The 69,963-nt window shown below is 52.1% G+C and overlaps 10 non-coding genes across 10 annotated transcripts; 9 read left to right on the forward strand and 1 right to left on the reverse strand.

Annotated features, from left to right (window-relative positions):
- Positions 1-418: 418 nt before the first annotated feature.
- On the reverse strand, positions 419-490 carry TRNAM-CAU (transfer RNA methionine (anticodon CAU)). Its single transcript has one exon. It is a non-coding gene; the product is annotated as a tRNA-Met (tRNA).
- Positions 491-13,049: 12,559 nt separating this feature from the next.
- On the forward strand, positions 13,050-13,131 carry TRNAS-AGA (transfer RNA serine (anticodon AGA)). Its single transcript has one exon. It is a non-coding gene; the product is annotated as a tRNA-Ser (tRNA).
- A 2,697-nt stretch (positions 13,132-15,828) lies between these two features.
- Positions 15,829-15,900, forward strand: TRNAM-CAU (transfer RNA methionine (anticodon CAU)). Its single transcript has one exon. It is a non-coding gene; the product is annotated as a tRNA-Met (tRNA).
- A 4,077-nt stretch (positions 15,901-19,977) lies between these two features.
- TRNAG-UCC (transfer RNA glycine (anticodon UCC)) lies at positions 19,978-20,049 on the forward strand. The gene has a single exon. It is a non-coding gene; the product is annotated as a tRNA-Gly (tRNA).
- Positions 20,050-21,023: 974 nt separating this feature from the next.
- Positions 21,024-21,106, forward strand: TRNAL-CAG (transfer RNA leucine (anticodon CAG)). Its single transcript has one exon. It is a non-coding gene; the product is annotated as a tRNA-Leu (tRNA).
- Positions 21,107-24,007: 2,901 nt separating this feature from the next.
- TRNAQ-CUG (transfer RNA glutamine (anticodon CUG)) lies at positions 24,008-24,079 on the forward strand. The gene has a single exon. It is a non-coding gene; the product is annotated as a tRNA-Gln (tRNA).
- Positions 24,080-49,169: 25,090 nt separating this feature from the next.
- TRNAS-AGA (transfer RNA serine (anticodon AGA)) lies at positions 49,170-49,251 on the forward strand. Its single transcript has one exon. It is a non-coding gene; the product is annotated as a tRNA-Ser (tRNA).
- A 2,697-nt stretch (positions 49,252-51,948) lies between these two features.
- Positions 51,949-52,020, forward strand: TRNAM-CAU (transfer RNA methionine (anticodon CAU)). Its single transcript has one exon. It is a non-coding gene; the product is annotated as a tRNA-Met (tRNA).
- A 4,099-nt stretch (positions 52,021-56,119) lies between these two features.
- TRNAG-UCC (transfer RNA glycine (anticodon UCC)) lies at positions 56,120-56,191 on the forward strand. Its single transcript has one exon. It is a non-coding gene; the product is annotated as a tRNA-Gly (tRNA).
- A 974-nt stretch (positions 56,192-57,165) lies between these two features.
- Positions 57,166-57,248, forward strand: TRNAL-CAG (transfer RNA leucine (anticodon CAG)). Its single transcript has one exon. It is a non-coding gene; the product is annotated as a tRNA-Leu (tRNA).
- Positions 57,249-69,963: the final 12,715 nt, after the last annotated feature.

Consider the following 69,963-nt stretch of genomic DNA (forward strand, 5'->3'; position numbering starts at 1 on the left):
AGGATGGAGAACCCCCCCAGATGGTCAAGCTGATTGCATTGGTGTTTGCCAAAGTAGCAGCAGCCTTGTCCTCCTCCTCCCCACCTGCAGATTCCTGGAGGTCCCTGCTTGCGGCTGGGAAGTTGGGATTGAGCTGCCAGATGGGAAGGGAGAAACGCCTGTGTCCCCAAGCCACCCACTTCCTTGTGGGGGGAGCTCTGCCTGCTGCTCCACAGCCACCCGTCTGCCTTGGCGAGGGGCACTATGGGAGTGCTGGCTCCTAAGAAGGCAAAGGAGAAAGAAGGTGGCAGTGGCAGAGAGGAGGGGCTGAGGGAACAGGAGGGCCGTGGCCATGGGTGCCCAGAGAGCTAGAGCAGTGCAGGTTAAAAGTTGCTGGGAGAGGCAGCAGCTGTCAGGAGGAGGGAAAAAAAGGGCCAGTTAGCAGAGGATGGTTTCGATCCATCGACCTCTGGGTTATGGGCCCAGCACGCTTCCGCTGCGCCACTCTGCTCCCCCCAGCACCTCTGCCGGCACCTCCCACGGCCCTGCCTGATGCTCCCTGGCACTGCCGGCCCTCATGCCTCCTTCCCTTCCTCTGTCCTGTGCCCTCACGCAGGCCAGGAAATGGGCTCTCTGGAAAGTTCACCTCCTTTGGGCCTGGAGTGGGTAGCTCAAAGGCCTTGCCTTGCTGCTCTCCCCAAAACCCTGCACGGGGACTTTCTTCTTGGCCACCCAAGCTGGCTCTGCAGGCACTGGAGGAAACCCCGGAGCGAGGGGGCAACCTTGCTGCTTTGCAGGACAGAGTTATTGCCTGTCCTGTTCTCACCTTGTACCTCATACTAAGCAGCCGTTAACCACATATCCTTACTCTTGGTTGCGGTCCTAGCCAAGCTCCTGACCTTGCCAAAGGGGGCGACCAAAAGAGAGGGCAGGGGATGAGGTTCATCAGAGGGAAGAGCTGGCAGGAGGACCCAAGGAAGCTTGTTATGGGTTGCACAAGCTGGACTGCCTTCCTCTGCTGGCACAGTCCAGGCTGACTTCAGACCCTGGTCCTCTTTTGAAAGACATGCTGTCCCCTTCTGCCCCAAAGGAGCCCTTCCCTCAGTGAGAATGAGGTTTTTCTCTCCTGAGGCTGCTCCAGACTGCTCCAGACTTAGGTGAATTCTACCATTATATCAAGGCAGCTCTCCCACATGCCATGGGTTCTTTGGACAGCAAGCAGCCGTGTGGTGCTTAGTTGCCAGCTGGGCTTAACCCACGACAACCTTGCAGCTATGTTGGCGAACTGAGCGGGGAGGAGAACAAACCACCACGAGACTCCAGCTGTGCTGCACAAAGTCTTTAATGAGAAGGAGGAAATGCAGTGGCACGGAACAGAGACCGAGAAACACATCTGCTGGGTTCAGGGAGGCACAGAGAATGGCCCATAGCCCAAGGACAAGCTCCAGGCAAAGCGCTTGCCTTTCCCCATTTCGATCCAGCCGGTGGCAATGCCAGCCCACCAAGAGCAGGCCCTAACTCCGGCACGCTCCCTCCGTCAGCAGGAGGTTCAGCAAAGCAGAAGAGAATGAGCCCTTTCCCGAGGAGCTCAGAGCAAAGCAGAGCCAGAGGAGACAGCGAGGATCCCACGGCTGTGCTCTGAGGGAAAGAGGTGAGGATGGGGCCCGGCAGGGTCACCACCACCGGGGAGGCCTGGATGGCCACCGTCGAGTCAGCGCAGCGGGCGACACAGGGCTCATTGCAGCTGCTTGCAAGTGGGGTTGGGCCGGAGGCGCCGCAGGGCGTTGGGAGACAGGGTCTGAAGCAAGACATCTCTCGGCGAGGGAGGCAAAGCTGAAACACAGAGCAGGCAGGGAGCATGAACCTCAATATCAGTCTGTCTGTCTTTTTCTCAGCTCTCTCCGTGGAGACTCTTTGTTTTCAAAACACCCAGTGTGCCGACATTTGCCATGGCCCTCATTGTGCCCTCCAAGTTGCACGGCACAGGAAGGCTGACCCACTTTTGGAATAGGCCCCAGCGCAGTGGCTTTAAAGCGCCTGTGGAAAGACTGATCATACCCCATCTCCATTGTTGCTTTGAAGATGGCACTGGACGCCCTTGGCCACTTGGTTAGAGACGGCCTCCTGCAGGTGCACATTCTGGTGGGCAGACCCCCCTGCAGCTGAGCCCCATGGATCCCCTTCTGCTTGAAAGAGCCCTCCTCTTCCCAGCTCTCCCCAGCCACCTCCCCCAAAAGGCAAAGAGATTGCAGCCCTTCAACAGTTGTATGGCAGGGCAAAGCTGAGGCAGCCCAAGTATCAGCCTCAGTAGCCACCAAGACAGCAGTTCAGCTCACAGAGAGAGATGGAGCAGACTCCGGCTTACCTTGCTCCTCGAGGAAAGGGAGGCAAGAGAGGAGGATGCAGAGCCTGGAGCAGCGCAGGCTTTTATGCTGTGTCCCAGAGCCCTGGGGGGGCCACAAACATTCCTTGCTCATGAAGCATCTCAACACCTAGTGGTTGCAGCTTGCCGAGGCCTCTCTCGTGATTAAGCCTTTGCCTCTTTCACCTGAAATGTTTTCCTCTCACTGCGTATCGTCTAACATCAATATAATTAATTTGTGTCCAGCTCTGCTAAGACCTATTGGCTCCAAGGACTCAGACTAGCTGTGCAGACATTTTAAGTGACTGTGTCCTTCCCCTACCCAAATTAAGCTGTTTTGCTCAGCAAGGTCATCCCAGATGCCAAAGTCCTAGATGGCCTGCTTTTGAGCAGAGGCTGAGGGAAGAGAGCCAAAAGATCATGGCTGTTTCTCCTGGGTGAGTGATGGGGTGGCCCATTCCATGCATTTCAAATTTCAAAGGGACATCGGATCAGTCTCCCTCGGTCTGGGGGGGTCAGGGCTGTGTCTGCCTCCCACCCGCTGCGGTCTGAACTGCTGAAGCCAGCAGATCATCCCCTTTGGAGCACCAAGGAAGACAGGGATCCTGCAGCAGCAGGAGCGTAGCCACGGCTTGCAGGTGGGCTGAGTGTCCTCATCCCACCGCGCAGAAGGGACCTGTGCCTGCTGCTCCTCGCTGCACTGCAGGCCTCGCCGTGTCTCCTCTGGCTCTGCTTTGCTCTGAGCTCCTCGGGAAAGGGCTCATTCTCTTCTGCTTTGCTGAACCTCCTGCTGACGGAGGGAGCGTGCCGGAGTTAGGGCCTGCTCTTGGTGGGCTGGCATTGCCACCGGCTGGATCGAAATGGGGAAAGGCAAGCGCTTTGCCTGGAGCTTGTCCTTGGGCTATGGGCCATTCTCTGTGCCTCCCTGAACCCAGCAGCTGTGTTTCTCGGTCTCTGTTCCGTGCCACTGCAATTCCTCCTTCTCATTAAAGACTTTGTGCAGCACAGCTGGAGTCTCGTGGTGGTTTGTTCTCCTCCTCCCTCCGTTGGCTACACGCTCTGCAAGGAGGAGCACTGGCTTCTGTCCCGATCTTACCAGCAGTTGTGGGTGGAGCTCCCTGAACTTACAGCAGAGCACCAAAAAGCCTCAGAGTCTTTGAGCATGAGTCTGTCACCTGGTGATCACGGCCCTGTGGGGCCAGTTGCCAAATTGTTCATTTTGAAAGTTAATAGAGACCTTTTGAATTAACTTTTCAGTCCTCTCAATTGTTGTTCACAAAATCATATGAAAAACAGTCATGGCACTTCTCTCTTTCATTGGTGTTGTGGAAAGAAACTCCAGGGGATAGGTATGGAGTGGAAAGGAGAAAAGCCCTTCTTTTCATGGCTGGACGTAGGCTGTGTGACTGCAAGATGGGGTTAGGCTGGGCATTTCACTAGGGAACTGAGCATGCACAATCATGATCCCGCTCTTCGTAACTCCACCTACTTGTAGAACTGCTATTGGCAGAGCGGGAGTCTGCAAATACTGTGCTAACACACACCCCACATACAACCCCACTGTCCAGACTGGGTTTTGACTGTCAGCACAGCAAAACCATGCTTTTTGCTCTAAGCAAGCCCTGGAATCAGAGACTTGAGAAGCTTTGTCCCCTTTAGGTAGAGAGTCTAGCTGTGAGGGGCTCCTTGTGGTTCCCTTGGCCCACAGGCTGTAAGCTGCAAGCTGCAAGAGAAATGAGAGTGTCTCAGTTCTTACTTACCAGGAATATCGTTACATCCAGTTCCAGTAAACTTCAGGATGCCTCTGCAATGCCGGAGCCTGGACAGGTTAGGTCAGCCTCTCCAGGGTGACTTCAGATCTGACAGACAGGCCTCTGAGCCACTACATAAGGAGCAGGCCTCCTGCCACCACACAGCCCAACTGCATTGCTGGCCTCATGAAGCACAGCCTGTCCCTTGACCACCACCAAGGCATTTGTCATGGTTTAACCCCAGCCAGCAACTTAGCACCACGCAGCCGCTCACTCACTCACTCCCCCCCACCCAATGGGATGGGGGAGCGAATTGGGAAAAGAAGTAAAACTCGTGGGTTGAGAGAAGAACGGTTTAATAGAACAGGAAAGAAGAAACTAATAATGATAATGATAACACTAATAAAATGAAAACAGCAATAATAAAAGGATTGGAATGTACAAATGATGCGCAGTGCAATTGCTCACCACCCGCCGACCGACACCCAGCTAGTCCCTGAGCGGCCATTCCCTGCCCCCACCCCCCAGTTCCTATACTAGATGGGACGCCACATGGTATGGAATACCCCGTTGGCCAGTTTGGGCCAGCTGCCCTGGCAGTGTCCTGGGCCAGCTTCTTGTGCCCCTCCAGCTTTCTCGCTGGCTGGGCTTGAGAAGCTGAAAAATCCTTGGCTTTGGTCTAAACACTACTTAGCAACAACTGAAAACATCAGCGTTATCAACATTCTTTGCATACTGAACTCAGAACATAGCACCGTACCAGCTACTAGGAAGAGAGTTAACTCTATCCCAGCTGAAACCAGGACAGTATCCACCCCTTATTCTATACCATTGATGTCATGCTCAGTTCCCATACCTTTGGTTACATCCTTGTCAATCATCATCACCTTTTCCATCCCTTTGAGACATACGAACAATGATATGTATATGTATATATGTATACACACACAGAGATGGCATTCCTGTAGTTTATGGGTCATGTTCATAAAGTGTTCATTGAGTTAATTTAGTTCCTGACTCAGGGTGCCATCTGTCCTACCAGTCTTTCTGGGCAGGAGGGATGGTGCAAAGTCCTCTCAGTCGGTAGAGCAGAATTGGGCTTCAGCCCGGTGCAATGAGCAGGTGACATTGGACGCAGCAGGAGGATGGTGTGCACCGTTGGGTTGTTGCATGCTGGAGTCAATTCTGGTTCCATCACTGCTGTGCTTCGCTCAGTTTTATCATAGTTCATTCTTGCTTCATCTAAGTGATTCTTACTATAGTACTATGGATATAGCATATAACAATTATAGTAATGATAACATACAGTAGCAGGGTTATATAGCAACTAATATCATACAGTTTACTTCTGGCTATTCTCACCTAAAATCAAATCCCCTTGAGGCACACCTTGGACTTCTCCATCTTTTCGCATCACCCACCAAGTGCACCCAGGCCATTGAGCAAAAGCAATCCCACGAATGGGTTTACCTTTTCCTGAGGCAGGAGTAACCCAGACTGTCTTCCCTAACATATTTTTTTATGTGCACTACAGGGACTTTATCCCCTTCCACAGTATGTAAAAATTCTGACTGGGCAGGGCCACCCCGACTGGCAGATCCTCTGGTGTTGACTAACCAGGTGGCTTTTGCTAAATGTGTATCCCAATGTTTGAAAGTTCCCCCTGCCCCATTGCTTTCAATGTAGTCTTTAAAGTCCATTGTATCGCTCAATTTTCCCAGAGGCTGGTGCATGATAGGGGATATGATACACCCACTCAATGCCATGCTCTTTGGCCCAGGTGTCTATGAGGTTGTTTTGGAAATGAGTCCCGTTGTCTGACTCAGTTCTTTCTGGGGTGCCATGTCGCCACAAGACCTGCTTTTCAAGGCCCAGGATAGTGTTCTGGGCGGTGGCATGGGGTACAGAATATGTTTCCAGCCATCTGGTGGTTGCTTCCACCATTGTAAGCACATAGTACTTGCCTTGGTGAGTTTGTGGGAGTGTGATATAGTCAATCTGCCAGGCTTCCCCATATTTATATTTCAGCCATCGCCCCTCCAAACCACAGGGGCTTTAACCGCTTGGCTTGCTTAATTGCAGCACATGTTTCACATTCATGGATAACCTGTGTGATAGTGTCCATGGTCAAGTCCACCCCTTGATCACGAGCCCATCTATATGTTGCATCTCTTCCCTGATGGCCTGAAGTATCATGGGCCCACTGAGCCATAAATAGCTCACCCTTATGTTGCCAGTCCAGGTCCACCTGAGACACTTCAATCTTATTGGCCTGATCTGCCTGTTGGTTGTTTTGATGTTCTTCAGTGGCCCAACCCTTGGGTACGTGAGCATCTACATGACGTACTTTTACAACCAGATTCTCTAGCCAGGACGCAGTATCTTGCCACAGTGCGGCAGCCCAAATGGGTTTACCTCTGCTCTGCCAGTTGCTCTGCTTCCATTGCTGTAACCACCCCCACAGGGCATTTGCCACCATCCATGAGTCAGTATAGAGATAGAGCACTGGCCACTTTTCTCTTTCAGCAATGTCTAATGCTTGCTGGATGGCTTTCACCTCTGCAAACTGACTCGATTCACCTTCTCCTTCAGCAGTTTCTGCAACTTGTTGTGTAGGACTCCATACAGCAGCCTTCCACCTCCGATGCTTTCCCACAATGTGACAGGATCCATCAGTGAACAGGGCATATTGCCTCTCATTTTCTGGCAGTTTATTATACAGCGGGGCTTCTTCAGCACGTGTCACCTCCTCCTCTGGCGACATTCCAAAATCTTTGCCTTCTGGCCCGTCCATGATCACTTCTAAAATTCCTGGGTGACTGGGGTTTCCTATGCGAGCCTGTTGTGTGATCAGTGCAATCCACTTACTCCATGTGGCATCAGTCACGTGATGTGTAGAGGAGACCCTCCCTTTGAACATCCAGCCCAGCACTGGCAGTCGGGGTGCTAAGAGGAGCTGTATTTCAGCACCAACCGCTTCTGAGGCAGCTTGAACTCCTTCATACGCTGTCAATATCTCTTTTTCAGTTGGAGTATAGCGAGCCTCAGATCCTCGATATCCTCGACTTCAAAACCCCAGGGGTCGGCCTCAGGTGTTCCCAGGTGCTTTCTGCCAGAGGCTCCAGGTAGGGCCGTTCTCCCCGGCTGCAGTGTAGAGCACATTTTTAACATCTTGTCCTGCCCAGACTGGTCCAAGGGCTACTGCATGAACAATCTCCCGCTTAATTTGTTCAAAGGCTTGTTGTTGCTCAGGGCCCCATTCAAAATCATTCTTCTTCCGGGTCACTTGATAGAGAGGGCTTACAATCAGACTGTAATTTGGCATATGCATTCTCCAAAAACCCACGACGCCTAAGAAAGCCTGTGTTTCCTTTTTACTAGTCGGTGGAGACAGAGCTGCTATTTTGTTACTTACGTCCATTGGGATCTGACGTCGTCCATCTTGCCATTTTATTCCTAAAAACTGGATCTCCTGTGCAGGTCCCTTGACCTTACTTTCTTTTATGGCAAAACCGGCTTTCAGAAGGATTTGGATTATTTTCTTCCCTTTCTCAAAGACTTCTTCTGCCGTGTTGCCCCATACAATGATGTCATCAATGTATTGCAGGTGTTCCGGAGCTTCACCTTTTTCCAGTGCAGTCTGGATTAGTCCATGGCAAATGGTGGGGCTGTGTTTCCACCCCTGGGGCAATCGATTCCAAGTGTACTGGACACCCCTCCAAGTAAAGGCAAATTGTGGACGACACTCTGCTGCCAGAGGGATTGAGAAAAATGCATTAGCAATGTCAATTGTGGCATACCACTTGGCTGCCTTTGACTCTAGTTTGTATTGAAGTTCTAGCATATCTGGAACGGCAGCACTCAGCGGTGGCTAACTTCATTCAGGCCGCGATAGTCAACTGTTAGTCTCCACTCCCCATTAGACTTTCTCACTGGCCATATGGGACTACTACAGGGTGAGCGAGTCTTGCTGATCACTCCTTGGCTCTCCAGTTGGCGAATCGACTTGTGGATGGGAATCAGAGAGTCTCGGCTGGTGCGATATTGCTGCCGCTGCACCGTCATGGTAGCAGTTGGCACTTGTTCTTCAACCTTCAGCAACCCCACAATCGAAGGGTCTTGAGAGAGACCAGGCAGGGTAGACAGCTGTTCAGTGCCCTCCATCTCCAAGGCAGCTATACCAAAAGCCCATTGACACCCCTCCAGGTCCTTAAAATACCCTCTCCTGAGATAGTCTATGCCAAGGATACACAGAGCCTCTGGACCAGTCACGATGGGGTGTTTCTGCCGTTCATTTCCAGTTAGGCTTACTTCAGCTTCCAATACAGTTAACTCTTGGATCCCCCGTCACACCAGAAATACAAATGGGTTCTGCCCCTTTATAACTTGATGGCATTAGAGTGCACTGTGCGCCGGTGTCTACTAGAGCCTTATACTCCTGTGGGTCTGACGTGCCAGGCCATCGAATCCACACAGTCCAATAGACCCAGTTATCCCTTTCCTCCACCTGGCTGGAGGCAGGGCCCCTCTAATTCTGGTCAGAGTATCCAGTATTCACTTCTCGTAAAATTGGCTCAGAATTCCCTTCAAGAGGATCAGAAATCAGATCAGCCCTTCTACTCTGTTTGGAAACTGGACTGGCATTTTTCCTGGTAGAATCCCCTTTTGTGGTGGTTTTTCCTCGCAGTTCACGTACCCGTGCATTTAGGACCGAGGTAGGTTTTCCATCCCATTTCCTCATGCCCTCTCCATGATCACATAGGTAAAACCACAGGGCACCTTGCGGTGTGTACCTTCTATATTCTGTCTCTTGGGCAGAGGAGCGCTCACTCCTAATAGCTGAGACATTGGTCCTTACAGGTGGGCAATAGGACATATCCTCCTTGAATTGCTGGAAAACCTCGGACAGCTCCACAGCCGAAATGCAGGCTTGTAGGGAGGAGGAGAGATTTTCTTCGTATTGACGGAGTTGGCAAGCCACTTCATCCACTGTCGGTGCCTCTGCGTCTTTCCAGGTCATTATTGCCAGTGAGTTGGCATAGGACGATGGCGCGCTCTGTACAAACTTCCGCCACATGGGTCGTGTGCATTGGACTTCGCCTGGATCTTTGAGTAATTGTGGGTTGTCCGGGTCATGATGAATCGTCTCTAGCACAGCTAATTCCCTCAGATATAGGATACCTTTTTCCATGGTGGTCCACTTGCTTGATTGACATATAACATCTTCCTTAAAGGGGTACCTTTCCTTCACACTTGACAGGAGTCGCCTCCAGAGGCTGATGGCTTGTGTCCCTTTTCCAATTGCCTTGTCAATGCCACCTTCCCTGGCAAGCAATCCCAACTGCTTGGCTTCCCTACCTTCTAATTCCAAGCTATTAGCCCCATTGTCCCAGCATCGGAGGAGCCAGGTGATAATATGCTCACCTATACGGTGACTGAAATCTTTTCGCAAATCCCGCAGCTCACTCAAGGATAGGGACCGGGTTATTACCTCTGGTTCTGCCTCTTCCTCCGGTTCCCGTGATGACCCTGGTTCACCTTCATCCTTCGCTAAGCAAGCTGACTTTTTTGTATATTTCTTTTTCTGTACGGGGGCAACTGATACTGGTGCAGGTTGGTCCACTGGTTCAGTTGCAGTATCGCTCGCCGGGTTTTGGATAACCGCAGTGTCTGTTGCCGAGGTTTGGGTAGCAGCAGTGCCCATCGCTGGGGCTGGAGGGACCGCAGTGCCCGTTGCTGAGGTTTGGGTAGCTGCCGTCCTCGTTGCCGGGGCTGGAGGGGCTGCAGTGCCCATCACCGAGGTTTGGGTAACAGCAGTGCTCGTCGCCGGGGCTGGAGGGACCGCAGTGCCCGTTGCTGAGGTTTGGGTAGCAGCAGTGCTCGTCGCCGGGGCTGGAGGGGTCGCGGTGCCTGTCGCCAAGGTCTGGGTGGCCTCAATGCTTGTCACCGGGGCTGGAGGGGCCACAGCACCCGTTGCCGAGGTTTGGGTGACCGCAGAGCTCATTGTTTCGTTGTTAGGTCCAGAGACCTTCTCCTCCCCTTGAGGGTACTGAGTGGTGTTGAACAGGGCTCGATAAGCACGGGCCAGGCCCGAGCACATTGCAGTGATTTGTATCTCTCTGGAGCTGCCAGGGTGACAGCATACCTTTTCCAAAGATTTTACTAGTTCTTCCGGATTCTGCACTTGTTCAGGGGTGAATTTCCAAAACACTGGATGTGCCCACTTCTCTAGGTACTTGCCCATACTACCCCACACACCCTGCCACTCATAATTATCCAGCCTCGGGGCAGATCTCTGGGTGATCTTCTTAAATAGTTGTTTAACCTTAAACAAGAGCTGAACCACATTCAGGAGCATGCTAATTCCTAGCAGAAGAGCTAGGACCATGCTGGTCTCAACATCCCAAGGGTATTCAAATTTTTCAAACTTCTCAAACACCATTGTAACTGGACTGAAGGAGAAAGGAGAGGGGAAGAGAGGTATCCCACCCATAGACTGGTTTCCCAAGGAGGAAAGGTAAATGGTGTAATTATTAATAGTTTCCCACAGATGGCTCCCGGAGTATAAAGGTGACAATGCTGAGCGCAAACACCAGATTAATCCCACAACCGATGACTTCATCATACCATAAACCAGTGTTATACAATACATCAAAGCGAAAACCTTAATCCGCCTCCCACAGATGATAAGCAGCAGAAGAGGGACTACAGACAGCAAAGGAGGTGATACATAACAGAACTTCAAAAACCAGAGCAACAACTCTAAGAACACATAAATCGACATAATGACCAGTGACTATTAGACCAATATAATGAATGCTTATAACAAATTTGTTTTAACGAGCTCTGGTCAGGTTTGTCGTTATCTCAACCCTTCGGGCCCCACGTTGGGCGCCAAAAAAGGACTGTCGTGGTTTAACCCCAGCCAGCAACTTAGCACCACGCAGCCGCTCACTCACTCACTCCCCCCCACCCAGTGGGATGGGAGAGAGAATTGGGAAAAGAAGTAAAACTCGTGGGTTGAGAGAAGAACGGTTTAATAGAACAGGAAAGAAGAAACTAATAATGATAATGATAACACTAATAAAATGAAAACAGCAATAATAAAAGGATTGGAATGTACAAATGATGCGCAGTGCAATTGCTCACCACCCGCCGACCGACACCCAGCTAGTCCCTGAGCGGCCATTCCCTGCCCCCACCCCCCAGTTCCTATACTAGATGGGACGTCACATGGTATGGAATACCCCGTTGGCCAGTTTGGGCCAGCTGCCCTGGCAGTGTCCTGGGCCAGCTTCTTGTGCCCCTCCAGCTTTCTCGCTGGCTGGGCTTGAGAAGCTGAAAAATCCTTGGCTTTGGTCTAAACATTACTTAGCAAAAACTGAAAACATCAGCATTATCAACATTCTTTGCATACTGAACTCAGAACATAGCACCGTACCAGCTACTAGGAAGAGAGTTAACTCTATCCCAGCTGAAACCAGGACAGCATTATTGATCTTCATCTGTACCCTGCCATGGCAGCATGCTTTTCTTGCCAGGTGCAACCAGCAGCAGCAGCAGCAGCAGCAGCAGCAGCAGCAGCAGGAGGAGCAGCAGCAGGTGCAGTTCTGTGCCAGGCCAAAAAAAGCCTCCCTCCTGGCTCCTGTACCACCTCACTACAGTGAGGAGCCCAGCCTGGAGCCCTCCCAACAGGCAGAAAGCACTGGCCTCAGTCGGTCTCAAGGCCGCAAGGAGGTAAAGGGACTGGCTTGAAACCCCAGGGGAAAGCTGGGCATTTTCTGAGCAGAAGAGCCTGCCTGCAGAAGATGTAAGGCACCCACCCTGGAGCCAGCCTGAAGAGACGTCTCTCTGCCTTGGCCAGGAATCAAAGCTGGGTCAACGGCTTGGAAAGCAGCTGTGCTCACTAATATTCCAGCAATGCACCTGTGGGCAGTGCTGCCTCCTGCTCCTCCAGGTCAGAGCCTGGCCAGCCTCCTGCTCCTCCACTCCACAGACTGGCTGGCCTCCTCCCTCCAGCCCCCCGCACACACACTTCCTCAAGCCACTCCTCATGCTCAGCCTCTCGACTGCAACCACCTCCCACCCTTGTTCTGCATGCAGTCAGACACTGCCAGGTGCACCCCCTCCACACTGCCTCCTTAACGCCATTTTCCTGCTCCAGAGCCAAGACAGAAGGGGAGCCACTTTCATCTGGTGGTGTAAATTACCGCTTTTGTGGATCGTTTGATATTTTGGTCCTTGCTCAGGAACTGGACAATGCTTGCAGTGGTGGAAAAAAGCTCTGCACATACCTATTCCACCAAATCAAGCTCTCCCCAGTCTCCCTCTAAGTCACCCACACCCCCCGTTTATTCTCCCTTTGCCCGCCCACGCTTTAGCTCAGCCAGTCTCTACCTCGCCTTTTCCATGGATCTCTCCCACTCTCGCAAACCATTGCCCCTAGACGCCAACAACCTGCACGGCGGTCATGGTCTTTGTTGAAGGGCTGACGCCGCCCTACGTCCCCAAGAGGCTGGAAGTGCTGCCGGCAGATCACCACCTGCCCTGCAGCAGTGTCCCCACCGTAGTGCTCACAGCAGGCTTGGAGGCCCCCTCAGATAAATCTGAGAAGCAAAGTGGGGTCTAATATCTCACCTCACACTGGTTGTCTCCACACAGCTGCCTTCTCTTCTTCCCTGGAAGCAGCAGAGACACCAGCTGGAGGGTGAAACCATCCCCCCTCCCGTGGCAGGATATCCCAGGTGCCCGGCTGAGGACAAGGCGCTGGGAGCTTCAGCTGTAGCCCCTGGGGTTACGCCTCTCAAGGCCTCTGCAAGGCTGGCAGCAGGTGCCCGTCATGCTCAGTGCAGGTCCCAACTGCAAATCTTCGAGTGGAGCCTAGCCCTGAAACTCCCAGGGAGCCGGGTGTCATTGCACAGGGCACGTGATCAGCAGGGCAGAGAGGGCTGGAGCAGGTAGTTGTGGCCGAGTGGTGAAGGCGATGGACTAGAAATCCATTGGGGTTTCCCCGCGCAGGTTCGAATCCTGCCAACTACGGGGCGCAGTCCCCTTTTGGGCTCCCTGCAATTGACCACGCTGCAGCCAGCAGTGGGACTCAGCTGCACACTGTGCCTGGTGCCCAGGGAGACAGTGAAAGCCCCTTGCCTACAGCACTTGTCCTCGCTCCCTCCCCCACCCCCCCACCCCCCCCCAAATTCCTGGATGAAAGGGAAATCCTGCTCCCGTTGACAAGGTAGGCATGTTGGGGAAGAGAATGGACCAGTGCCGAGTACCAGCCATGACAAGAGGGCCAACGTTGTTGGCTCTTGAGCAGAACTTAAGAGCCTGATCTCACCTCAGACCTCATGCAGAACAACCCTACCAGCTGTCTGTCCTCCCTAGGCCTGAACCTACAGCAGCTCACCTCCAAAGACAGCCTGCACAGCATGGCCCTCATTGCTAAAGATGAAGGGGAGGCACCTCCTGGATCTGAGGTCTTGCCAGCACTCACAAAGTGCCCCTCACTTTAGGTCTCACAAAGGCAGACTGGTGTGGAGCAGCAGGCAAGGGGTGGGGGTGGGGGGAAGAGAAGGGGCCAGCACCAACTATGAGCTACAGAAGAGGTCCTTCTTTTGACCTCATTGCTAACAATGAATTGAAGACACATCATAGACCTAAGACCTTGCCTGGGGTCCTGGGGATATTCTGCCTGACCCGTCCCCAGTCCTTGCACACATGGCCAACCTTTCTCAGGGGCCTTTCCCAAATTTGGCTTAAGGATGAGGTGATGAGGGGTGGGGCTCTCCTGTCTCCTCCTCTTATGGGAAAGACATGGAAGTGCAGAAGAGGCCATGGTGGTGCCTGTGCCTTCAGGAGACCATGCCCTGCCATCACCGACCCTGATGGGCAGGATAGAAAAGAGCCAGAGGCTTCCCAGAGGGCTTCTTTCAGTCGCATACCCAGCTGCTCCCAACAGAGCAGCAGCGGAGGAGGACCTGTTGGTAGCCTGCCTGGGTGGTTCAGCATCTTAAGGAAAAGGGAAACCCTGAGGGACACGTGCAGTGAGCGACCAGCCAAAGAGAAGGAGAGACAAGCCCATTGCTGGTGCATGGTCCTTTCCCTGCAGCCATGCCACTGAGGGTGGGGGAAGCATTGCAAGGGAAAAAGAAGCTCAGAGAGAGAGTCAGTATGAACGGAGAAGGAAAGGGGCAATGGAGAGGGCACCTGGAGCAGAGCCAGGGACCTCTTGATCTGCAGCGAAATACTTTCCCCCGAGCAATAGCAGATAGGCTGGGGCCATGATCCCCATGCTCACATCAGCACCCACATTCCAGCGCTCTCCATCCTGCTTTTGTCTCCGCTGCATGCTCTGGCCTGTGGATGGGACGGGGCACCAGCAAACACAAGCCCAAAAATGCAGGCCTCAGCACTGCCACCTCATCCCTCACCCTCACCAAGAGGCTTTACCAGCTCAGCCTGCCCAGAGCCTTCCCTGGGACACCTGGCAGCATTTAAGCCTGGCCACCACCCAGTGCGGGTGGGTCAGCCCTGTCCTGTGGTGACTGGGAACCACCTCCACTCCCAGCAGTGCTGGGCAGGACAGGAATGGCACCAGGCACGGAGAGGAGGGGTTTCTCTGGCTCTTCGGCACTCTGCACGGTGGCGGGGGCAGCCCTCGGCTGTCAGGGAGCAGCCAGGGCAGGCCTGTGCCAGGAGGGAGGACAAGCCAGGAGCTGTGGGGGAGCACAGCACAGCACTGGCAGGGCAAGGCCCTCACCGCTGGTGTGAAAGGCAAGGTGCCAACTGCTAGACAACTTGCTTAGAAGAACGAACACTGCCTAGGACTAAGGGCTTTTACCTCAGCATCAACGTCACCTGACGACCCAACCTAGACTGGCTCTCACTGGCTGAGAACACCCCATGCAGATGATAAACCAATGGGAGATTGGGAGATTTGTCTTTCAAAAAAACCCGGGTATACAGCCACGGCCAGAACAGCAATCAACCTAAATCGAGTATAAAGCCCCTCCACCTGCAAGGGACATTGGTTTAGAACAATGAAGATTAACACCCCACTGAGCATCTGTCCACACCACCTGCCCGGGAGAAGCACATACTGATCTTGGGAGCAATAGTAACTGATTAGCCCACCCCTTAACATGAGTAATTTGATTGGTCGACACAACTGTATTGTAAACGTATGCCAACCCTGCTTTCCTCTATGTCGGGGTCCTCCATGCATTAGGTTGGGCCACCACTACCTGCCCAGCCTAAATAGGAGGATTAATTCCCTTGGTAATTCTACGCTTGGTAATGCTAAGCGTCCTTGTCTCCCTCCTCGGCCGGAAAAAGAACGGACGTTGACGCTGGGCACAGTCCCACAGCCCCCTGGGAGCTGGATTCCTGGGCAGGGTGGCAGCCGTCCTGAGCTCGCTGGAGAGCAGCTCCCCTCTGCCCTGCAAAGCAACAAGGCTGCCCCCTCGCTCCGGGGTTTCCTCCAGTGCCTGCAGAGCCAGCTTGGGTGGCCAAGAAGAAAGTCCCCATGCAGGGTTATGGGCAGGAGATGTGGGGAGAAGGGCAAGGCAAGGCCCTTGAGCTGCCACCCCAGGCCCAAAGGAGGTGAACTTTCCAGAGAGCCCATTTCCTGGCCCGCGTGAGGGCACAGGACAGAGGAAGGGAAGGAGGCATGAGGGCTGGCAGTGCCAGGGAGCATCAGGCAGGGCCGTGGGAGGTGCCGGCAGAGGTGCTGGGGGGAGCAGAGTGGCGCAGCGGAAGCGTGCTGGGCCCATAACCCAGAGGTCGATGGATCGAAACCATCCTCTGCTAACTGGCCCTTTTTTTCCCTCCTCCTGACAGCTGCTGCCTCTCCCAGCAACTTTTAACCTGCACTGCTCTAGCTCTCTGGGCACCCATGGCCACGGCCCTCCTGTTCCCTCAGCCCTTCTCTCTGCCACTGCCACCTTCTTTCTCCTTTGCCTTCTTAGGAGCCAGCACTCCCATAGTGCCCCTCGCCAAGGCAGACAGGTGGCTGTGGAGCAGCAGGCAGAGCTCCCCCCACAAGGAAGTGGGTGGCTTGGGGACACAGGCGTTTCTCCCTTCCCATCTGGCAGCTCAATCCCAACTTCCCAGCCGCAAGCAGGGACCTCCAGGAATCTGCAGGTGGGGAGGAGGAGGACAAGGCTGCTGCTACTTTGGCAAACACCAATGCAATCAGCTTGACCATCTGGGGGGGTTCTCCATCCTAGTCTGTTTGCTGCCGTGCTCACTCGCAGCTCCAGCCAGGAGCAGGGCTGAGTAGGTGTCGTGGTTTAACCCCAGCCAGCAACTAAGCACCACGCAGCCGCTCACTCACTCCCCGCCCCACCCAGTGGGATGGGGGAGAAAATTAGGAAAAGAAGTAAAACTCCTGGGTTGAGATAAGAACAGTTTAATAGAACAGAAAAGAAGAAACTAATAATGATAATGATAACACTAATAAAATGACAGCAGTAGTAATAAAAGGATTGAAATGTACAAATGATGCGCAGGGCAATTGCTCACCACCCGCCGACCGACACCCAGCCAGTCCCCAAGCGGCGAATCCCTGCCCCCCCCTTCCCAGTTCCTAAACTAGATGGGACGTCACATGGTATGGAATACACCATTGGCCAGTTTGGGTCAGGTGCCCTGGCTGGGCATGAGAAGCTGAAAAATCCTTGACTATAGTCTAAACACTACTGAGCAACAACTGAAAACATCAGTGTGTTATCAACATTCTTCACATACTGAACACAAAACATAGCACTGCACCAGCTACTAGGAAGACAGTTAACTCTATCCCAGCTGCAACCAGGACAGTAGGTATTCCCCGTGGGCACTGTATTGGCCATACGTGGCTAGGTGTTGGCAGTGGTGGGGAGAGGGGCTGCTGCAGGGTGGCCTCTGTGGGGAAGAGCTAAGGGGCTGCCCTGCACCACACACACAGCTGGTTCCAGGGGCCTCCACCACACTGAGCCATCTGCAAAGCTTGTGGCACCCAGGGCACCCATGCTGGCTGGAGCAGGTGGATACTCCTGAAGGAACTGCAACCTGCGGAGAAGGCACGCCAGTGAAGACTTCCCTGACGGGCCTGAAGCCTGTGGAAGAGCCCACGCTGAAAGAGATTTTCCTGTTCAGAAGCGCAGCATGGGGAGAACCCATGCTGGAGTAGTCTGCAGTGAAGGAGTGCAGCTGAGCCTGGAAAAATTGGGAGGCATGGCGGTGTTTTCTTTGTCTTCTCTTGCTCACTACAAGACAAAACTCACACATAGCCCGAGTCTTTCCCTCTCTTCTGGCTGCTCAGGACTGGAATTCAGTGCTGGACACCCACCCCCTCACTCCCATGTGCACGTCAGCAGGTGCTCTGAACCCTAGACTGTACCACAGGTCTGTGCAGAATCCATGCCTGGAGCCCAGGCCTGGTTTGTCCAGTGTCCTGCTCCAACCCTGGGCAGTCCCTGATGCCAATCCACTCTCCTCACTGGCTAGTGCAGCTTGAGATCTCCTAGCAAATACCCCTCTCTCTCACACACACACACACAAACACCCCCCCAAGCCCCCCCAAAACCAGAAAAGCACAGTCTGACAGAAATGAGCTAGGAGTAGAACGAAATGAAAACAAGACCAATCGCATTCTTGTTCTTCATGGGTGTGCAAAGGGTTTCCAGGATGAGTTGCTCCTTCCCCTTCCCAGGGATCGAGGTGAGGCGGACCAGCCTGCTATTGCCCCCATTCTCCTTTGTGCCTTTTGGGAAGATAGGAGTGACAATGACTTTCTTCCAGGACTCAGGAACCTCTCCCAGTTGTCGCGACCTTTCAAAGATAATGGAGAGTGGCCTCTTCTATGGGTCTTTCTTCCTGGAAGTGCTTCACAAGCTGGCAGCAGAAAGATAGCACGGGGATCTGCAGGTGAGCTCCCTGCTACCTGAGTACCTGACTGGCCAGAAGCCAGAAGATCGCTTGCATGTCGACTGTGAGGTCGCCTCTGGCTCTGCAGGCAATGGGCCATCCACAGGAATATCGCTTGTGCTAAGTGCTCGTCTTCATTCCAGAGTGGATACCACTGCATGGTATATCTTTTTATATCCACACACTTCTTGGTCCAAAGGAAGCAGACAGTCCCTGAGAGGGAGATCTGAGAACATGTGGGCATGACAGTGTCAAAAATGGCCGTCCGGCAATCACAAAGCGGTAGGAGAGGCCACAGGGAATGACGCTGTCAGAAGATGCCTCTTCCCTTTGTTTAGCGAGTGGGGGCTTCCTTGCCTGACGTGCTTCTGGGTACACAGGTAGGGTTGGCTGGTCCTGGCAGCCAATCACAGGTCTGCCTGAGAGCAGGTGGGTACAACGGGGTCCGGAAATGGCTGTCAGCCAATCACAGAGCAGTAGGAAAACATGGTGGTTATGGTGCTTAATAAGAAAATGGCAGCTGAAAGAAAATGGTGCCCCCCATGTATGTCGGGGAAGGTACGTCCTGGTCACGTGTACTTCATCGTTCATCAGTGCCGGCATGGGCATTCACCAAAGCAATCATCCATCACCAAAACCAGTGGCAGCACAAGGCGGGTTTTAGCCCAGGAACAGGTAATGCGCGGAGTCCTGCAACACAAATTGCTTACGGGCACGCAGCATGGAATGTGGCAGATGCTCATATCCGGCCAAGTTCTATAGACCAAGAAACTTGTGCTAGAAATGATCCACCTGGCCTATTTGCACATTATATAGACAGAGAATTGTTACCCTAGCATTGCCTGCTTTTTACTTGCTGATTGCTGAGCTGCTACTACACACGTCTACAAGCTTCGGACGTATCCAGTGCCTAGGAAGAAACCCAGGCTGGTTGCTGTGCCTTTTTAATTCAACCAAAGGGTACATCATGCAACCACATGTTAGCCCAGGACAGCCTGACTGTGACTCCGACTGGGGCAGACTCTGACCGGGGCAGCCTCCGACCGCGCTACCTCAGTGTTATGCCCTCTGGTATTCCCCATGGGCACTGTATTGGCTAGCCATGGCAAGGTTTTGGTAGTGGAGGGGTCAGGGGGTGCTGCAGAATGGCCTCTGTGGGAAGAGATAACGGGCTGCCCTGTGTCAGACACAGCCAGTTCCAGCTCCGCAGTGGACCCACCGCACAAGACAGCTGAGCCGTCGTCAACATTGGTGGCCCCTCTGTGAAAACAAATTCCCGAAAGGGCAGAAAACGCCGGGCGGAGAGAGGTGGGAGGAAAAAAAAGAGTGTGTAAGAGCAGAGACACATCCTGCTTGGACAGGTAAAGGAGTCTGGTGTGAAGCACTGAAGTTGTCCCGGCACAGGGGAGAGGAAAGGCGGTGTTTTCTGTTTGTCTTTGTGTTTCTCACTACTTGCATCTGGTTTAAGTGTCCAAGAATTGATTTTGCCCAAGTCAAGCCTGATTTTCCCACAAGAGTTTTTGCTAAGCCCTGTCCGTGTGTTTATCTTGAGCCATGAGATTTCTCATTGTGTTTTCAGTGCTCTGCATGGCCCTGCGGGTGGGGAAAGTAATGAGCAGCTGGGTGGGCGTTTGTCTGTGCTTAAAGCACCACAGGTACGTGCACACAAACGCACATGCACCTGCATAGTACGTGCGCAGCTGGCCCACATATGAATGCAGATGGGGAGCGTGACCATTACCAGCAGCCAGCAGCTCACAGGCAGAGAAGCACACCCACGTGCCAGCCGGTTGAGGTCGTGTGTATGTGTGCAGGGGGCTGGAAGGAGGAGGCGGGATAGTCTGTGAAGCGGAGGAGCAGGCAAGAGGGCAGTTGGTGACCTGGCAGAGCAGGAGGCAGGCAGGAGTGGGACGTGGAGGAACAGGAGGGAGGCCAGGCTCTGGGCTGGAGGAGCAGGAGGCAGTAGTGTGTGCAGGAGCATTGGTGGTATAGTGGTGAGCATAGCTGCCTTCCAAGCAGTTGACCCGGGTTCGATTCCTGGCCAACGCAGACCAACTTTTCTTCTGCCTGGCTCCACAGTGCCTTCCCCATTTAGCAACAGCAGGCTGCAGCGGCTGCTTTGCACCATTCTGAGATTCTCAGGCAGTGTTGAAGCACTGCAGCAGGTGCCCGGAGAACCTTGGCATTCTCCATGCCTGGGTGTCACACTCAAGTTTCAGTGGGGCTCAGGCACTGTGCTACCTGCTCTAGCTTTGGGGCTAGCCCTGCTTTAGGCAGGCATTTGGACTAGTGACCCCCTGAGATGCCTTACAGTCTACTACCTCCTTACAGTCTACTACCTCCTTCCATGAAGCAACAAGTCCCCGAGAGATCTGTGCCCTCCTTCCTCTGCACCATGCGCAATAAGTGAGCCTCTTCCCCAGAGGAACGGGAGCTCAGTCGTTGCTCTGCACTTGGCACATCCTCTGTGCTTTCACCATGAGTGTCCAGCCCCTTTCCCACAGATTGGCTCCTTGAGATCGGCACAGCACTGACCCAGAGGTTGGTGTGGCACAGCCCTCCTTGCCCAGCCTTCCCAGCTCCGAGGAGGGAAGAAGGAAGCACCCTTGCTGCCCCAGGCACAGTCCACGAGGCAGGATTGTGGGCCAAACGCTTAGCGTGCCATCTCCTGCGGCCCTGGAGGAATGGAGGAAGTCATGGGAAAGGTAGATGTGTGCCCGGAGCCCCTGGGCATGGTGTTGGCATGTGCAGAGAAGTAATTTGTGATGGTTCCTTTGGTTGCTCCCGTGAAGGAGTGCCTTGGCCTTTGCAAGGAGATGCCCCTGTGCTGGCTACTGTGCAGTCCTGTAGTGCGTGTAGGTGCTGCAGTCGCCTGTCAGCCGCCCTTGGTGGGAGCAAGGCAAGGGTGCTCCCAGGATACAGCTCCCCCTGCAGCAGTGCCAGGAGGAGGCTGGCTGAGGTGGGCTGGCTCCGGCAGCTGCGAGGGGGTAGAGTGGCAGAGGCAACGCTCCCTGAAGCGGTGGGTCAGGATGGCCGAGTGGTCTAAGGCGCTGCATTCAGGTTGCAGTCTCCCTGGGAGACGTGGGTTTGAGTCCCACTCCTGACAGGCTTGTCTTTGTCTTGCTTTCCTTCCCCCCCAAGGCGATGGCCTTGCTCCTCTAGGCATTCTGTGGGTTAGGTCTTGCTGCGTACCCTAACCACCACCACTGCCGGTGGCTTAGCAGAGAAATGCTGCTAGAGAGTCCCTATGCCGTTCCTTTCCTTTTTCCACTCTCCCCTACAAAACGTGCGTTCTGCATGCCTCTCGCCTAGAATGTGGACCTTTGGGCATTCTGCAAACATTCACCCACAAAATCCTCTCTCCCTGCTTCCGCTTTCCCCTCCAACAACCCTTCTGGTTGGAGGGCATTTCAGGGAGTCAGAGAGTGCATCCTCCTGCTTCAGGCAGGCTCCCACCAGCTGATCAGTGCTTTGTCCTTTCGGGTCATAAAATACCTTGACGACAGACGTTTCACAGCCTCTCTGGACCCCTGTTCCCATGCTTAGGCACCCTCCGGGTGACCATTTGTGTTTGTGTAGCCAGCTCAACTTCTGACCGTGGCGCTCATCCTCCAGCCATCGCAGTAGCCTCCTGGAGTAGGCACCAGGAGGCTCCTATTAGATCCCCGCTAAGCATTTTCGTCTCCCAGCTGAGCAAGCCTTGGGTCCTCAGCCTCTCCTCACAAGCCCAGAGCCCCCTGCCCCTGACTATCCTAGGGATCCTCCGCGGAACTTGCTCCAGTTTATCATCAGCTTTCCTTGGTTCCCCAGATAGTCCTTCTTCCCCCGTTTTGGAGATGGGGCAACTTTTCCCTCTCCTTAGTCGTCAGGGAGCTCCTCTGCCCTCTGCTCCCAAAGCTGGAGAGCCCCTGCGATGCGTCCTTCCCTCTTTCAGGCCCAGTGGCACACTCTGTAGGTGGCAATCCAGGATGTGGCATTGACCAGCAGGATTTCAACCCAGAAAGCTTCCCTGAGCTGGCAGTTCCTCACCAGCAAACACGGACAGCACCAGTGGGAAGAGGGACAGGTGGGAGTAAAGGCCCACCAGTAAGAGGCCAACAGGGGCATGGCAGGCTCTCTCCAACACTGCTGACAGGACAGAGGCATCCTCACGCAATCCCACCACAGGTTGCACGAGCACTGGTGGCATTTTTCAGAAGGACCGCAGTCAGGAAGTATGAGCCACAGAAGAGGTCGTCCTGTGCACACAGGAAGAGGAAGAGGGGACATGCACAGGGTGGTATCAGAGCATGCCGGAGCATGTCGGGATTGAGGGAGATGCTGAAGGAGCTGGGATTGTTCATCCTGGAGAATAGACGGTGAGGGGGCTTCTGCTATATTAAGGTAGCTCACTGGCTTGCCAAGGCCTGCCCTGGGCCAGAAATTTCTTGGGAGTGCAGGACACAGGAGTGGCTTGGCCTCCTGCGTGAGCCAGCCTGGCCTGAGCTGCAGCTCCCAGGAGCTGGGGAGCTCTGGGAGATCTCTGGCTGCCCATTGAAGCCTGTAAGGGGGGCAGAAAGTGTCCTCCCCGCAGTGTCCCGCAGGGAGGAGCAGCATCGGAGGCTACAGTGGACGGAACATTTGCCGTGACCTTGGGGAAGCAAACAGTCTGGGGACCATGGCAGCCCCAGCAGGCAGTGCTGCCAGGAAGGAAACCAAGGACAAAATGCCCCGAGCAAGGAAGCTGCCTTGTGGGCACTGGCCCACACAACCCACTGGCCCAGAACCCTTTCTCCCCGAGTGCTGGGTGAGACTAGCAGAGCCCCAGGAAGACCCTCCATTGCTTGGAGAAACGCTGTCTCAGCCCCAGAAGGGACATCCTTCCTCCTGCAGCGGCACAGCATCCGCATGGGAAAGGGCCGTCCCTTTCCCCGTGCTCCAGCCCCTGGAGTGGGGGGTCCCTCCACCTCTTTGCAAGACCTTCAGAGACTGGGCCCTGCTCTTGCTGCTCCCAGGCACTCCTCCCACCCTGCTCGGTCCTGCAGATCCCAGGGATGGATGAGGAAAGCCCTCAGCAATGCTGCTTCTCCGCGACATGCGTTCAGATTTGTGACTCTCTGGAATTTTAACCCTTCTCCAGCGACTAGGTGTTTCTCACAGCCTCTCTGAATGTAACTCGCCATTTGAAATCTTAGGCTTGGGCACGGCAGCCTGGTCTGTCCTGTGGGTTCAGAAGTACCAGCTGCAAGCCCAGTGCTTTGGGCAGTCCAAAGGTACCAGGCGGTTGCGTCCTCAGTGTCCTGGGCTAAGTCTGAGATCTAGTAGAGTGTCCCCGCATGTGTTTCCTCCTGTCTGACTGCTGGGAGGAAGGGCCCTGCTCTCAACACACAGACTCAAACCCTGGCGCAAGGAGGATAGCTTCAGTGCAGCTTCTCCCCACTGTGTGCATGGACCCTTGGCCAGGTGGACCCAGGGCATGTGGGAGAGCTGCCTTGAGCTAATAGTAGAATTCACCTAAGTCTGGACCGGTCTGGAGCAGCCTCAGGAGAGAAAAACCTCATTCTCACTGAGGGAAAGGGCTGCTTTGGGGCAGAAGGGGACAGCGTGTCCTGCAGAAGAGGACCAGGGTCTGAAGTCAGCCAGGACTGTGCCAGCAGAGGAAGGCAGTCCAGCTTGTGCAACCCATAACAAGCTGCCTTGGGTCCTCCTGCTAGCTCTTCTCTCTGATGAACCTCATCCCCTGCCCTCTGTCTTGGTCGCCCCCTTCGGCAAGGTCAGAAGCTTGGCTAGGACCGCAACCAAGAGTAAGGATATGTGGTTAACGGCTGCTTAGCATGAGGTACAAGGTGAGAACAGGACAGGCAATAACTTACAGAGGCAGACTGGGAGGCTGTCCAACATGGGGGTGAAGGGAGGCAGCAGCAGAGACCGCAAGGGGAGACTGGGAGATGGAGAGACTGCCAGGCTCAGCCAGGAGCATGTGGCTCGGCAAGGGTGGCCACAGGGGAAGGACCACACCTGTCCAGGAGGTCCCATGGTGTAATGGTGAGCACTCTGGACTCTGAATCCAGCGATCTGAGTTCAAATCTCAGTGGGACCTTGAGCTTTTGGCTCCCTCAGGGCTTTCCTCAGCATGCTTACACATTTAGCTCTCTTCAACTACCTGAAGGGGGGTTGTAGTGAGGTGGGTGCTGCTCTCTTCTGTCAGGTGGCTGGAGATAGGACGAGAGGAAAGGGCCTCAAGTTTTGAGGCAAGGGAGATTTAGGTTAGATATTAGAAAAAAATTCATTACTAAGAGGGTTGTCACACATTGGAATAGGCTGGCCAGGGAAGTGGTTGAGTCACCGTCCCTGGAGGTATTCAAAAAGTGAGCGCACGGGGTACTCCATAACATGATTTAGTGGGCATGGGTGATGGTTGGACTTGATGATCTTGAAGGTCTCTTCAAACATAAATGATTCTATGATTAGCAGCCTTGCCTTGCTGTCAGGGCAATGGTTTAATGCACTCTCGTCTTCCTTCCTTTCCTGTGCTCCCAGCCCTGGGACTGACACCAGTGCCCCTTCTGCTGCCCTGTGCCCACCAAACCTCTGCAGCTTTCCTGAGCGCTGGACCTCGCCCCCTCTCTACTCCCTTGGTCTTGAGGGCTGCTCCTGGATGAGGGCATCCAGCAGGGGCTCAGAGAATCACACAACACCTGAGGTGGAGAGCATGCACTCCAAGCCTGGCTCAAAGCAGCCTCAAGTGGAGGAGGCTATTCAGGGCCTTGTCTGCTTGGATGTGGGACACCTCCAAAGATGGAGATGCTACAACACTCCCTGGGCAACCGTTTCCCGTCTTTCATTACCACTGTGTGTGGCAGTACTTGTATTCCCACCCCTGTCCATTGCTTCTGGTGCCATCCATTTCTCTGAGGCTTTTCTGTCTTTCTCTTGCCTGCTTGTTTATTTGTGGTGCTCTGGTATCAGTTCAGGGAGCTCCACCCACAACTGGCAGTGCCCCGTGCATGGGGACAGACTCACGGTCGTGGGAGAGAGCCTTTATCCTGGGGTCGGCTGGGATAGAGTTTACTTTCACAAGGAGCTGGAGGAGGCCCAGACAGGACAGCTCACCCAAACTAGCCAAGAGGGTATTTGATACCGTATGATGTCATGCTCAGTATATAACTGGGGGAGCTGGCACTGGAGGGGTGAAGGGATCACAGCTCAGAAATGGGCTGAGCATCAGGTTCTGTGCGGTGAGCAATTGCACTGTGCGTCACATGCTTTATATATTCTTTGGACAGCAAGCAGCCGTGTGGTGCTTAGTTGCCAGCTGGGCTTAACCCACGACAACCTTGCAGCTATGTTGGTGAACTGAGCGGGGAGGAGAACAAACCACCACGAGACTCCAGCTGTGCTGCACAAAGTCTTTAATGAGAAGGAGGAAATGCAGTGGCACGGAACAGAGACCGAGAAACACGTCTGCTGGGTTCAGGGAGGCACAGAGAATGGCCCATAGCCCAAGGACAAGCTCCAGGCAAAGCGCTTGCCTTTCCCCATTTCGATCCAGCCGGTGGCAATGCCAGCCCACCAAGAGCAGGCCCTAACTCCGGCACGCTCCCTCCGTCAGCAGGAGGTTCAGCAAAGCAGAAGAGAATGAGCCCTTTCCCGAGGAGCTCAGAGCAAAGCAGAGCCAGAGGAGACACGGCGAGGCCTGCAGTGCAGCGAGGAGCAGCAGGCACAGGTCCCTTCTGCGCGGTGGGATGAGGACACTCAGCCCACCTGCAAGCCGTGGCTACGCTCCTGCTGCTGCAGGATCCCTGTCTTCCTTGGTGCTCCAAAGGGGATGATCTGCTGGCTTCAGCAGTTCAGACGGCAGCGGGTGGGAGGCAGACACAGCCCTGACCCCCCCAGGCCGAGGGAGCCCCCAGAAGAGATGGGAACCCCCCCGGCGCTGAGGGAGCTCCCAACAGCAGCTGACAGCGAGGATCCCACGGCTGTGCTCTGAGGGAAAGAGGTGAGGATGGGGCCCGGCAGGGTCACCACCACCGGGGAGGCCTGGATGGCCACCGTTGAGTCAGCGCAGCGGGCGACACAGGGCTCACTGCAGCTGCTTGCAAGTGGGGTTGGGCCGGAGGCGCCGCAGGGCGTTGGGAGACAGGGTCTGAAGCAAGACATCTCTCGGCGAGGGAGGCAAAGCTGAAACACAGAGCAGGCAGGGAGCATGAACCTCAATATCAGTCTGTCTGTCTTTTCCTCAGCTCTCTCCGTGGAGACTCTTTGTTTTCAAAACACCCAGTGTGCCGACATTTGCCATGGCCCTCATTGTGCCCTCCGAGTTGCACGGCACAGGAAGGCTGACCCACTTTTGGAATAGGCCCCAGCGCAGTGGCTTTAAAGCGCCTGTGGAAAGACTGATCATACCCCATCTCCATTGTTGCTTTGAAGATGGCACTGGACGCCCTTGGCCATTTGGTTAGAGACGGCCTCCTGCAGGTGCACGTTCTGGTGGGCAGACCCCCCTGCAGCTGAGCCCCATGGATCCCCTTCTGCTTGAAGAGCCCTCCTCTTCCCAGCTCTCCCCAGCCACCTCCCCCAAAAGGCAAAGAGATTGCAGCCCTTCAACAGTTGTATGGCAGGGCAAAGCTGAAGCAGCCCAAGTATCAGCCTCAGTAGCCACCAAGACAGCAGTTCAGCTCACAGAGAGAGATGGAGTGGACTCAGGCTTACCTTGCTCCTCGAGGAAAGGGAGGCAAGAGAGGAGGATGCGGAGCCTGGAGCAGCGCAGGCTTTTATGCTGTGTCCCAGAGCCCTGGGGGGGCCACAAACATTCCTTGCTCATGAAGCATCTCAACACCTAGTAGACACACAGGAGACTGTGAGTAATTTTAAGCAGAACATCAAGACTGCACAATCCCATATGGGAGAAGAGCCTCATCTCACCAGGGATGTGGCAAAGCTCAACGTCAAAGGAAGTGCTTTGTGGGCTGGAAGGAAGACCCCTGTGGGCCGGAGCGACAGCCCGCAGGACCTAGCTTACGCTCATCAGGCTCTACCACAGCATGGTTTTGTGATCAACGAGATGCCCGCGTCCTTCTCTGAAAGAGACCCACGCCCAAATTGACCTGTTTTGCTCAGCAAGGTCATCCCAGAGGCCAGAAGCCTGGATGACCTGCTTTTGAGGAGAGGCTCAGGGCAGGGAGCTAAAAGCTCACAGCCCTTTTTCCTGGGTGAGGGATGGGGTGGCCCATTCCACGCATTTCAAACTACAAAGGGACATGGGATCAGTCTCCCAGAGCACCTGGGAGTCATCATGATGTGGAGGAGTTGGGAAAAACCCTGAACTCCAGGCAAACATGAGTCACCCTGCGGTGGACTTCAGTGGACACGTTGCCCTGGCCTGAGGCGTACCAGGGATACCAGAGCTTATAGTCCCAAAGTGCTGCTTTCGTCAAGGGCTTTTTCCACACATTTTAGCATCCTTCCTGAATCAACTGGTGCTTCTATGCAACCGCCCGCATTTTGCATGTGTCCACAAATCATGGTGAAATTCAACCAGGAAGGGCACCTCAAGCCAGCTCTCAAGTGCTTTCACTTCAGGCACTCAGGCTGAACTGCAGAGACATTTCGCCCTGTGGGTCATCGTAGGTGCACAGAAGACTGTGGGTAGGTTCAGGCAGCAGGTCAAGACTGCACAATCCCAAATGGCAGAAGAGACGCCCTTTCCAGGGATGTGGCAAAGCTCAATGGCAAGGAAAAACCATGGTGTGCTGCAGGGAAGTCCCCTGCCCGCAGGCGTGACGGCCACAAGGACCTTGCTTACACTCATCAGGCTCTACCACAGCATGGTTTTGTGATCAAAGAGATGCCCGCATCCTTCCCTGAGAGAGACCCACGCCCAACTTGACCTGTTTTGCTCAGCAAGATCATCCCAGAGGCCTGGATGGCCTGCTTTTGAGGAGAGGCTCAGGGCAGGGAGCCAAAAGCTCACAGCTCCTTTTCCTGGGTGAGGGATGGAGTGGCCCATTCCACGCATTTCAAACTACAAAGAGACAATGGATCAGTCTCCCAGAGCACCTGGGAGTCATCGTGATGTGGAAGAGTTGGGGAAAACCCTGAACTCCAGGCAAACGTGAGTCACCCTGCGGTGGACTTCAGTGGACACAGAGCCCTGGCCTCAGGCGTGCCAGGGACAGCAGAGCTTATAGCCTCATTCCTCCCAAAGTGCTGCCTTCTTCAAGGACATTTCTACACACTGTAGCACCATTCGTGAAACAACTGGTACTTCTGTGTAATCTCGTGCTGCTGCAGCCTTCCAAGGCATTGCCTTTCAGTGGCTGCTCAAGGGCCCATGAGACTCAGTGCACCCCAGAATAATGAAGGTTAGAAGGGGCCTCTGGAGGTCCTATGGGACGACTGCCTGCTCTGAGCAGATCAAACTTCCCAGTTACCTCAGGAAGCTCTGGGCCTTGCCCCATCAACTTCTCCACACTGCCACTGTCAGAGAGGTCACTGTCTCTTGGGCAGCTCTTCCAGGGCTGCACCGTGCCCCTTGTCACTTATTTTCCCACAGAGACAGCTGGCATTTCCCTTGTTGCAACTTGTTAGTGTTAATCTTGCCCTTTTGCAGCACCCCTCTCCGGAGAGTGTGCCTCCTTCCTTACACAACTTCCTGTAGCTGTTGGGAGACTGCAGTTCTTCACTTGCCTGGAATATTCCTCTCACTGGCCCGTCTGCTACTCAGGTACCAGTGACCTTGCAATCAGCATCCAAGCCATGTGCCTCCTTCTTTCCTATCAGGTATTCAGGCACAAGTGACCTCACAAGCCCCTAGAGCTGCCGTGAGCCTACTCCGGCCCATCAGCTGCAGAGACAGAAGTGACCTTAAGATCAAAATGCAAACCACATGCCTGCTGCTGGCCTAGCAGGCAATGAGGTGGAAGGGAACTCACAAGCACACAGCCCAAAATGTGCATGCTGCTGCTTATCAAGAACGCAAGCACCTAGCACAAGTCATGTTCCTGCAGACGGCCTGCGGAGCCAGACGCGACCTGACAGTCAACATCCAAGCCATAATCTGGCTTCTGGCCAGTCAGGTACCCAGGTAGCAGGGAGCTCACTTACAGATACCCGTGCCGTCTTCCTGCTGCCAGCTCACGGAAGCACTCAGACAAGGAGAACTTCTGGAAGAGGAAACTCCGGATTGCCTTTGAACGGTGATGGCAACTGGGATAGTTCCCTGAGGCCTGGAAGAAAGTCAAAGTCACTCCTGTCTTCTAGAAGGGCACAAAGGAGGACCTGGGGAACTGCAGGCTGTCCAGTCTCTCCTCAATCCCCGGAAAGGGGAAGGAGCAACTCATCCTGGAAACCCTTTCCAGACAAATGAAGAAGAAGAAGGTGATTGTTGTTTTCATTACACTATTCCTAGCCCATTTCTGTCTGACTCTGCTCTCCTCTTTTTGTGGGTGTGTATGCTTGTGTGTGCGCGCGCGCATGTGTGTGTGTGTGTGTGTGTGTGTGTGAGTGTGTGAGAGGTGTTGGCCAGGAAGCTTCAGCCTGCATCAAAACAAAATGGGCACACCAATCCAGATGTAGCCTCTGCAGTGCCAAGGGAAGGGCAACAATCCTTCCCCTCAGCTTTCATCAATGAGCTTGTGCTGGAAAGGAAGATTTGAGATGACCCACTCCAACCACATATCCAACGTATCCAGGTAGGCTTTCACCTGAGAAGGGGCTTGAGGCCTGGCGCCCACCCTAGCAGCCAGGGGTTCTCACAACTGAGCCTCCCAGGCCCACAAGTAGGCCACCAGGAGATGACAGTGAGGGTGCCAGCACTGGTGAGCAGGCCCCAGGGGCATGGGGTGAGGTCTGGAGATGGACAGGAAGTAAATACCAGGATTAGGATTGAAGGCTCCCTCCAGGATTTGCAGCGAGATCTGTGCTTGGACAGACTTCCCCTCCTCCTTCCAGCCCAGAGAGGTCTATAGTCACTGAAAGGGAAATGCAGAGCAGTTGCTGTGCCCTGCCTGCACAAACCCAGCCCTTGTGCTCTCCTAGGAGCCATGGAGCACACTCAGACCTCTTGGCTCATGCAGATCAAACCTAGAACTAGGTGGGTTTTAAAAGCGGGGTGAAACAACCAGCCTGAGAATGAGAGAGAGAAGTGGGCATCCTTGAGGTGTCATTATACGGACCACACGAAAACTTTTATTCAACCCAGTTAACAAGGATGCCAAGCACAGAGGCTTTGCTGAAAAGGCCCTTTACTGCACACAGTCTTTTCCCCAGGACGATGACTTGAGATTGTTGCATGAGCAGGAAACCTACCCCCACTAGCCCTGCCTCCTATGGATAACCCCCACCCACCAAGAACCACACACAAAGAGAACATCAGGTCTCAGGCTCTAATTATGATTTGCATGGGGTTTATGTGAATCAAAGGGTTTTATTTAAAACAGCAACCGCTGCAAAGAATGGTGCAGTCCTAGGAAAACGGTTGGCAGGCCACTTGCAGGTGTGTAGACTATCCTGCTGCTCAGTGCAGGGCTAACTGCAAAGACAGTGGAGGATCCTTGCCGCCTTGTCCAGCTGACTTTTGTCCAGGGAGGGACTGCCTTTGCCTTCTCTACAAACCATGCTCCACACAGTGGAAGCCTGCAATCGGTTGCCCCCTCACCTTCTCTTCTCCGGGCTGAACAAACCAAGCTCCCTCAGCATCTCCCTCAATCACCACGCGCTTTGGCACCCTCCGATCCCACTCTGCACATGTCCCCTCTTCCTGACAGATGTGTGCACAGGAAGACCTCTTCTGTGGCTCATACTGCCTGACCGTGGTCCTCCTGAAAAATGCCACCAGTGCTTGTGCAGCCTGCAGTGGGATGGCGTGGGGTTTCTCTGTCCTGGCAGGGGTGTTGGAGAGAAATGCCACAGAGCCTGAGCTGGATGTGTGCATGCAATGCCACCTGCTCTGCATTCCCCTTTCATGGCAGTTACTGGAAACCCCTTCCAGGCAGAAGGGCTGGAAGGAGGAGGGAAAAGTCTGTCCCAGCACAGCTTTCACTGTAAATCCCAGAGAGTTACAATAGAAAAAATCAGTTTTGTACTTACAAGTGAAAATTGTAACTATAGGGAATTGCGTTAGGTACAATGAATCATGATAGGTATAACCACAGAAACCTCGTATATTTTCTATCGAATTTTGTGTTTAAGAACTAACATTATGATTGAAACAATAGGCAGAAGTGTAGCCAGGGGACTAGCTAATAGAGGTAATTACGAAAGTGTAGTCAAGTGATTAACTAGTATTTTCTCATAAGTTTTGCAGTTCTTTGCTCTTATGCCTAGATGTTCCTGTACGCTAGATGAGAACAATGCTGACATTGACCACATGTGACTGAAATTGCGTTACGCTTCAAGATCAAAGAACAAGGACCAGAACAAGGACTTCAAGGAGAGCCAACAGAATCTCAAATGGGTCGGTGGTCGTGAAAGCAGCCCTTCGATTCAAATGAACTCGTCATTGCGCGTGATCGGATGTAGGCAGTACTATGATAATCACTAATAATAATTTTTATGCGTATGTATATTAATCTGATTAATATGTAATTAGTTACTCCATATAACCCATTTGTGCTGAAGCTGTGGCATGCACGCTAGGTGGAATTATCCCCCGTGCATCCAGCGCGGCAATAAACAAAGTGCCTGCTTCTTAACATCACATTGGTGTTAAGGAGTTTTATTCCAGATTTCGGTAACAGTTTTTGGTGACCCAGATGGGAGCTTGTGAGTGAGACTGGACAAGGTCAAGTGTTGATTGAAATCCGGCTGGCACCGAGGAATTCTTGGGGAGAACCATCACCCTTGACTCACAAAGCTCCTCGCAACGTTCCCTGGAAAAAGGGTAAGGCACTTCTTTGGAATTCGTTTGGAATGCCTGCCTGTAAGGCACAGCAAAAGCTTTGCAGGGTTGGGGCTCGGAGGGTACCCGTTTGCACTGGAAGCCTAGGCGTCTGCCCGAAAGTCATAAGCAAAAGCGCCATATGTCGATTTGTTCTTTTATCTGAGGCAGAGAGCGGATTGGCAAAAAGAATGTAAAGTTAATTAGTCGAGATAATCTGGTGATGGCACTGACTTCAGAAAATAAGAAAACTAAGAGTTGTTGTTCGGCTTGTGATATTGGAAAGAGGTGCATTAGATGTACGGTACCGAGAGAGGATGGAACGGAGTTAGAACTGGAGATAGCCCCGCCGAGGGAGGAACAAGATTCCTCTCCTTCACATGCACGGGAAAGGAGTATTGAATCAGGAAGAATAATGGAGCTGGATAGCAGTAGAATGGGGGAGGGGGGGATGAAACACCAGAAGAAGTAATTCATACCCCAGTGTCTCGGAGAACTAGACAGCAATCTCAATTGTTAGCCCCCTTGAGACAGGGAGTGGGACAACACGGGCCAGTGTCTGTAAAAGTCCCATTCTCTATCACGGATTTGATGGCATGGAAACAGGCAGCAAGGGTGTATGGAGAAGATCCAGAGAGGGTGGGAAGAGTCGTAGAAACACTTATTAGAACTCAGGACCCCAACTGGAATGATTTACAGATAATATTCGATAGTTTATTGGAGAGTACTGAAAAACAGATGGTATTAAAAACTGGAAAAGCACAAGCAGAGGCAGCATATATGAATGAAACGCTCTCTGGAACTTTGGAAGAGAGTTTTCCTTCAGGAGATCCCCAACGGCATCTGAATGACCCTGTACACAGGAGAAGGTTAACTCGATACCAAAAATGGGTATTGTATGGAGTAAAGCATGCAATGCCAAAAGCTTTGAATTGGTCTAAGTTATATGAGATAAAGCAAGACAAAACTGAATCTCCCTCTGTGTTTTTGGAACAACTGAAGGAAACTGCTAGAAAATACACTGATTTAAAATTGGAAACAGAGGCAGAACAACAACGGTTGGCTTTGATTTTTATGGGACAGTCAGTGCCTGTTAGAAGGTGAAAGATCCAAAAATTGGAGGGAGAGGACTCAAGAAATTTAAATAAAATGTTAGAAACGGCATGGAAAGTTTATAATAATCAAGAGAAGGAAAAAAAGGAAAGGAAAGGAAAGAAAAGGAAAGGAAATAAAAGAAAAGAAAAGAAAAGAAAAGAAAAGAAAAGAAAAGAAAAGAAAAGAAAAGAAAAGAAAAGATTAGAGACAGTAGATTAATAGCTGTTTTAACAGGGAATGCAGCAAGAGGAAGAGGGCGAGCTAGAGGAAGAGGAGGTTTTAGAAATTGTGGTGACTGGCAACCAAATGCACCTCTAGGGATGAATCAGTGTGCATACTGCAGGGAGGATGGACATTGGAAAAAGGATTGCCCTAAACTGAAAACAAGTCAGCAAGAAGCTGCAAAAATGATGTCTCTGGATGAATGAAGGGGACTGGAGGGGAACCCAGCTGCGCCTCTGCTTACAATTAAGCTGGGAAATGGTAAAGTTGAATTTTCAGTAGATACGGGAGCAGTATCTTCTGTTTTGAACACTTATAAAGGGCAATTGGGAAATAAAGCAGCTAACATAGTTGGAGCCACTGGGAAACAGGAAAATAGACCATTCCTTCAACCCCGAGATTTAAAATTTGGAAATAAGGCAATTACACCTGAATTTTTGTATGTGCCAGAATGTCCGACACCCTTGTTGGGTTGAGATCTGTTATCCAAATTAAATGCACGGGGAGTTTCTGAGGGAGGAGACATTCTTTTAAAAATACCAGAATCAAAGCCAGGAGAAATATTGATGATACAGGAGAAGGTCAAAATTCAGGAGATGCCACAGGAAGTTGATGCTGCTGTGATACCTATAGTTTGGAACACAGAGATACCTGGAAAATCTAAGACGGCAGGCACATCCTGTAAAGGTGGAATTGAAGGAAAATGTGAAGCCAGTAAGACTAAAACAATATCCAATTAAGCCTGAGGCTAGATTGGGAATCAAGAAATTAATTGATAAATTTGTGGAATAGGGAATTTTGGAGGAGCGTGAATCTGAATATAATACTCCAATCTTACCGGTGAAAAAACCGTCAGGAGAATATAGACTAGTTCAAGGTTTAAAGGCTATAAATCAGATAATGAAAGACATACATCCTGTGGTGGCCAATCCACATACGCTCTTAACAGCCTTAAGAGAGAGTAATCAGTGGTTTACAGTGCTTGATTTGAAAGATGCTTTCTTTTGTATACCCCTGGAAGAAGAAAGTCGAAAATTGTTTGCTTTCGAGTGGGAAAATCCACAAACAGGATGAAAACCACAATTGACATGGACGAGGTTGCCGCAAGGATTCAAGAATAGTCCAACAATTTTTGGAAGCCAATTAGCAAAAGAACTTGAGATGTGGAAACACGATGGTCCCAAACCTGGACATTTACTCCTACAGTACGTAGAAGACATACCGATAGCGACAGAAGAAAGACCAGCATGTATAAAGGTAACAACTGATCTTTTAAACTTTTGGGGGCTGAGCGGATACAAAGTCTCTAGGACTAAGGCCCAGATAGGAAAACAGACTGTGATATACCTGGGTTTTGAAATCTCACAAGGGCAAAGACAGTTGGGAACAGACCACAAAGAAGCAATTTGCAGTATCCCGGAGCTGAGAAATACCCATGAATTGAGAACCTTTTGGGGAATGGCTGGGTGGTGTCAGCTATGGATAATGAACTATGGTCTGTTAGCTAAACCATTATATGAAGCTCTTAAAGGTCCACCATTTGAATGGGGTCCAGATCAGCGGAGAGCTTTCCAGAATTTAAAATTGGCTCTGATGACAGCACCAGCTTTGGGACTTCCGGATTTGACCAAACACTTCCAGTTATTTGTACACAAGTGTAAGAGACTGTGTCGGTTGTTTGTCTCAACGTTGCTGGAACATCAAACCACCAACTGACACCACTGCCATAGCAACAGAGTGACAGTCGGGACCGCAAGACCAGAGGTTTCCTGTCTTCTTAGGAGCCTGAAGTGGAACTAATTCTAAGAAACTTTAACCTAACCCATGCACATGCGCCCAGACCCGGGGTCTGGAAGAAAGACCACCTAAGAATCCTTGAGACCCCCCAGTGACGGTATTGGGCATGCACACCACCACCGGGTGGTAGGTGTGGTTAAGCAGAACAGCTCTTGGAATATGCTAAGCGATTCTTAGAAGAAAAATGAATATACAACGAGGCAACCCAAGAAAAGAGCAGAAACGACCGACATTGGACGGAACATTCTCCCACCGGACTTGAAGACCAATCGGGCTGTCGGGACACCGCAGATCCGTGGTGGTAGCTATTGCAGCTAACTCTTTCTTTCTTTTCTTTCTCTCTCTCTCTCTTTCCTTTGTGTTTGCAAACCTGTCGTTAGGCAAATAAAGTTACTTGGTGCTTGACCCTGTTTTGAGTCTTAATTCTGTTCCCGAGAATACGAGCAAAACCTCGCCCCGGTCTCTGACCGGCGTGCGACAGCGAGAAACAACATATTGCACTGGGAGTGCTGACCCAGAAGATGGGGAGCTGGAAACGACCGGTTGGATATTTCTGCAAACGACTGGACTTTGTAAGTAAGGGCTGGCCTGCTTGTCTGAGAGCTGTTGCAGCCACTGTGATGATAATACAGGAGGCTCGAAAATTGACTTTGGGAAGAATGATGGTGGTATATGTGCCACATATGGTGATATCAGTGTTGGAGCAAAAGGGGGGCCATTGGCTATCCCCGAGCAGAATGATGAAGTACCAGGTAATTTTAATGGAACAAGATGATGTGATTTTGAAAACCACTAACTTAATTAATCCTGCAGTTTTTCTGAGTTGTGTACAGGAAGGAGGACAACTGGAACATGATTGCCTGACTACCATTGAATACGTATACTCCAGTCGAGAGGATTTGAAAGATGTACCTATAGACAATCTGGGCTGGGAATTGTACCCAGCTGGCAGCGGCTTCATCAAAAATGGAATCCGTTACGCAGGATATGCGTAACAGTATTACTCTTTTAGTAATACTGTTTTAGTAACAGATATCAGTAACAACTGAAAAATCAGTTTCCCTTTCATGGCAGTTACTGGAAACCCCTTCCAGGCAGAAGGGCTGGAAAGAGGAGGGAAAGTCTGTCCCAGCACAGCTTTCACTGTAAATCCCAGAGGGAGCCTTCACTCCTAATCCTGGTATCGACTTCAAGCCCATCTCCAGACCTCACCCCATAACCCTAGGATCTGCTCACCAGTGCAGGCCCCCTCACTACATTCTCCTGGTGGCCCACTTGTGGAGTGCAAGGTACAGCTGGAGCTGAACTTGGCTAGGGACATGAAAAATAACAAGAAGGGTTTCTTCAGGTACATAAGACAACAAAGGAAGATGAAAGAAACTGTACACCTCCCATGATGAGCAGAATGGGAGACCTGGCTACAACCGACATGGAGAAGGCTGAGGTACTCAACAACTTTTTTGCCTCGGTCTTCACCAGCAAGTGTTCTAGCCATGCCACCCAATTCACAGATCCAAAGGCAGGGACTGGGAGAATGAAGTACCACCCATCGTACGAGAAGATCAGGTTTGAGACCACCTAAGGATGTGCACAAGTCCACAGGACCCGGTGAGATGCATCCGAGGGTCCTGAAGCAACTAGCAGATGAAGTTGCTAAGCCACTCTCCATCAAATTTGAAAAGTCGCGGCAGACTGGTGAAGTCCCCAGTGACTGGAAAAGGGGAAACATTTTTAAAAGGGGAAAAAAGGAAGACCTGTGGATTGGCAGGCGAGTCAGTCTCACCCCTGTGCCCAGCAAGACCATGGAGCAGCTCCTCCTGGAAACTACGCTAAGGCACATGGAAAAGAGAGAGGTGATTGACGGCAGCCAACATGGCTTCACTAAGGGTAAATCGTGCCTGACAAACTTAGTGTCCCTCTACGATGAGGTTACAACATTGGTAGATAAGGGAAGAGCGACTGACGTCATCTCCTTGTGCAAAGCGTTTGGTACTGTCCTGCACAACATCCTTGTCTCTAAAATGGAGAGACATGGATTTGGCAGGTGGACCACTTGGTGGATAAGGATTGGCTGGATGGTCGCACTCAAAGAGCTGCGGTCAACAGATGGATTGTTGACTCCACTGGTGGAGACCAGTGACGAGTGGTGTCCCTCACAGGTCTGTACTGGGACCAGTATTATTTAACATCTGTGCCCAGGACATGGACAGTCGGATTGAGCACACGCTCAGCAAGTTTGTGGATGACACCAAGCTGGGTGATGTGGTCGATACTCTAGAGAGAAGGAATGACATTCAGAGGGACCTTGACAGGCTAGAGACATGGGCCCATGCAAACCTCAAGAAGTTCAAAAGGGCCAAGTGCAAGGTCCTGCAGCTGGGCTGGGGCAATCCCAAACATGGATACAGGCTGGGCAATGAGTGGATTGAGGGCAGCCCTGTGGAGAAGGACTTGGGCCTATTGGTGGATGAATATGAGCCAGCAATGCACACTTGCAGCCCAGAAAAGCATTTGTATCCTGGGCTGCATCAAAAGCAATGTGGCTAGCAGGTCGAGGGAGGTGATTTTCCCCCCCTACTCCACAGTACCTGGAGCACTGTGTTCAGCTCTACGGCCCAAAGCATTAGAAAGACATGGACCTGCTCGAGAGGTTCCAGAGGAAGGCCACAAAGGTGATCGGGGGGCTGGAGCACGTCTCCTATGAGGAGAGTCTGAGAGCATTGGGGTTGATTAGCCTAGAGAAGAGAAGGCTCCTGAGAGACCTTCAGGAAAGGTGGGAGGGACTCTTGGTCAGGGAGTGCAGTGATAGGATGAGGTGTGATGGTTTAAAGTGGAAGAGGGTAGATTTAGATTAGGTATTAGGAAGAAATTATTTCCTGTGAGGCTGGTGAGACACTGGAACAGGTCATCCAGAGAAGTTGTGGATGCCCCATCCCTGAAGTGTTCAAGGCCAGGTTGGAGTGCCTGATCTAGTGGAACATAATCTAGTGCAAGGTATCCCTGCCCATGGCAGGTGGAGTTCCAACAACATGATCTTTAAGTTCCATTCCACATAAAACGACTCTATGATTCATTCTATGACTCTAGGTGGTATGAAGTGGGAGCAAAACATTTCAGGTGAAAGAGGCAAGGGCTTAATCACCAGAGAGGCCTCAGCAAGCTGCAACTACTAGGTGTTGAGATGCTTCATGAGCAAGGAATGTTTGTGGCCCCCCCAGGGCTCTGGGACACAGCATAAAAGCCTGCGCTGCTCCAGGCTCTGCATCCTCCTCTCTTGCCTCCCTTTCCTCGAGGAGCAAGGTAAGCCTGAGTCCGCTCCATCTCTCTCTCTGAGCTGAACTGCTGTCTTGGTGGCTACTGAGGCTGATACTTGGGCTGCCTCAGCTTTGCCCTGCCATACAACTGTTGAAGGGCTGCAATCTCTTTGCCTTTTGGGGGAGGTGGCTGGGGAGAGCTGGGAAGAGGAGGGCTCTTTCAAGCAGAAGGGGATCCATGGGGCTCAGCTGCAGGGGGGTCTGCCCACCAGAATGTGCACCTGCAGGAGGCCGTCTCTAACCAAGTGGCCAAGGGCGTCCAGTGCCATCTTCAAAGCAACAATGGAGATGGGGTATGATCAGTCTTTCCACAGGCGCTTTAAAGCCACTGCGCTGGGGCCTATTCCAAAAGTGGGTCAGCCTTCCTGTGCCGTGCAACTCGGAGGGCACAATGAGGGCCATGGCAAATGTCGGCACACTGGGTGTTTTGAAAACAAAGAGTCTCCACGGAGAGAGCTGAGGAAAAGACAGACAGACTGATATTGAGGTTCATGCTCCCTGCCTGCTCTGTGTTTCAGCTTTGCCTCCCTCGCCGAGAGATGTCTTGCTTCAGACCCTGTCTCCCAACGCCCTGCGGCGCCTCCGGCCCAACCCCACTTGCAAGCAGCTGCAGTGAGCCCTGTGTCGCCCGCTGCGCTGACTCGACGGTGGCCATCCAGGCCTCCCCGGTGGTGGTGACCCTGCCGGGCCCCATCCTCACCTCTTTCCCTCAGAGCACAGCCGTGGGATCCTCGCTGTCAGCTGCTGTTGGGAGCTCCCTCAGCGCCGGGGGGGTTCCCATCTCTTCTGGGGGCTCCCTCGGTCTGGGGGGGTCAGGGCTGTGTCTGCCTCCCACCCGCTGCGGTCTGAACTGCTGAAGCCAGCAGATCATCCCCTTTGGAGCACCAAGGAAGACAGGGATCCTGCAGCAGCAGGAGCGTAGCCACGGCTTGCAGGTGGGCTGAGTGTCCTCATCCCACCGCGCAGAAGGGACCTGTGCCTGCTGCTCCTCGCTGCACTGCAGGCCTCGCCGTGTCTCCTCTGGCTCTGCTTTGCTCTGAGCTCCTCGGGAAAGGGCTCATTCTCTTCTGCTTTGCTGAACCTCCTGCTGACGGAGGGAGCGTGCCGGAGTTAGGGCCTGCTCTTGGTGGGCTGGCATTGCCACCGGCTGGGTCAAAATGGGGAAAGGCAAGCGCTTTGCCTGGAGCTTGTCCTTGGGCTATGGGCCATTCTCTGTGCCTCCCTGAACCCAGCAGCTGTGTTTCTCGGTCTCTGTTCCGTGCCACTGCAATTCGTCCTTCTCATTAAAGACTTTGTGCAGCACAGCTGGAGTCTCGTGGTGGTTTGTTCTCCTCCTCCCTCCGTTGGCTACACGCTCTGCAAGGAGGAGCACTGGCTTCTGTCCCGATCTTACCAGCAGTTGTGGGTGGAGCTCCCTGAACTTACAGCAGAGCACCAAAAAGCCTCAGAGTCTTTGAGCATGAGTCTGTCACCTGGTGATCACGGCCCTGTGGGGCCAGTTGCCAAATTGTTCATTTTGAAAGTTAATAGAGACCTTTTGAATTAACTTTTCAGTCCTCTCAATTGTTGTTCACAAAATCATATGAAAAGCAGTCATGGCACTTCTCTCTTTCATTGGTGTTGTGGAAAGAAACTCCAGGGGATAGGTATGGAGTGGAAAGGAGAAAAGCCTTTCTTTTCATGGCTGGACGTAGGCTGTGTGACTGCAAGATGGGGTTAGGCTGGGCATTTCACTAGGGAACTGAGCATGCACAATCATGATCCTGCTCTTCGTAACTCCACCTACTTGTAGAACTGCTATTGGCAGAGCGGGAGTCTGCAAATACTGTGCTAACACACACCCCACATACAACCCCACTGTCCAGACTGGGTTTTGACTGTCAGCACAGCAAAACCATGCTTTTTGCTCTAAGCAAGCCCTGGAATCAGAGACTTGAGAAGCTTTGTCCCCTTTAGGTAGAGAGTCTAGCTGTGAGGGGCTCCTTGTGGTTCCCTTGGCCCACAGGCTGTAAGCTGCAAGCTGCAAGAGAAATGAGAGTGTCTCAGTTCTTACTTACCAGGAATATCGTTACATCCAGTTCCAGTAAACTTCAGGATGCCTCTGCAATGCCGGAGCCTGGACAGGTTAGGTCAGCCTCTCCAGGGTGACTTCAGATCTGACAGACAGGCCTCTGAGCCACTACATAAGGAGCAGGCCTCCTGCCACCACACAGCCCAACTGCATTGCTGGCCTCATGAAGCACAGCCTGTCCCTTGACCACCACCAAGGCATTTGTCATGGTTTAACCCCAGCCAGCAACTTAGCACCACGCAGCCGCTCACTCACTCACTCCCCCCCACCCAATGGGATGGGGGAGCGAATTGGGAAAAGAAGTAAAACTCGTGGGTTGAGAGAAGAACGGTTTAATAGAACAGGAAAGAAGAAACTAATAATGATAATGATAACACTAATAAAATGAAAACAGCAATAATAAAAGGATTGGAATGTACAAATGATGCGCAGTGCAATTGCTCACCACCCGCCGACCGACACCCAGCTAGTCCCTGAGCGGCCATTCCCTGCCCCCACCCCCCAGTTCCTATACTAGATGGGACGCCACATGGTATGGAATACCCCGTTGGCCAGTTTGGGCCAGCTGCCCTGGCAGTGTCCTGGGCCAGCTTCTTGTGCCCCTCCAGCTTTCTCGCTGGCTGGGCTTGAGAAGCTGAAAAATCCTTGGCTTTGGTCTAAACACTACTTAGCAACAACTGAAAACATCAGCGTTATCAACATTCTTTGCATACTGAACTCAGAACATAGCACCGTACCAGCTACTAGGAAGAGAGTTAACTCTATCCCAGCTGAAACCAGGACAGTATCCACCCCTTATTCTATACCATTGATGTCATGCTCAGTTCCCATACCTTTGGTTACATCCTTGTCAATCATCATCACCTTTTCCATCCCTTTGAGACATACGAACAATGATATGTATATGTATATATGTATACACACACAGAGATGGCATTCCTGTAGTTTATGGGTCATGTTCATAAAGTGTTCATTGAGTTAATTTAGTTCCTGACTCAGGGTGCCATCTGTCCTACCAGTCTTTCTGGGCAGGAGGGATGGTGCAAAGTCCTCTCAGTCGGTAGAGCAGAATTGGGCTTCAGCCCGGTGCAATGAGCAGGTGACATTGGACGCAGCAGGAGGATGGTGTGCACCGTTGGGTTGTTGCATGCTGGAGTCAATTCTGGTTCCATCACTGCTGTGCTTCGCTCAGTTTTATCATAGTTCATTCTTGCTTCATCTAAGTGATTCTTACTATAGTACTATGGATATAGCATATAACAATTATAGTAATGATAACATACAGTAGCAGGGTTATATAGCAACTAATATCATACAGTTTACTTCTGGCTATTCTCACCTAAAATCAAATCCCCTTGAGGCACACCTTGGACTTCTCCATCTTTTCGCATCACCCACCAAGTGCACCCAGGCCATTGAGCAAAAGCAATCCCACGAATGGGTTTACCTTTTCCTGAGGCAGGAGTAACCCAGACTGTCTTCCCTAACATATTTTTTTATGTGCACTACAGGGACTTTATCCCCTTCCACAGTATGTAAAAATTCTGACTGGGCAGGGCCACCCCGACTGGCAGATCCTCTGGTGTTGACTAACCAGGTGGCTTTTGCTAAATGTGTATCCCAATGTTTGAAAGTTCCCCCTGCCCCATTGCTTTCAATGTAGTCTTTAAAGTCCATTGTATCGCTCAATTTTCCCAGAGGCTGGTGCATGATAGGGGATATGATACACCCACTCAATGCCATGCTCTTTGGCCCAGGTGTCTATGAGGTTGTTTTGGAAATGAGTCCCGTTGTCTGACTCAGTTCTTTCTGGGGTGCCATGTCGCCACAAGACCTGCTTTTCAAGGCCCAGGATAGTGTTCTGGGCGGTGGCATGGGGTACAGAATATGTTTCCAGCCATCTGGTGGTTGCTTCCACCATTGTAAGCACATAGTACTTGCCTTGGTGAGTTTGTGGGAGTGTGATATAGTCAATCTGCCAGGCTTCCCCATATTTATATTTCAGCCATCGCCCCTCCAAACCACAGGGGCTTTAACCGCTTGGCTTGCTTAATTGCAGCACATGTTTCACATTCATGGATAACCTGTGTGATAGTGTCCATGGTCAAGTCCACCCCTTGATCACGAGCCCATCTATATGTTGCATCTCTTCCCTGATGGCCTGAAGTATCATGGGCCCACTGAGCCATAAATAGCTCACCCTTATGTTGCCAGTCCAGGTCCACCTGAGACACTTCAATCTTATTGGCCTGATCTGCCTGTTGGTTGTTTTGATGTTCTTCAGTGGCCCAACCCTTGGGTACGTGAGCATCTACATGACGTACTTTTACAACCAGATTCTCTAGCCAGGACGCAATATCTTGCCACAGTGCGGCAGCCCAAATGGGTTTACCTCTGCTCTGCCAGTTGCTCTGCTTCCATTGCTGTAACCACCCCCACAGGGCATTTGCCACCATCCATGAGTCAGTATAGAGATAGAGCACTGGCCACTTTTCTCTTTCAGCAATGTCTAATGCTTGCTGGATGGCTTTCACCTCTGCAAACTGACTCGATTCACCTTCTCCTTCAGCAGTTTCTGCAACTTGTCGTGTAGGACTCCATACAGCAGCCTTCCACCTCCGATGCTTTCCCACAATGTGACAGGATCCATCAGTGAACAGGGCATATTGCCTCTCATTTTCTGGCAGTTTATTATACAGCGGGGCTTCTTCAGCACGTGTCACCTCCTCCTCTGGCGACATTCCAAAATCTTTGCCTTCTGGCCCGTCCATGATCACTTCTAAAATTCCTGGGTGACTGGGGTTTCCTATGCGAGCCTGTTGTGTGATCAGTGCAATCCACTTACTCCATGTGGCATCAGTCACGTGATGTGTAGAGGAGACCCTCCCTTTGAACATCCAGCCCAGCACTGGCAGTCGGGGTGCTAAGAGGAGCTGTGTTTCAGCACCAACCGCTTCTGAGGCAGCTTGAACTCCTTCATACGCTGTCAATATCTCTTTTTCAGTTGGAGTATAGCGAGCCTCAGATCCTCGATATCCTCGACTTCAAAACCCCAGGGGTCGGCCTCAGGTGTTCCCAGGTGCTTTCTGCCAGAGGCTCCAGGTAGGGCCGTTCTCCCCGGCTGCAGTGTAGAGCACATTTTTAACATCTTGTCCTGCCCAGACTGGTCCAAGGGCTACTGCATGAACAATCTCCCGCTTAATTTGTTCAAAGGCTTGTTGTTGCTCAGGGCCCCATTCAAAATCATTCTTCTTCCGGGTCACTTGATAGAGAGGGCTTACAATCAGACTGTAATTTGGCATATGCATTCTCCAAAAACCCACGACGCCTAAGAAAGCCTGTGTTTCCTTTTTACTAGTCGGTGGAGACAGAGCTGCTATTTTGTTACTTACGTCCATTGGGATCTGACGTCATCCATCTTGCCATTTTATTCCTAAAAACTGGATCTCCTGTGCAGGTCCCTTGACCTTACTTTCTTTTATGGCAAAACCGGCTTTCAGAAGGATTTGGATTATTTTCTTCCCTTTCTCAAAGACTTCTTCTGCCGTGTTGCCCCATACAATGATGTCATCAATGTATTGCAGGTGTTCCGGAGCTTCACCTTTTTCCAGTGCAGTCTGGATTAGTCCATGGCAAATGGTGGGGCTGTGTTTCCACCCCTGGGGCAATCGATTCCAAGTGTACTGGACACCCCTCCAAGTAAAGGCAAATTGTGGACGACACTCTGCCGCCAGAGGGATTGAGAAAAATGCATTAGCAATGTCAATTGTGGCATACCACTTGGCTGCCTTTGACTCTAGTTTGTATTGAAGTTCTAGCATATCTGGAACGGCAGCACTCAGCGGTGGCTAACTTCATTCAGGCCGCGATAGTCAACTGTTAGTCTCCACTCCCCATTAGACTTTCTCACTGGCCATATGGGACTACTACAGGGTGAGCGAGTCTTGCTGATCACTCCTTGGCTCTCCAGTTGGCGAATCGACTTGTGGATGGGAATCAGAGAGTCTCGGCTGGTGTGATATTGCTGCCGCTGCACCGTCATGGTAGCAGTTGGCACTTGTTCTTCAACCTTCAGCAACCCCACAATCGAAGGGTCTTGAGAGAGACCAGGCAGGGTAGACAGCTGTTCAGTGCCCTCCATCTCCAAGGCAGCTATACCAAAAGCCCATTGACACCCCTCCAGGTCCTTAAAATACCCTCTCCTGAGATAGTCTATGCCAAGGATACACAGAGCCTCTGGACCAGTCACGATGGGGTGTTTCTGCCGTTCATTTCCAGTTAGGCTTACTTCAGCTTCCAATACAGTTAACTCTTGGGATCCCCCGTCACACCAGAAATACAAATGGGTTCTGCCCCTTTATAACTTGATGGCATTAGAGTGCACTGTGCGCCAGTGTCTACTAGAGCCTTATACTCCTGTGGGTCTGACGTGCCAGGCCATCGAATCCACACAGTCCAATAGACCCAGTTATCCCTTTCCTCCACCTGGCTGGAGGCAGGGCCCCTCTAATTCTGGTCAGAGTATCCAGTATTCACTTCTCGTAAAATTGGCTCAGAATTCCCTTCAAGAGGATCAGAAATCAGATCAGCCCTTCTACTCTGTTTGGAAACTGGACTGGCATTTTTCCTGGTAGAATCCCCTTTTGTGGTGGTTTTTCCTCGCAGTTCACGTACCCGTGCATTTAGGACCGAGGTAGGTTTTCCATCCCATTTCCTCATGCCCTCTCCATGATCACATAGGTAAAACCACAGGGCACCTTGCGGTGTGTACCTTCTATATTCTGTCTCTTGGGCAGAGGAGCCCTCACTCCTAATAGCTGAGACATTGGTCCTTACAGGTGGGCAATAGGACATATCCTCCTTGAATTGCTGGAAAACCTCGGACAGCTCCACAGCCGAAATGCAGGCTTGTAGGGAGGAGGAGAGATTTTCTTCGTATTGACGGAGTTGGCAAGCCACTTCATCCACTGTCGGTGCCTCTGCGTCTTTCCAGGTCATTATTGCCAGTGAGTTGGCATAGGACGATGGCGCGCTCTGTACAAACTTCCGCCACATGGGTCGTGTGCATTGGACTTCGCCTGGATCTTTGAGTAATTGTGGGTTGTCCGGGTCATGATGAATCGTCTCTAGCACAGCTAATTCCCTCAGATATAGGATACCTTTCTCCATGGTGGTCCACTTGCTTGATTGACATATAACATCTTCCTTAAAGGGGTACCTTTCCTTCACACTTGACAGGAGTCGCCTCCAGAGGCTGATGGCTTGTGTCCCTTTTCCAATTGCCTTGTCAATGCCACCTTCCCTGGCAAGCGATCCCAACTGCTTGGCTTCCCTACCTTCTAATTCCAAGCTATTAGCCCCATTGTCCCAGCATCGGAGGAGCCAGGTGATAATATGCTCACCTATACGGTGACCGAAATCTTTTCGCAAATCCCGCAGCTCACTCAAGGATAGGGACCGGGTTATTACCTCTGGTTCTGCCTCTTCCTCCGGTTCCCGTGATGACCCTGGTTCACCTTCATCCTTCGCTAAGCAAGCTGACTTTTTTGTATATTTCTTTTTCTGTACGGGGGCAACTGATACTGGTGCAGGTTGGTCCGCTGGTTCAGTTGCAGTATCGCTCGCCGGGTTTTGGATAACCGCAGTGTCTGTTGCCGAGGTTTGGGTAGCAGCAGTGCTCATCGCTGGGGCTGGAGGGACTGCAGTGCCCATTGCTGAGGTTTGGGTAGCTGCCGTGCTCGTTGCCGGGGCTGGAGGGGTCGCGGTGCCTGTCGCCAAGGTCTGGGTGGCCTCAATGCTTGTCACCGGGGCTGGAGGGGCCACAGCACCCGTTGCCGAGGTTTGGGTGACCGCAGAGCTCATTGTTTCGTTGTTAGGTCCAGAGACCTTCTCCTCCCCTTGAGGGTACTGAGTGGTGTTGAACAGGGCTCGATAAGCACGGGCCAGGCCCGAGCACATTGCAGTGATTTGTATCTCTCTGGAGCTGCCAGGGTGACAGCATACCTTTTCCAAAGATTTTACTAGTTCTTCCGGATTCTGCACTTGTTCAGGGGTGAATTTCCAAAACACTGGATGTGCCCACTTCTCTAGGTACTTGCCCATACTACCCCACACACCCTGCCACTCATAATTATCCAGCCTCGGGGCAGATCTCTGGGTGATCTTCTTAAATAGTTGTTTAACCTTAAACAAGAGCTGAACCACATTCAGGAGCATGCTAATTCCTAGCAGAAGAGCTAGGACCATGCTGGTCTCAACATCCCAAGGGTATTCAAATTTTTCAAACTTCTCAAACACCATTGTAACTGGACTGAAGGAGAAAGGAGAGGGGAAGAGAGGTATCCCACCCATAGACTGGTTTCCCAAGGAGGAAAGGTAAATGGTGTAATTATTAATAGTTTCCCACAGATGGCTCCCGGAGTATAAAGGTGACAATGCTGAGCGCAAACACCAGATTAATCCCACAACCGATGACTTCATCATACCATAAACCAGTGTTATACAATACATCAAAGCGAAAACCTTAATCCGCCTCCCACAGATGATAAGCAGCAGAAGAGGGACTACAGACAGCAAAGGAGGTGATACATAACAGAACTTCAAAAACCAGAGCAACAACTCTAAGAACACATAAATCGACATAATGACCAGTGACTATTAGACCAATATAATGAATGCTTATAACAAATTTGTTTTAACGAGCTCTGGTCAGGTTTGTCGTTATCTCAACCCTTCGGGCCCCACGTTGGGCGCCAAAAAAGGACTGTCGTGGTTTAACCCCAGCCAGCAACTTAGCACCATGTAGCCGCTCACTCACTCACTCCCCCCCACCCAGTGGGATGGGAGAGAGAATTGGGAAAAGAAGTAAAACTCGTGGGTTGAGAGAAGAACAGTTTAATAGAACAGGAAAGAAGAAACTAATAATGATAATGATAACACTAATAAAATGAAAACAGCAATAATAAAAGGATTGGAATGTACAAATGATGCGCAGTGCAATTGCTCACCACCCGCCGACCGACACCCAGCTAGTCCCTGAGCGGCCATTCCCTGCCCCCACCCCCCAGTTCCTATACTAGATGGGACGTCACATGGTATGGAATACCCCGTTGGCCAGTTTGGGCCAGCTGCCCTGGCAGTGTCCTGGGCCAGCTTCTTGTGCCCCTCCAGCTTTCTCGCTGGCTGGGCTTGAGAAGCTGAAAAATCCTTGGCTTTGGTCTAAACACTACTTAGCAACAACTGAAAACATCAGCGTTATCAACATTCTTTGCATACTGAACTCAGAACATAGCACCGTACCAGCTACTAGGAAGAGAGTTAACTCTATCCCAGCTGAAACCAGGACAGCATTATTGATCTTCATCTGTACCCTGCCATGGCAGCATGCTTTTCTTGCCAGGTGCAACCAGCAGCAGCAGCAGCATCAGCAGCAGCAGCAGCAGGAGGAACAGCAGCAGGTGCAGTTCTGTGCCAGGCCAAAAAAAGCCTCCCTCCTGGCTCCTGTACCACCTCACTACAGTGAGGAGCCCAGCCTGGAGCCCTCCCAACAGGCAGAAAGCACTGGCCTCAGTCGGTCTCAAGGCCGCAAGGAGGCAAAGGGACTGGCTTGAAACCCCAGGGGAAAGCTGGGCATTTTCTGAGCAGAAGAGCCTGCCTGCAGAAAATGTAAGGCACCCACCCTGGAGCCAGCCTGAAGAGACGTCTCTCTGCCTTGGCCAGGAATCAAAGCTGGGTCAACGGCTTGGAAAGCAGCTGTGCTCACTAATATTCCAGCAATGTACCTGTGGGCAGTGCTGCCTCCTGCTCCTCCAGATCAGAGCCTGGCCAGCCTCCTGCTCCTCCACTCCACAGACTGGCTGGCCTCCTCCCTCCAGCCCCCCGCACACACACTTCCTCAAGCCACTCCTCATGCTCAGCCTCTCGACTGCAACCACCTCCCACCCTTGTTCTGCATGCAGTCAGACACTGCCAGGTGCACCCCCTCCACACTGCCTCCTTAACGCCATTTTCCTGCTCCAGAGCCAAGACAGAAGGGGAGCCACTTTCATCTGGTGGTGTAAATTACCGCTTTTGTGGATCGTTTGATATTTTGGTCCTTGCTCAGGAACTGGACAATGCTTGCAGTGGTGGAAAAAAGCTCTGCACATACCTATTCCACCAAATCAAGCTCTCCCCAGTCTCCCTCTAAGTCACCCACACCCCCCGTTTATTCTCCCTTTGCCCGCCCACGCTTTAGCTCAGCCAGTCTCTACCTCGCCTTTTCCATGGATCTCTCCCACTCTCGCAAACCATTGCCCCTAGACGCCAACAACCTGCACGGCGGTCATGGTCTTTGTTGAAGGGCTGACGCCGCCCTACGTCCCCAAGAGGCTGGAAGTGCTGCCGGCAGATCACCACCTGCCCTGCAGCAGTGTCCCCACCGTAGTGCTCACAGCAGGCTTGGAGGCCCCCTCAGATAAATCTGAGAAGCAAAGTGGGGTCTAATATCTCACCTCACACTGGTTGTCTCCACACAGCTGCCTTCTCTTCTTCCCTGGAAGCAGCAGAGACACCAGCTGGAGGGTGAAACCATCCCCCCTCCCGTGGCAGGATATCCCAGGTGCCCGGCTGAGGACAAGGCGCTGGGAGCTTCAGCTGCAGCCCCTGGGGTTACGCCTCTCAAGGCCTCTGCAAGGCTGGCAGCAGGTGCCCGTCATGCTCAGTGCAGGTCCCAACTGCAAATGTTCGAGTGGAGCCTAGCCCTGAAACTCCCAGGGAGCCAGGTGTCATTGCACAGGGCACGTGATCAGCAGGGCAGAGAGGGCTGGAGCAGGTAGTTGTGGCCGAGTGGTGAAGGCGATGGACTAGAAATCCATTGGGGTTTCCCCGCGCAGGTTCGAATCCTGCCAACTACGGGGCGCAGTCCCCTTTTGGGCTCCCTGCAATTGACCACGCTGCAGCCAGCAGTGGGACTCAGCTGCACACTGTGCCTGGTGCCCAGGGAGACAGTGAAAGCCCCTTGCCTACAGCACTTGTCCTTGCTCCCTCCCCCACCCCCCCACCCCCCCCCAAATTCCTGGATGAAAGGGAAATCCTGCTCCCGTTGACAAGGTAGGCATGTTGGGGAAGAGAATGGACCAGTGCCGAGTACCAGCCATGACAAGAGGGCCAACGTTGTTGGCTCTTGAGCAGAACTTAAGAGCCTGATCTCACCTCAGACCTCATGCAGAACAACCCTACCAGCTGTCTGTCCTCCCTAGGCCTGAACCTACAGCAGCTCACCTCCAAAGACAGCCTGCACAGCATGGCCCTCATTGCTAAAGATGAAGGGGAGGCACCTCCTGGATCTGAGGTCTTGCCAGCACTCACAAAGTGCCCCTCACTTTAGGTCTCACAAAGGCAGACTGGTGTGGAGCAGCAGGCAAGGGGTGGGGGTGGGGGGAAGAGAAGGGGCCAGCACCAACTATGAGCTACAGAAGAGGTCCTTCTTTTGACCTCATTGCTAACAATGAATTGAAGACACATCATAGACCTAAGACCTTGCCTGGGGTCCTGGGGATATTCTGCCTGACCCGTCCCCAGTCCTTGCACACATGGCCAACCTTTCTCAGGGGCCTTTCCCAAATTTGGCTTAAGGATGAGGTGATGAGGGGTGGGGCTCTCCTGTCTCCTCCTCTTATGGGAAAGACATGGAAGTGCAGAAGAGGCCATGGTGGTGCCTGTGCCTTCAGGAGACCATGCCCTGCCATCACCGACCCTGATGGGCAGGATAGAAAAGAGCCAGAGGCTTCCCAGAGGGCTTCTTTCAGTCGCATACCCAGCTGCTCCCAACAGAGCAGCAGCGGAGGAGGACCTGTTGGTAGCCTGCCTGGGTGGTTCAGCATCTTAAGGAAAAGGGAAACCCTGAGGGACACGTGCAGTGAGCGACCAGCCAAAGAGAAGGAGAGACAAGCCCATTGCTGGTGCATGGTCCTTTCCCTGCAGCCATGCCACTGAGGGTGGGGGAAGCATTGCAAGGGAAAAAGAAGCTCAGAGAGAGAGTCAGTATGAACGGAGAAGGAAAGGGGCAATGGAGAGGGCACCTGGAGCAGAGCCAGGGACCTCTTGATCTGCAGCGAAATACTTTCCCCCGAGCAATAGCAGATAGGCTGGGGCCATGATCCCCATGCTCACATCAGCACCCACATTCCAGCGCTCTCCATCCTGCTTTTGTCTCCGCTGCATGCTCTGGCCTGTGGATGGGACGGGGCACCAGCAAACACAAGCCCAAAAATGCAGGCCTCAGCACTGCCACCTCATCCCTCACCCTCACCAAGAGGCTTTACCAGCTCAGCCTGCCCAGAGCCTTCCCTGGGACACCTGGCAGCATTTAAGCCTGGCCACCACCCAGTGCGGGTGGGTCAGCCCTGTCCTGTGGTGACTGGGAACCACCTCCACTCCCAGCAGTGCTGGGCAGGACAGGAATGGCACCAGGCACGGAGAGGAGGGGTTTCTCTGGCTCTTCGGCACCCTGCACGGTGGCGGGGGCAGCCCTCGGCTGTCAGGGAGCAGCCAGGGCAGGCCTGTGCCAGGAGGGAGGACAAGCCAGGAGCTGTGGGGGAGCACAGCACAGCACTGGCAGGGCAAGGCCCTCACCGCTGGTGTGAAAGGCAAGGTGCCAACTGCTAGACAACTTGCTTAGAAGAACGAACACTGCCTAGGACTAAGGGCTTTTACCTCAGCATCAACGTCACCTGACGACCCAACCTAGACTGGCTCTCACTGGCTGAGAACACCCCATGCAGATGATAAACCAATGGGAGATTGGGAGATTTGTCTTTCAAAAAAACCCGGGTATACAGCCACGGCCAGAACAGCAATCAACCTAAATCGAGTATAAAGCCCCTCCACCTGCAAGGGACATTGGTTTAGAACAATGAAGATTAACACCCCACTGAGCATCTGTCCACACCACCTGCCCGGGAGAAGCACATACTGATCTTGGGAGCAATAGTAACTGATTAGCCCACCCCTTAACATGAGTAATTTGATTGGTCGACACAACTGTATTGTAAACATATGCCAACCCTGCTTTCCTCTATGTCGGGGTCCTCCATGCATTAGGTTGGGCCACCACTACCTGCCCAGCCTAAATAGGAGGATTAATTCCCTTGGTAATTCTACGCTTGGTAATGCTAAGCGTCCTTGTCTCCCTCCTCGGCCGGAAAAAGAACGGACGTTGACGCTGGGCACAGTCCCACAGCCCCCTGGGAGCTGGATTCCTGGGCAGGGTGGCAGCCGTCCTGAGCTCGCTGGAGAGCAGCTCCCCTCTGCCCTGCAAAGCAACAAGGCTGCCCCCTCGCTCCGGGGTTTCCTCCAGTGCCTGCAGAGCCAGCTTGGGTGGCCAAGAAGAAAGTCCCCATGCAGGGTTATGGGCAGGAGATGTGGGGAGAAGGGCAAGGCAAGGCCCTTGAGCTGCCACCCCAGGCCCAAAGGAGGTGAACTTTCCAGAGAGCCCATTTCCTGGCCCGCGTGAGGGCACAGGACAGAGGAAGGGAAGGAGGCATGAGGGCTGGCAGTGCCAGGGAGCATCAGGCAGGGCCGTGGGAGGTGCCGGCAGAGGTGCTGGGGGGAGCAGAGTGGCGCAGCGGAAGCGTGCTGGGCCCATAACCCAGAGGTCGATGGATCGAAACCATCCTCTGCTAACTGGCCCTTTTTTTCCCTCCTCCTGACAGCTGCTGCCTCTCCCAGCAACTTTTAACCTGCACTGCTCTAGCTCTCTGGGCACCCATGGCCACGGCCCTCCTGTTCCCTCAGCCCTTCTCTCTGCCACTGCCACCTTCTTTCTCCTTTGCCTTCTTAGGAGCCAGCACTCCCATAGTGCCCCTCGCCAAGGCAGACAGGTGGCTGTGGAGCAGCAGGCAGAGCTCCCCCCACAAGGAAGTGGGTGGCTTGGGGACACAGGCGTTTCTCCCTTCCCATCTGGCAGCTCAATCCCAACTTCCCAGCCGCAAGCAGGGACCTCCAGGAATCTGCAGGTGGGGAGGAGGAGGACAAGGCTGCTGCTACTTTGGCAAACACCAATGCAATCAGCTTGACCATCTGGGGGGGTTCTCCATCCTAGTCTGTTTGCTGCCGTGCTCACTCGCAGCTCCAGCCAGGAGCAGGGCTGAGTAGGTGTCGTGGTTTAACCCCAGCCAGCAACTAAGCACCACGCAGCCGCTCACTCACTCCCCGCCCCACCCAGTGGGATGGGGGAGAAAATTAGGAAAAGAAGTAAAACTCCTGGGTTGAGATAAGAACAGTTTAATAGAACAGAAAAGAAGAAACTAATAATGATAATGATAACACTAATAAAATGACAGCAGTAGTAATAAAAGGATTGAAATGTACAAATGATGCGCAGGGCAATTGCTCACCACCCGCCGACCGACACCCAGCCAGTCCCCAAGCGGCGAATCCCTGCCCCCCCCTTCCCAGTTCCTAAACTAGATGGGACGTCACATGGTATGGAATACACCATTGGCCAGTTTGGGTCAGGTGCCCTGGCTGGGCATGAGAAGCTGAAAAATCCTTGACTATAGTCTAAACACTACTGAGCAACAACTGAAAACATCAGTGTGTTATCAACATTCTTCACATACTGAACACAAAACATAGCACTGCACCAGCTACTAGGAAGACAGTTAACTCTATCCCAGCTGCAACCAGGACAGTAGGTATTCCCCGTGGGCACTGTATTGGCCATACGTGGCTAGGTGTTGGCAGTGGTGGGGAGAGGGGCTGCTGCAGGGTGGCCTCTGTGGGGAAGAGCTAAGGGGCTGCCCTGCACCACACACACAGCTGGTTCCAGGGGCCTCCACCACACTGAGCCATCTGCAAAGCTTGTGGCACCCAGGGCACCCATGCTGGCTGGAGCAGGTGGATACTCCTGAAGGAACTGCAACCTGCGGAGAAGGCACGCCAGTGAAGACTTCCCTGACGGGCCTGAAGCCTGTGGAAGAGCCCACGCTGAAAGAGATTTTCCTGTTCAGAAGCGCAGCATGGGGAGAACCCATGCTGGAGTAGTCTGCAGTGAAGGAGTGCAGCTGAGCCTGGAAAAATTGGGAGGCATGGCGGTGTTTTCTTTGTCTTCTCTTGCTCACTACAAGACAAAACTCACACATAGCCTGAGTCTTTCCCTCTCTTCTGGCTGCTCAGGACTGGAATTCAGTGCTGGACACCCACCCCCTCACTCCCATGTGCACGTCAGCAGGTGCTCTGAACCCTAGACTGTACCACAGGTCTGTGCAGAATCCATGCCTGGAGCCCAGGCCTGGTTTGTCCAGTGTCCTGCTCCAACCCTGGGCAGTCCCTGATGCCAATCCACTCTCCTCACTGGTTAGTGCAGCTTGAGATCTCCTAGCAAATACCCCTCTCTCTCACACACACACACACAAACACCCCCCCAAGCCCCCCCAAAACCAGAAAAGCACAGTCTGACAGAAATGAGCTAGGAGTAGAACGAAATGAAAACAAGACCAATCGCATTCTTGTTCTTCATGGGTGTGCAAAGGGTTTCCAGGATGAGTTGCTCCTTCCCCTTCCCAGGGATCGAGGTGAGGCGGACCAGCCTGCTATTGCCCCCATTCTCCTTTGTGCCTTTGGGGAAGATAGGAGTGACAATGACTTTCTTCCAGGACTCAGGAACCTCTCCCAGTTGTCGCGACCTTTCAAAGATAATGGAGAGTGGCCTCTTCTATGGGTCTTTCTTCCTGGAAGTGCTTCACGAGCTGGCAGCAGAAAGATAGCACGGGGATTTGCAGGTGAGCTCCCTGCTACCTGAGTACCTGACTGGCCAGAAGCCAGAAGATCGCTTGCATGTCGACTGTGAGGTCGCCTCTGGCTCTGCAGGCAATGGGCCATCCACAGGAATATCGCTTGTGCTAAGTGCTCGTCTTCATTCCAGAGTGGATACCACTGCATGGTATATCTTTTTATATCCACACACTTCTTGGTCCAAAGGAAGCAGACAGTCCCTGAGAGGGAGATCTGAGAACATGTGGGCATGACAGTGTCAAAAATGGCCGTCCGGCAATCACAAAGCGGTAGGAGAGGCCACAGGGAATGACGCTGTCAGAAGATGCCTCTTCCCTTTGTTTAGCGAGTGGGGGCTTCCTTGCCTGACGTGCTTCTGGGTACACAGGTAGGGTTGGCTGGTTCTGGCAGCCAATCACAGGTCTGCCTGAGAGCAGGTGGGTACAACGGGGTCCGGAAATGGCTGTCAGCCAATCACAGAGCAGTAGGAAAACATGGTGGTTATGGTGCTTAATAAGAAAATGGCAGCTGAAAGAAAATGGTGCCTCATGTGTATGTCGGGGAAGGTACGTCCTGGTCACATGTACTTCATCGTTCATCAGTGCCGGCATGGGCATTCACCAAAGCAATCATCCATCACCAAAACCAGTGGCAGCACAAGGCAGGTTTTAGCCCAGGAACAGGTAATGCGCGGAGTCCTGCAACACAAATTGCTTACGGGCACGCAGCATGGAATGTGGCAGATGCTCATATCCGGCCAAGTTCTATAGACCAAGAAACTTGTGCTAGAAATGATCCACCTGGCCTATTTGCACATTATATAGACAGAGAATTGTTACCCTAGCATTGCCTGCTTTTTACTTGCTGATTGCTGAGCTGCTACTACACACGTCTACAAGCTTCGGACGTATCCAGTGCCTAGGAAGAAACCCAGGCTGGTTGCTGTGCCTTTTTAATTCAACCAAAGGGTACATCATGCAACCACACGTTAGCCCAGGACAGCCTGACTGTGACTCCGACTGGGGCAGACTCTGACCGGGGCAGCCTCCGACCGCGCTACCTCAGCGTTATGCCCTCTGGTATTCCCCATGGGCACTGTATTGGCTAGCCATGGCAAGGTTTTGGTAGTGGAGGGGTCAGGGGGTGCTGCAGAATGGCCTCTGTGGGAAGAGATAACGGGCTGCCCTGTGTCAGACACAGCCAGTTCCAGCTCCGCAGTGGACCCACCGCACAAGACAGCTGAGCCGTCGTCAACATTGGTGGCCCCTCTGTGAAAACAAATTCCCGAAAGGGCAGAAAACGCCGGGCGGAGAGAGGTGGGAGGAAAAAAAAGAGTGTGTAAGAGCAGAGACACATCCTGCTTGGACAGGTAAAGGAGTCTGGTGTGAAGCACTGAAGTTGTCCCGGCACAGGGGAGAGGAAAGGCGGTGTTTTCTGTTTGTCTTTGTGTTTCTCACTACTTGCATCTGGTTTAAGTGTCCAAGAATCGATTTTGCCCAAGTCAAGCCTGATTTTCCCACAAGAGGTTTTGCTAAGCCCTGTCCGTGTGTTTATCTTGAGCCATGAGATTTCTCATTGTGTTTTCAGTGCTCTGCATGGCCCTGCGGGTGGGGAAAGTAATGAGCAGCTGGGTGGGCGTTTGTCTGTGCTTAAAGCACCACAGGTACGTGCACGCAAACGCACAGGCACCTGCATAGTACGTGCGCAGCTGGCCCGCATATGAACGCAGATGGGGAGCGTGACCATTACCAGCAGCCAGCAGCTGGAGTTTCCGTAGCCAACAGCTCACAGGCAGAGAAGCACACCCACGTGCCAGCCGGTTGAGGTCGTGTGTATGTGTGCAGGGGGCTGGAAGGAGGAGGCGGGATAGTCTGTGAAGCGGAGGAGCAGGCAAGAGGGCAGTTGGTGACCTGGCAGAGCAGGAGGCAGTCAGGAGTGGGACGTGGAGGAACAGGAGGGAGGCCAGGCTCTGGGCTGGAGGAGCAGGAGGCAGTAGTGTGTGCAGGAGCGTTGGTGGTATAGTGGTGAGCATAGCTGCCTTCCAAGCAGTTGACCCGGGTTCGATTCCTGGCCAACGCAGACCAACTTTTCTTCTGCCTGGCTCCACAGTGCCTTCCCCATTTAGCAACAGCAGGCTGCAGCGGCTGCTTTGCACCATTCTGAGATTCTCAGGCAGTGTTGAAGCACTGCAGCAGGTGCCCGGAGAACCTTGGCATTCTCCGTGCCTGGGTGTCACACTCAAGTTTCAGTGGGGCTCAGGCACTGTGCTACCTGCTCTAGCTTTGGGGCTAGCCCTGCTTTAGGCAGGCATTTGGACTAGTGACCCCCTGAGATGCCTTACAGTCTACTACCTCCTTACAGTCTACTACCTCCTTCCATGAAGCAACAAGTCCCCGAGAGATCTGTGCCCTCCTTCCTCTGCACCATGCGCAATAAGTGAGCCTCTTCCCCAGAGGAACGGGAGCTCAGTCGTTGCTCTGCACTTGGCACATCCTCTGTGCTTTCACCATGAGTGTCCAGCCCCTTTCCCACAGACTGGCTCCTTGAGATCGGCACAGCACTGACCCAGAGGTTGGTGTGGCACAGCCCTCCTTGCCCAGCCTTCCCAGCTCCGAGGAGGGAAGAAGGAAGCACCCTTGCTGCCCCAGGCACAGTCCACGAGGCAGGATTGTGGGCCAAACGCTTAGCGTGCCATCTCCTGCGGCCCTGGAGGAATGGAGGAAGTCATGGGAAAGGTAGATGTGTGCCCGGAGGCCCTGGGCATGGTGTTGGCATGTGCAGAGAAGTAATTTGTGATGGTTCCTTTGGTTGCTCCCGTGAAGGAGTGCCTTGGCCTTTGCAAGGAGATGCCCCTGTGCTGGCTACTGTGCAGTCCTGTAGTGCGTGTAGGTGCTGCAGTCGCCTGTCAGCCGCCCTTGGTGGGAGCAAGGCAAGGGTGCTCCCAGGATACAGCTCCCCCTGCAGCAGTGCCAGGAGGAGGCTGGCTGAGGTGGGCTGGCTCCGGCAGCTGCGAGGGGGTAGAGTGGCAGAGGCAACGCTCACTGAAGCGGTGGGTCAGGATGGCCGAGTGGTCTAAGGCGCTGCATTCAGGTTGCAGTCTCCCTGGGAGACGTGGGTTTGAGTCCCACTCCTGACAGGCTTGTCTTTGTCTTGCTTTCCTTCCCCCCCAAGGCGATGGCCTTGCTCCTCTAGGCATTCTGTGGGTTAGGTCTTGCTGCGTGCCCTAACCGCCACCACTGCCGGTAGCTTAGCAGAGAAATGCTGCTAGAGAGTCCCTATGCCGTTCCTTTCCTTTTTCCACTCTCCCCTACAAAACGTGCGTTCTGCATGCCTCTCGCCTAGAATGTGGACCTTTGGGCATTCTGCAAACATTCACCCACAAAATCCTCTCTCCCTGCTTCCGCTTTCCCCTCCAACAACCCTTCTGGTTGGAGGGCATTTCAGGGAGTCAGAGAGTGCATCCTCCTGCTTCAGGCAGGCTCCCACCAGCTGATCAGTGCTTTGTCCTTTCGGGTCATAAAATACCTTGACGACAGACGTTTCACAGCCTCTCTGGACCCCTGTTCCCATGCTTAGGCACCCTCCGGGTGACCATTTGTGTTTGTGTAGCCAGTCACAAACTGCCTGCTCAACTTCTGACCGTGGCGCTCATCCTCCAGCCATCGCAGTAGCCTCCTGGAGTAGGCACCAGGAGGCTCCTATTAGATCCCCGCTAAGCATTTTCGTCTCCCAGCTGAGCAAGCCTTGGGTCCTCAGCCTTTCCTTACAAGGCCCCCCCACCCCCTGACTATCCTAGGGATCCTCCGCAGAACTTGCTCCAGTTTATCATCAGCTTTCCTTGGTTCCCCAGATAGTCCTTCTTCCCCCGTTTTGGAGATGGGGCAACTTTTCCCTCTCCTTAGTCGTCAGGGAGCTCCTCTGCCCTCTGCTCCCAAAGCTGGAGAGCCCCTGCGATGCGTCCTTCCCTCTTTCAGGCCCAGTGGCACACTCTGTAGGTGGCAATCCAGGATGTGGCATTGACCAGCAGGATTTCAACCCAGAAAGCTTCCCTGAGCTGGCAGTTCCTCACCAGCAAACACGGACAGCACCAGTGGGAAGAGGGACAGGTGGGAGTAAAGGCCCACCAGTAAGAGGCCAACAGGGGCATGGCAGGCTCTCTCCAACACTGCTGACAGGACAGAGGCATCCTCACGCAATCCCACCACAGGTTGCACGAGCACTGGTGGCATTTTTCAGAAGGACCGCAGTCAGGAAGTATGAGCCACAGAAGAGGTCGTCCTGTGCACACAGGAAGAGGAAGAGGGGACATGCACAGGGTGGTATCAGAGCATGCCGGAGCATGTCGGGATTGAGGGAGATGCTGAAGGAGCTGGGATTGTTCATCCTGGAGAATAGACGGTGAGGGGGCTTCTGCTATATTAAGGTAGCTCACTGGCTTGCCAAGGCCTGCCCTGGGCCAGAAATTTCTTGGGAGTGCAGGACACAGGAGTGGCTTGGCCTCCTGCGTGAGCCAGCCTGGCCTGAGCTGCAGCTCCCAGGAGCTGGGGAGCTCTGGGAGATCTCTGGCTGCCCATTGAAGCCTGTAAGGGGGGCAGAAAGTGTCCTCCCCGCAGTGTCCCGCAGGGAGGAGCAGCATCGGAGGCTACAGTGGACGGAACATTTGCCGTGACCTTGGGGAAGCAAACAGTCTGGGGACCATGGCAGCCCCAGCAGGCAGTGCTGCCAGGAAGGAAACCAAGGACAAAATGCCCCGAGCAAGGAAGCTGCCTTGTGGGCACTGGCCCACACAACCCACTGGCCCAGAACCCTTTCTCCCCGAGTGCTGGGTGAGACTAGCAGAGCCCCAGGAAGACCCTCCATTGCTTGGAGAAACGCTGTCTCAGCCCCAGAAGGGACATCCTTCCTCCTGCAGCGGCACAGCATCCGCATGGGAAAGGGCCGTCCCTTTCCCCGTGCTCCAGCCCCTGGAGTGGGGGGTCCCTCCACCTCTTTGCAAGACCTTCAGAGACTGGGCCCTGCTCTTGCTGCTCCCAGGCACTCCTCCCACCCTGCTCGGTCCTGCAGGTCCCAGGGATGGATGAGGAAAGCCCTCAGCAATGCTGCTTCTCCGCGACATGCTTTCAGATTTGTGACTCTCTGGAATTTTAACCCTTCTCCAGCGACTAGGTTTTTCTCACACCCTCTCTGAATGTAACTCGCCATTTGAAATCTTAGGCTTGGGCACGGCAGCCTGGTCTGTCCTGTGGGTTCAGAAGTGCCAGCTGCCAGCCCAGTGCTTTGGGCAGTCCAAAGGTACCAGGCGGTTGCGTCCTCAGTGTCCTGGGCTAAGTCTGAGATCTAGTAGAGTGTCCCCGCATGTGTTTCCTCCTGTCTGACTGCTGGGAGGAAGGGCCCTGCTCTCAACACACAGACTCAAACCCTGGCGCAAGGAGGATAGCTTCAGTGCAGCTTCTCCCCACTGTGTGCATGGACCCTTGGCCAGGTGGACCCAGGGCATGTGGGAGAGCTGCCTTGAGCTAATAGTAGAATTCACCTAAGTCTGGACCGGTCTGGAGCAGCCTCAGGAGAGAAAAACCTCATTCTCACTGAGGGAAATGGCTGCTTTGGGGCAGAAAGGGACAGCGTGTCCTGCAGAAGAGGACCAGGGTCTGAAGTCAGCCAGGACTGTGCCAGCAGAGGAAGGCAGTCCAGCTTGTGCAACCCATAACAAGCTGCCTTGGGTCCTCCTGCCAGCTCTTCTCTCTGCTGAACCTCATCCCCTGCCCTCTGTCTTGGTCGCCTCCTTTGGCAAGGTCAGGAGCTTGGCTAGGACCGCAACCAAGAGTAAGGATATGTGGTTAACGGCTGCTTAGCATGAGGTACAAGGTGAGAACAGGATAGGCAATAACTTACAGAGGCAGACTGGGAGGCTGTCCAACATGGGGGTGAAGGGAGGCAGCAGCAGAGACGGCAAGGAAAGACTGGGAGATGGAGAGACTGCCAGGCTCAGCCAGGAGCACGTGGCTCGGCAAGGGTGGCCACAGGGGAAGGACCACACCTGTCCAGGGGGTCCCATGGTGTAATGGTGAGCACTCTGAATCCAGCGATCTGAGTTCAAATCTCAGTGGGACCTTGAGCTTTTGGCTCCCTCAGGGCTTTCCTCAGCATGCTTACACATTTAGCTCTCTTCAACTACCTGAAGGGGGGTTGTAGTGAGGTGGGTGCTGCTCTCTTCTGTCAGGTGGCTGGAGATAGGACGAGAGGAAAGGGCCTCAAGTTTTGAGGCAAGGGAGATTTAGGTTAGATATTAGGAAAAAAATCATTACTAAGAGGGTTGTCACACATTGGAATAGGCTGGTCAGGGAAGTGGTTGAGTCACCATCCCTGAAGGTATTCAAAAAGCGAGCGGACAGGGTACTCCATAACATGATTTAGTGGGCACGAGTGATGGTTGGACTCGATGATCTTGAAGGTCTCTTCAAACATAAATGATTCTATGATTAGCAGCCTTGCCTTGCTGTCAGGGCAATGGTTTAATGCACTCTCGTCTTCCTTCCTTTCCTGTGCTCCCAGCCCTGGGACTGACACCAGTGCCCCTTCTGCTGCCCTGTGCCCACCAAACCTCTGCAGCTTTCCTGAGCGCTGGACCTCGCCCCCTCTCTGCTCCCTTGGTCTTGAGGGCTGCTCCTGGATGAGGGCATCCAGCAGGGGCTCAGAGAATCACACAACACCTGAGGTGGAGAGCATGCACTCCAAGCCTGGCTCAAAGCAGCCTCAAGTGGAGGAGGCTATTCAGGGCCTTGTCTGCTTGGATGTGGGACACCTCCAAAGGTGGAGATGCTACAACACTCCCTGGGCAACCGTTTCCCGTCTTTCATTACCACTGTGTGTGGCAGTACTTGTATTGCCACCCCTGTCCATTGCTTCTGGTGCCATCCATTTCTCTGAGGCTTTTCTGTCTTTCTCTTGCCTGCTTGTTTATTTGTGGTGCTCTGGTATCAGTTCAGGGAGCTCCACCCACAACTGGCAGTGCCCCGTGCATGGGGACAGACTCACGGTCGTGGGAGAGAGCCTTTATCCTGGGGTCGGCTGGGATAGAGTTTACTTTCACAAGGAGCTGGAGGAGGCCCAGACAGGACAGCTCACCCAAACTAGCCAAGAGGGTATTTGATACCGTATGATGTCATGCTCAGTATATAACTGGGGGAGCTGGCGCTGGAGGGGTGAAGGGATCACAGCTCAGAAATGGGCTGAGCATCAAGTTCTGTGCGGTGAGCAATTGCACTGTGCGTCACATGCTTTATATATTCTTTGGACAGCAAGCAGCCGTGTGGTGCTTAGTTGCCAGCTGGGCTTAACCCACGACAACCTTGCAGCTATGTTGGCGAACTGAGCGGGGAGGAGAACAAACGACCACGAGACTCCAGCTGTGCTGCACAAAGTCTTTAATGAGAAGGAGGAAATGCAGTGGCACGGAACAGAGACCGAGAAACACGTCTGCTGGGTTCAGGGAGGCACAGAGAATGGCCCATAGCCCAAGGACAAGCTCCAGGCAAAGCGCTTGCCTTTCCCCATTTCGATCCAGCCGGTGGCAATGCCAGCCCACCAAGAGCAGGCCCTAACTCCGGCACGCTCCCTCCGTCAGCAGGAGGTTCAGCAAAGCAGAAGAGAATGAGCCCTTTCCCGAGGAGCTCAGAGCAAAGCAGAGCCAGAGGAGACACGGCGAGGCCTGCAGTGCAGCGAGGAGCAGCAGGCACAGGTCCCTTCTGCGCGGTGGGATGAGGACACTCAGCCCACCTGCAAGCCGTGGCTACGCTCCTGCTGCTGCAGGATCCCTGTCTTCCTTGGTGCTCCAAAGGGGATGATCTGCTGGCTTCAGCAGTTCAGACCGCAGCGGGTGGGAGGCAGACACAGCCCTGACCCCCCCAGACCGAGGGAGCCCCCAGAAGAGATGGGAACCCCCCCGGCGCTGAGGGAGCTCCCAACAGCAGCTGACAGCGAGGATCCCACGGCTGTGCTCTGAGGGAAAGAGGTGAGGATGGGGCCCGGCAGGGTCACCACCACCGGGGAGGCCTGGATGGCCACCGTCGAGTCAGCGCAGCGGGCGACACAGGGCTCATTGCAGCTGCTTGCAAGTGGGGTTGGGCCAGAGGCGCCGCAGGGCGTTGGGAGACAGGGTCTGAAGCAAGACATCTCTCGGCGAGGGAGGCAAAGCTGAAACACAGAGCAGGCAGGGAGCATGAACCTCAATATCAGTCTGTCTGTCTTTTCCTCAGCTCTCTCCGTGGAGACTCTTTGTTTTCAAAACACCCAGTGTGCCGACATTTGCCATGGCCCTCATTGTGCCCTCCGAGTTGCACGGCACAGGAAGGCTGACCCACTTTTGGAATAGGCCCCAGCGCAGTGGCTTTAAAGTGCCTGTGGAAAGACTGATCATACCCCATCTCCATTGTTGCTTTGAAGATGGCACTGGACGCCCTTGGCCACTTGGTTAGAGACGGCCTCCTGCAGGTGCACATTCTGGTGGGCAGACCCCCCTGCAGCTGAGCCCCATGGATCCCCTTCTGCTTGAAAGAGCCCTCCTCTTCCCAGCTCTCCCCAGCCACCTCCCCCAAAAGGCAAAGAGATTGCAGCCCTTCAACAGTTGTATGGCAGGGCAAAGCTGAGGCAGCCCAAGTATCAGCCTCAGTAGCCACCAAGACAGCAGTTCAGCTCAGAGAGAGAGATGGAGCGGACTCAGGCTTACCTTGCTCCTCGAGGAAAGGGAGGCAAGAGAGGAGGATGCAGAGCCTGGAGCAGCGCAGGCTTTTATGCTGTGTCCCAGAGCCCTGGGGGGGCCACAAACATTCCTTGCTCATGAAGCATCTCAACACCTAGTAGTTGCAGCTTGCTGAGGCCTCTCTGGTGATTAAGCCCTTGCCTCTTTCACCTGAAATGTTTTGCTCCCACTTCATACCACCTAGAGTCATAGAATGAATCATAGAGTCGTTTTATGTGGAATGGAACTTAAAGATCATGTTGTTGGAACTCCACCTGCCATGGGCAGGGATACCTTCCACTAGATTATGTTCCACTAGATCAGGCACTCCAACCTGGCCTTGAACACTTCAGGGATGGGGCATCCACAACTTCTCTGGATGACCTGTTCCAGTGTCTCACCAGCCTCACAGGAAATAATTTCTTCCTAATACCTAATCTAAATCTACCCTCTTCCACTTTAAACCATCACACCTCGTCCTATCACTGCACTCCCTGACCAAGAGTCCCTCCCACCTTTCCTGAAGGTCTCTCAGGAGCCTTCTCTTCTCTAGGCTAATCAACCCCAATGCTCTCAGACTCTCCTCACAGGAGACGTGCTCCAGCCCCCCGATCACCTTTGTGGCCTTCCTCTGGAACCGCTCGAGCAGGTCCATGTCTTTCTAATGCTTTGGGCCGTAGAGCTGAACACAGTGCTCCAGGTACTGTGGAGTAGGGGGGGAAAATCACCTCCCTCGACCTGCTAGCCACATTGCTTTTGATGCAGCCCAGGATACAAATGCTTTTCTGGGCTGCAAGTGTGCATTGCTGGCTCATATTCATCCACCAATAGCCCCAAGTCCTTCTCCACAGGGCTGCCCTCAATCCACTCATTGCCCAGCCTGTATCCATGTTTGGGATTGCCCCAGCACAGCTGCAGGACCTTGCACTTGGCCCTTTTGAACTTCTTGAGGTTTGCATGGGCCCATGTCTCTAGCCTGTCAAGGTCCCTCTGAATGTCATTCCTTCTCTCTAGAGTATCGACCACATCACCCAGCTTGGTGTCATCCACAAACTTGCTGAGCGTGTGCTCAATCCGACTGTCCATGTCCTGGGCACAGATGTTAAATAATACTGGTCCCAGTACAGACCTGTGAGGGACACCACTCGTCACTGGTCTCCACCAGTGGAGTCAACAATCCATCTGTTGACCGCAGCTCTTTGAGTGCGACCATCCAGCCAATCCTTATCCACCAAGTGGTCCACCTGCCAAATCCATGTCTCTCCATTTTAGAGACAAGGATGTTGTGCAGGACAGTACCAAACGCTTTGCACAAGGAGATGACGTCAGTCGCTCTTCCCTTATCTACCAATGTTGTAACCTCATCGTAGAAGGACACTAAGTTTGTCAGGCACGATTTACCCTTAGTGAAGCCATGTTGGCTGCCGTCAATCACCTCTCTCTTTTCCATGTGCCTTAGCGTAGTTTCCAGGAGGAGCTGCTCCATGGTCTTGCTGGGCACAGGGGTGAGAGTGACTCACCTGCCAATCCACAGGTCTTCCTTTTTTCCCCTTTTAAAAATGTTTCCCCTTTTCCAGTCACTGGGGACTTCACCAGTCTGCCGCGACTTTTCAAATTTGATGGAGAGTGGCTTAGCAACTTCATCTGCTAGTTGCTTCAGGACCCTCGGATGCATCTCACCGGGTCCTGTGGACTTGTGCACATCCTTAGGTGGTCTCAAACCTGATCTTCTCGTACGATGGGTGGTACTTCATTCTCCCAGTCCCTGCCTTTGGATCTGTGAATTGGGTGGCATGGCTAGAACACTTGCTGGTGAAGACCGAGGCAAAAAAGTTGTTGAGTACCTCAGCCTTCTCCATGTCGGTTGTAGCCAGGTCTCCCATTCTGCTCATCATGGGAGGTGTACAGTTTCTTTCATCTTCCTTTGTTGTCTTATGTACCTGAAGAAACCCTTCTTGTTATTTTTCATGTCCCTAGCCAAGTTCAGCTCCAGCTGTACCTTGCACTCCACAAGTGGGCCACCAGGAGAGTGTAGTGAGGGGGCCTGCACTGGTGAGCAGATCCTAGGGTTATGGGGTGAGGTCTGGAGATGGACTTGAAGTCGATACCAGGATTAGGAGTGAAGGCTCCCTCTGGGATTTACAGTGAAAGCTGTGCTGGGACAGACTTTCCCTCCTCTTTCCAGCCCTTCTGCCTGGAAGGGGTTTCCAGTAACTGCCATGAAAGGGAAACTGATTTTTCAGTTGTTACTGATATCTGTTACTAAAACAGTATTACTAAAAGAGTAATACTGTTACGCATATCCTGCGTAACGGATTCCATTTTTGATGAAGCCGCTGCCAGCTGGGTACAATTCCCAGCCCAGATTGTCTATAGGTACATCTTTCAAATCCTCTCGACTGGAGTATACGTATTCAATGGTAGTCAGGCAATCATGTTCCAGTTGTCCTCCTTCCTGTACACAACTCAGAAAAACTGCAGGATTAATTAAGTTAGTGGTTTTCAAAATCACATCATCTTGTTCCATTAAAATTACCTGGTACTTCATCATTCTGCTCGGGGATAGCCAGTGACCCCCCTTTTGCTCCAACACTGATATCACCATATGTGGCACATATACCACCATCATTCTTCCCAAAGTCAATTTTCGAGCCTCCTGTATTATCATCACAGTGGCTGCAACAGCTCTCAGACAAGCAGGCCAGCCCTTACTTACAAAGTCCAGTCGTTTGCAGAAATATCCAACCGGTCGTTTCCAGCTCCCCATCTTCTGGGTCAGCACTCCCAGTGCAATATGTTGTTTCTCGCTGTCGCACGCCGGTCAGAGACCGGGGCGAGGTTTTGCTCGTATTCTCGGGAACAGAATTAAGACTCAAAACAGGGTCAAGCACCAAGTAACTTTATTTGCCTAACGACAGGTTTGCAAACGCAAAGGAAAGAGAGAGAGAGAGAGAGAAAGAAAGAAAAGAAAGAAAGAGTTAGTTGCAATAGCTACCACCACGGATCTGCGGTGTCCCGACAGCCCGATTGGTCTTCAAGTCCGGTGGGAGAATGTTCCGTCCAATGTCGGTCGTTTCTGCTCTTTTCTTGGGTTGCCTCGTTGTATATTCATTTTTCTTCTAAGAATCGCTTAGCATATTCCAAGAGCTGTTCTGCTTAACCACACCTACCACCCGGTGGTGGTGTGCATGCCCAATACCGTCACTGGGGGGTCTCAAGGATTCTTAGGTGGTCTTTCTTCCAGACCCCGGGTCTGGGCGCATGTGCATGGGTTAGGTTAAAGTTTCTTAGAATTAGTTCCACTTCAGGCTCCTAAGAAGACAGGAAACCTCTGGTCTTGCGGTCCCGACTGTCACTCTGTTGCTATGGCAGTGGTGTCAGTTGGTGGTTTGATGTTCCAGCAACGTTGAGACAAACAACCGACACAGTCTCTTACACTTGTGTACAAATAACTGGAAGTGTTTGGTCAAATCCGGAAGTCCCAAAGCTGGTGCTGTCATCAGAGCCAATTTTAAATTCTGGAAAGCTCTCCGCTGATCTGGACCCCATTCAAATGGTGGACCTTTAAGAGCTTCATATAATGGTTTAGCTAACAGACCATAGTTCATTATCCATAGCTGACACCACCCAGCCATTCCCCAAAAGGTTCTCAATTCATGGGTATTTCTCAGCTCTGGGATACTGCAAATTGCTTCTTTGTGGTCTGTTCCCAACTGTCTTTGCCTTTGTGAGATTTCAAAACCCAGGTATATCACAGTCTGTTTTCCTATCTGGGCCTTAGTCCTAGAGACTTTGTATCCGCTCAGCCCCCAAAAGTTTAAAAGATCAGTTGTTACCTTTATACATGCTGGTCTTTCTTCTGTCGCTATCGGCATGTCTTCTACGTACTGTAGGAGTAAATGTCCAGGTTTGGGACCATCGTGTTTCCACATCTCAAGTTCTTTTGCTAATTGGCTTCCAAAAATTGTTGGACTATTCTTGAATCCTTGCGGCAACCTCGTCCATGTCAATTGTGGTTTTCATCCTGTTTGTGGATTTTCCCACTCGAAAGCAAACAATTTTCGACTTTCTTCTTCCAGGGGTATACAAAAGAAAGCATCTTTCAAATCAAGCACTGTAAACCACTGATTACTCTCTCTTAAGGCTGTTAAGAGCGTATGTGGATTGGCCACCACAGGATGTATGTCTTTCATTATCTGATTTATAGCCTTTAAACCTTGAACTAGTCTATATTCTCCTGACGGTTTTTTCACCGGTAAGATTGGAGTATTATATTCAGATTCACGCTCCTCCAAAATTCCCTAGTCCACAAATTTATCAATTAATTTCTTGATTCCCAATCTAGCCTCAGGCTTAATTGGATATTGTTTTAGTCTTACTGGCTTCACATTTTCCTTCAATTCCACCTTTACAGGATGTGCCTGCTGTCTTAGATTTTCCAGGTATCTCTGTGTTCCAAACTATAGGTATCACAGCAGCATCAACTTCCTGTGGCATCTCCTGAATTTTGACCTTCTCCTGTATCATCAATATTTCTCCTGGCTTTGATTCTGGTATTTTTAAAAGAATGTCTCCTCCCTCAGAAACTCCCCGTGCATTTAATTTGGATAACAGATCTCAACCCAACAAGGGTGTCGGACATTCTGGCACATACAAAAATTCATGTGTAATTGCCTTATTTCCAAATTTTAAATCTCGGGGTTGAAGGAATGGTCTATTTTCCTGTTTCCCAGTGGCTCCAATTATGTTAGCTGCTTTATTTCCCAATTGCCCTTTATAAGTGTTCAAAACAGAAGATACTGCTCCCGTATCTACTGAAAATTCAACTTTACCATTTCCCAGCTTAATTGTAAGCAGAGGCTCAGCTGGGTTCCCCTCCAGTCCCCTTCATTCATCCAGAGACATCATTTTTGCAGCTTCTTGCTGACTTGTTTTCAGTTTAGGGCAATCCTTTTTCCAATGTCCATCCTCCCTGCAGTATGCACACTGATTCATCCCTAGAGGTGCATTTGGTTGCCAGTCACCACAATTTCTAAAACCTCCTCTTCCTCTAGCTCGTCCTCTTCCTCTTGCTGCATTCCCTGTTAAAACAGCTATTAATCTACTGTCTCTAATCTTATCTTTTCTTTTCTTTTCTTTTCTTTTCTTTTCTTTTCTTTCTTTTTTCTTTTCTTTTCTTTCCTTTTCTTTCCTTTTCTTTTCTTTCCTTTCCTTTCCTTTTCTTTCCTTTTCTTTTCTTTTCTTTTCTTTTCTTTTCTTTTCTTTTCTTTTCTTTTCTTTTCTTTTCTTTTCTTTTCTTTTCTTTTCTTTCCTTTTCTTTCCTTTTCTTTTCTTTCATTTCCTCTTTTCTTTTCTTTTCTCTTTTCTTTTCTTTTCTTTTCTTTTCTCTTTTCTTTTCTTTTCTTTTCTTTTCTTTTCTTTTCTTTTCTTTTCTTTTCTTTTCTTTTCTTTTCTTTTCTTTTCTTTCCTTTCCTTTTCTTTCCTTTTTTTCTTTCCTTTCCTCTTTTCTTTTCTTTTCTTTTCTTTTCTTTTCTTTTCTTTTCTTTTTTCTTTCCTTTTCTTTTCTTTTCTTTTCCTTTTCTTTTCTTTTCTTTTCTTTTCTTTTCTTTTCTTTCCTTTCCTTTTCTTTTTTCTCTTTTCTTTTCTTTTCTTTTCTTTTCCTTTCCTTTCCTTTTCTTTTCTTTTCTTTTCTTTTCTTTTCTTTTCTTTTCTTTTCTTTTCTTTTCTTTTCTTTTCTTTTCTTTTCTTTTCTTTCCTTTCCTTTCCTTTCCTTTCCTTTCCTTTCCTTTCCTTTCCTTTCCTTTCCTTTCCTTTCCTTTCCTTTCCTTTCCTTTCCTTTTTTTCCTTCTCTTGATTATTATAAACTTTCCATGCCGTTTCTAACATTTTATTTAAATTTCTTGAGTCCTCTCCCTCCAATTTTTGGATCTTTCACCTTCTAACAGGCACTGACTGTCCCATAAAAATCAAAGCCAACCGTTGTTGTTCTGCCTCTGTTTCCAATTTTAAATCAGTGTATTTTCTAGCAGTTTCCTTCAGTTGTTCCAAAAACACAGAGGGAGATTCAGTTTTGTCTTGCTTTATCTCATATAACTTAGACCAATTCAAAGCTTTTGGCATTGCATGCTTTACTCCATACAATACCCATTTTTGGTATCGAGTTAACCTTCTCCTGTGTACAGGGTCATTCAGATGCCGTTGGGGATCTCCTGAAGGAAAACTCTCTTCCAAAGTTCCAGAGAGCGTTTCATTCATATATGCTGCCTCTGCTTGTGCTTTTCCAGTTTTTAATACCATCTGTTTTTCAGTACTCTCCAATAAACTATCGAATATTACCTGTAAATCATTCCAGTTGGGGTCCTGAGTTCTAATAAGTGTTTCTACGACTCTTCCCACCCTCTCTGGATCTTCTCCATACACCCCTGCTGCCTGTTTCCATGCCATCAAATCCGTGATAGAGAATGGGACTTTTACAGACACTGGCCCATGTTGTCCCACTCCCTGTCTCAAGGGGGCTAACAATTGAGATTGCTGTCTAGTTCTCCGAGACACTGGGGTATGAATTACTTCTTCTGGTGTTTCATCCCCCCCTCCCCCATTCTACTGCTATCCAGCTCCATTATTCTTCCTGATTCAATACTCCTTTCCCGTGCATGTGAAGGAGAGGAATCTTGTTCCTCCCTCGGCGGGGCTATCTCCAGTTCTAACTCCGTTCCATCCTCTCTCGGTACCGTACATCTAATGCACCTCTTTCCAATATCACAAGCCGAACAACAACTCTCAGTTTTCTTATTTTCTGAAGTCAGTGCCATCACCAGATTATCTCGACTAATTAACTTTACATTCTTTTTGCCAATCCGCTCTCTGCCTCAGATAAAAGAACAAATCGACATATGGCGCTTCACTCCATTTACCCTCTCTCCTACAAAACAACAGTAACTGCAATAAAGTATTATAACTCAAAGTTCCGTTCGTTGGCCATTTTTCCTCATCTGCCAAAACTTACAAAGGCCACCAATGATTACAGTATTCAATTATCTGACTTTTACGTAAATCATCATGGAATTCACCCCAATGTGCCAATAAACATTCCAATGGTGATGTTTTTGGTATC

This window comes from Buteo buteo, chromosome 13 (assembly GCF_964188355.1).
Source record: "Buteo buteo chromosome 13, bButBut1.hap1.1, whole genome shotgun sequence".
In the NCBI taxonomy this organism is placed as follows: domain Eukaryota; kingdom Metazoa; phylum Chordata; class Aves; order Accipitriformes; family Accipitridae; genus Buteo; species Buteo buteo.